Here is a 72,089-nt window from a genome sequence, read left to right as displayed (position 1 = left end):
TGCCAGCAGCTCAGGGCCAGGAGGACATTGCACATTGGCCATGAAGACACAAAATTAGCAAGCAGCATCTGTTAAACAAAGATTGATGTCTTGGACAGATAAAGCACAGCAGGGTGGAAAAGGTCAATGCTGGGTGTCAAGCAGACACCAGTGGTTGTACCAATTGCTTGGATTCAAAGCACTTCAAGCTGTAACAAACCTTGGATGTTCTGTGTTGGTTAAAGCAGGGTTCAGGTGCTGGATGTCAGTATCCATTCAGATGTAAGGACTGAGGACTGAGGTTTGTCTCTCTCTTATTTCACTTAGACAAGGTTGCTTCCCCTTCCTCCTTACAAGCACATGTGCTCAGGCCTTTACACCCGTGTCAGGTCAGTTAGACGTTCTGTGAGCATCTATGGCTAAAATAAGTGTTGAAGTGATGTTTTTAAGCACTGCATTTTGTAGTTTCTTTGAATTCAGGTGTAAACAGTGTAAACTGAATCACTAGCATACAAAGCACCTTTCTCATCCTTCTCTAAAACTGGAACTCAAGCCTACCTGAAAGCAAAGTTCTAAAATGAAGGACTCCAGTCCATTGTGTGTGTATTTTTCATTTTCCTGTATGTGCAACTCCTAGCAAACCAGAATTCAGAGTCCCTGAACGTAGGGTTTGTGCTGTGCATTTGACTTGATTAAAACCTTGGAACCTAAGATGATATTTTGAAAAACAGTCAGTATGTGCCTCCTCATCTTGCCAGAAAAATAAAGGTTATGCTGTTGCCATTAGCTTTGTATCTCTATTATTGTGTCATCTGGGTCAAAACAGAAGCTTTCCCTAAAGTGCTATACAGGATTTTCAGATGTCCATACCCAAGATATGTAAATGCTGAGCATCTCTCTTACTAACAGCACCTCATAATCCAATTAAATAATCCCAAAGGGCTGCATTATTACTGGAAAACAAAGCAAACAACTCAGACTTCCAGCAGTACTTTAAATCCTTTACATACTGGAAATGACCTCTTCAATTTCCACTGTGCAGCTGATCCTGCTTTGGGTGAGAGGTGAAGCTGGAAGATCTGTAGAGACCTCTTCCAAGCTAAATTATTTTAAGAGTCCAGAAAAAGCATATCAAGTAATAAAAAGGGTGCTCTCAGAAGGATGCTGACACCCTTTTGAACATATCACACACATCTGAGCTGTCTTTAGCTGGCCTATTTTCCTTCCTCCCCATGCAGCTGGAGTCAAGTTCAGAGAGACACAACTCCTGCTCTGGCAAGGGTTGGCATCTGTAACAACCATTCCAGAGCAATCATTAGGCCACACCCAGTACCACACAGTACAAAGGCAGTTTTAAGATTCCTCTGTGCACATTTCAAGTTCATACCCTTCTTCTAATGTTCTTCACAGATAGCAAAAAATTCTCTAGCTGGTTCTGTTATAGAGTCTGGACAGTCTAAATTCTTCTGATTAGTAGTAAGGATCACTTCAGCTCTCAAGCATTTCTGCCTTACTGACTCCCCTCCCTTCCCAAAGAATCAAAATCCCTTTAACCCTCTGTAAATTGCATTGGCAGCGTGGGTGCGAGAGGTTTTGTTGCCATGTGAAGATAAAAATAATTCCCACCCACTCTTATCTTTCTTAAGGTAAATTATGCATGTGTAATAGCAAGATATGTGATTGCTGTCCCCTGATTTTTACTAGGAATGAGCAACCAAATTATTAGAGGTCTTACATATGAGTACAAGAAACAACTTCTTTCATTTTGGATTGGCTCCAAATTTATTAGGTAAATTCCATTCTTGCAAGTGAAAAAACACAGAGTCAGGAATGGGATTGATAAGTATTCATCCCATTTTGCATTTTTTTTAGTTTCATAAAATAAAATTTAAATGACAAACCAGCTTCCCTTCAAATCTTTTGCTTTCAGCACAGTTAACAAGGCCTCATTTTCTCACCAAAATATAGCAAGATAAACCAAATCAAAATTATGTCTTCTTGGCTTTCCATTTCTTATGGTCTTTTTTTTTTTTTTTTTTTCTCTGAGAGATATAATTTAAAAAATCTCATCTTTCTGCATTATTCTGATTTTTGTTTCTTCTCTTTTTGAAGCATGCAATTAAGTTTGTCAAGCTGCAATGAATGCAGTTTAATTGAAGGAATCAGAAACAAGATGGAAAATTGAAACATTTTATTTTAAGAATCTCAGGGTCTGTGGGAACCTCCCTCATAGTTTTGAACTCATGGAATTTTGCAGGGATTGAGAAATAAACAGGATTTGAAGATGAGTAGCTAGATTTAAAATAAATCACCTTGCAGTTAAAGCCCAAGAATTCCCTTCCAAAAGCAAGAACAAATACACTGATTTCTAAGGGCATTAGAGATGATCCTTTCACAAGACTCAGTCTGGATCAGAGTTTATTCAAGCTGGGGGAGTTTAGATTTATAACTGTGAAAGACCAGGTGCGATTCTATCCTGGTTTCAGCTCAGGCAGTGTTCATTTCTTCCCAGCAGCTGTTCCAGTGATGTGTTTTGGATTTGGAATGAGAGTGGTGTTGATAATACACTGATGTTTTGGTTTTTTGCTAAAGTGTGTTTATCCTAAGTCAAGGACTTTTTATCCCTTGTTCCTGCTCTGCTAGTGAGGAGGTTCATGGAAGAAACTGGGAGGGAGCAGAGCTGGGACAGGTGACCCAAACTGACCAAAGGGATATACCACACCCCAGAATTCCATGCCCACTACACAAACTGGGGGAGCTACCCAGAGGGGGCCAATCTGGGTTTGGGGAGAGGGGTCTGGCAGCAGGCAATGGATGGTGAGAAATTGCATTCTGCATTTTTTCCTTTTCATTATAACTGTTATTTACCATTGCTATTATTGTATTGCACTGTGTTTTCAATTATTAATCAGTTTTTTTCTCAACATATAAGTTTTATTTCAATTCTCCTCCCCATTCCACCAGTAGGGGGAAAGAGGGGGAGGTTGAGTGAGAGGCTGTGTGGTGTTTGATCTCAACCTGGGCTTAAAACCACAACAGATTCAAGGTAAATTGGACCCTTAGATTTTCCCTTCAACTCTTTCCCAACCACTAATTAACTTCCCTTTTTAGGTGAAGCAGTGTTTGTGGAGGTTAGTTGCTCTTAATTAAAGCTGTATACCAAGTACTAAAAGTTCTTAAGTTTAGAAAAAGACTAGAGTCTTACTTCCAAACTAATGTTTTCTTTTTAGATTTGGGGTCTTAACACCACAAATGTAAAAACAAGTGATTGAACCAGGTCCAAACTTGTTCCATGTGTGGATAAAATTATAAAGATAGATTTGCTATCAAAAATTCAGCTTGTAGCTCTTGATTTGAAAAGTTAGTGGAGAATTAACTTTTCCTTATCATCCTTTAAGGGATGTTTTGTGCCATGGGGCTGAGGAAGTGATATGATGATGCCTCTCCCCTCAGCCTCTAGCAGTATTTTGTTTCCAGTAGGCACAGTGCCTTTGGAGCCAGAATAGCACAGCTGTCATTGAGAGTGAGGCTGCAGAACACACTTTATTGTGTACTATAAGTACCGGGTTGTTTATATTCAGGGAGAACAAAAGGGCTGTGAGTGTGTCTGACACCTGTCTAGGTCTAAGTGACTAAGTAAAACTTCTTTTATTCTCTTTTTTCCAAATGTTTACTCATGCAATCACTATATTATTATTATTATTATTACTACTATTATTACTATTATTGCTATTATTACTATTACTGTTGTTATTGTTCATTTTCCTCTGTGGAACTTATCAAACTGAAGAAAGCCCTCTTTGCAATCTTAAATGTACCTATATAAAGTAAACCTATATTTAGGTTTATTTATTTGCTTACCTAAAAAGTAAACCTATATTTTTTTGCTTCACATTTAGTTTTGCCCCTGCTCCCACCTTTCTTAGCACATCCATATTTTTGGGGATGTTTGGAACTTTGACATCATTCCTGCACCAAGCCATCCCTTTTCTGCCCACTCCCCATGCAGCTCTCCCAGTTCACTTGTGGCATTCCACAAGTGGAAGGCTCTCCATAACAAATGGTAGCCAGCATCAACTGCATCAGAGGCTGCTCCAGTGATGAGCTTGTGTCCAGTGGTGAGCTGAGCCTTTCCCCCCAGCCCACAGTCCTTCAGCTCTTGTGGAATTTGGTCAGAAACACTGGGGCAGGCTCTGTATCTCAGCTGTTTCCTTCCTGAGCTGTCACACTGAGAGCAGCCCTCAAGCAGGCAGTGTCCTGTTAAATACAGAGGAGATTTTGTACTGGAAAAAGGCTGGGAGCCTGCAGAGACTCAATGTCCATCTTAAGGACATATTTTATCAATTAATGTCTAAAAGCTTTAAGCATTTCTCACTTCTGGCAAGGAAATGGCTGAATTTACAGAGCTGAAGTAGCCAATATTTTCATCCATTTCATCAGAGTTTTTACTAATAGATGATGCCCAAATAGAGCCCAAACAAACTTGCATGAGATTTTCTTGGGAGTTTTTAGAATATGTTTAATGCAGATGAAAATTAATGGTACTTTAATGAGTAGTCAGAATTAACAGTTGGCTATAAGTAACAATGAACAAACAAAAGAGACTTTAAGAATGTGCAATGTCAATCATTTTGACATTAAAGCAAATTTTATATCAGTTGGTGACACCAGATGATAGCATGATTACAAGGGGAGAGAATTGCCCTGCCTATTTCTGTCTGGATAAAAATAGGCATCTTAAATCTCTTAAGATTTGCCAATGCAGAGACTGTCTGGTGTAAATGTACACATTGTGTCAACTACAATTGAGTTAAAGCAGCTGTAAATGCTGTGAGCAAGCTCTATGCTAATCCTCAAAAAAATTAAAAACTCTCCAGAAACCTTTCTCAACTTGATATAGTTGTTTTTTTGCCCAAGCACTGTACAATTTTTAAATTTCAACACATGAGAAAATTTGCAATCAAACACAGGCAGTAAAAATATGCAGTCATCCTCTGAAGTACAATGTTTCTATTACACTTCTATCCCTGGCATATCATCCATAAATTCAATGAATTACAGAAAAATGCTAATCTCTCCAGCTATTAAGAACAATCTTTTCATTACAAATTCTTTCCAGTTACCTTGTCCAACTTTTCAGAAGTCATGTCAGTGTCACAGAACTCTTCATAATTCTTGAATTTTTCTGATGCACATAAAAAAATTAAAACACACATCAGAGAGCTACAGATAGAAAAATAACAAAGGAGAATAAGTTACTCCTTTCCTGCATCTCAGGGAATCCCTTTCATTACAGCATAGCACAGTTTCTCCTCTTGAAACAAAGTTGGGGCTGTGTTCTCACAATCCACAGATCTCTACTGATCTACATATGGCAAAGGAGTCACAAAACAGGGCATATGAAATTGGTCAGGAATTCACAAGAATTCAAACACCTAAAAATAATTCACTCAGAAACAGAAACAAGAAACAAAATCAAAATGTTTGGAAGGGTATTTCTTTAACTTTCTGCTAAATTGTCTCATTTTATAGTAAGTTTGTAAGCATTCAGCTTCTTGTAGCTTAATCATTTGAGGCAAAAGTGATCCTCAAGATCCTAACATAAATTATATGTACACCATTATTCAGTGCTCAGCCACCATGGATGTTTTATGGCAGAAGGAGTCAGCTAGGTACATTCCAGATATAGAGTAAAAGCCCATAATTTATAATTTAAGGCAGTTTATTTACAAGACAACTAAATGAATACGCACTCTATCTTGTGAAATTTTCTTTTACAAGGGGACCCTTTTCAGCAGAAAGCTTCTGACTGATAACAATTCAGAAAACTTCCCAGAGAATATAATATTATGAAGTCTTGTCATACTTGGAGTACACTATTCAAACATTCAGCTAGAATTAGAATTTCTGCCCATCCCAGTAATGCAACAGAAAGATCAGTATCTCCATCATTAGTTTATGCAGCAGAACTTGATACTTGGCCGTCCTCACCCAGCAACGTGGAGAAGATCCTGGTTTAACCCAGGACAAATACTGACAGGGCACCATATAGGAGATCCTGGCTTGAGCCCCAGTCTGTTCCCAGTACCAAAAAACTTGCATGAATAAACAAATATAAATACCTCTGGAACCTTTGTGATTCACATGTTTTCAGATGTGAACACACCTAACAATCTCCTACACTTGGGAGAGCAGGAAACCCTGTTTCAACACAATAAGCAAGGTATACAACCAATTAGTGAGCCAATTAGCAAATGTTATATTGCTGCAATATAGAAAAAATCTTTGGCTGTAGGATCAGCTCAGTAGAGCTGAGATGCTGAATGATCATGAATTGCATCAGTACTGAGAGTAGTTTTCTATCCAAGTTGTTTTTGTCCACTAGGGTTTTATTCAGAGAAGATATAAAACTGAGATAAGCAGTATTTCATCACTTTGTTTGTCAGCCTTGAGTCCATTACCACAGCAAATTGGAAGATGGAATGTCAAACAACACTAACAATAACTAGTGAAAAATGAGAGTGGAATAGCAGACAAATAATCTATGATTGCTGAAGATTTTTTTATGTATAACAATCAGTCACTTAGATATGCCTCATTCCCTCTGTGGCTGTTATGGGTGCCATAACTGTCAGCTCTACCCTGGTTTTGCTGCACTCACTCCCAAACTCTATTCCTGGATTAAATAGGAATTAGGAATGTGTCTGAGGGTAGTGGAAAGACAATACAGAGCCTTTGGATAGAGAAGAAGAGCCCATACTGACAGTACCGAGGTCTTTACCAGCCAAAGCTGCAGTGGGGATCTTAAATGATGCTGCAGAATGAGAGGGACTCCACAGTTCAACATTGACTGACCTTGCCTATGCAAAATAGTGAATTTCCCATGAGAAATCACAGATGAAGATTCAGCTGTAAGTACAGATATCCCTCCAGGTTAGGAGGATGTACTGACCTATAAAACTACAGTATTTTGCCAAGGACCTTCAGAGTTAAAAAAGTGTGGTCCAGTAAAACAAATGCAGCAGTAAAATCTCTTAAGTTACAATATAAGAAAGGAACATGAAAAAAAAAAACAAAACAGCACACTTCAAGGCACCAAGGTCACCAGAAACAGACTGCAGTCAGACAAGAAATTAGAGGAACTAATATAAGGTGTAGGACAAAGGGTAAAGGTGACTTTTGTCAAAGTAACCTCTGCAGTATTTTATATTACACACTCAGAGCAAAGGAGGGAGAGGACAGAAGAGGGACTTCACTGGAGAGCTAATATAAAGAAAAAAGAAGGAAGATTTTCTTTCTATGATGTAAAATGTCGTTTTGAGGTACAAAAACCCTATCCAGATGGGACAGAATTCATCCAAACAGTGATTTTGTTGAAATAATAAACTCCTGAGAAAGAGCTCATGGGAGAACAGAACGACACAGAGGGGAAGACAAGTGAAAAGCCTGAGGATGTGGCTGAAGAGAAAAACAAAAGGGATTACAGTGCTTGCAAATGAAATGAACTAACTCAGAGATTAAATTTGGGATTTGAGAGTACCAATAAAGGAACAAGAATCAAAACCTCATGAAGAAGGTCATTAAAGGTTTAATTCCCAAATGCAAAAGTTAAGCAAAATAGAAAAGAAGGCCAGGAGCACCTATGTAGAGAAATGGCAACAAAATGTCTGAAACCACAGCTATGAATTTACAAAGGCATGGATAAAAAGTAGTCATGGTTTGTGAATGATTTATAACATAGTCCCCTGTGGTGGAGGCCATTCCACTGAGTTGGAGGTGGGCATAATATTGCCATATAATCTGCTGTTCTCTTATTTTTTTTTGAGGAGAAGATGGTGTTGTCGTATCAACACTTGTAATTAAGACATTTCCTTATTTTCACAAACCTGAGAAGTTTAGCCCAAAGGCTACAAAGGACACCCATAGAGGATTTCTTTTTCTTCTGACTGAAAGTTTCAAAATTAAAGGAGAAGGAGGCCAAAGAGGGTTGCACAATCAGCATAATGACATATAATGGGCTTTTCAGTCTAAAATGTTTAGGTATCTTTATTGAGACATGGAGAATTCACTGGTAGCTACTTTGCTGGGCAGCTGACATGAGTTGAACCAATAGCCCTGAAGGATTGATTTTAACTACCAGATGAAGAGGTAAAGTGAGGGATGTTGTAGAGACACAACATCCCTAGATGCACATATACCCTGTGAATGCAGCATGCAAGGTGTGCTGTCATTGCAGAATAGAATTATGAAAGTCCTGTAATGTCTTTCCTGTTCTTGCAGTGTACAGCTGGCTTGAAGCTGGAAAAAATTCCTTGTAACCTTGGTTGCCCAGGCTGGTCCAGGCTGAAAACACAGTTTCCTTTGGAGCCCAGTAAGTTTCCTCTCTCTTTGTAGCCATCTCTTTAAGCAACACAGATACATCCAAAACTGCAGGATGCTCGTTTCTCTGTCTGACAGCCTGGAGTAGAGGAAACATCCCTCAGTCTGCTTTCCAGTAAAGTCTTAGCAAGTTATTAGATGCTGACTTTTGCACTAAACTTCTCTGTCAATAACCTCTGCTAAGAACTCTGCCAAGAAAGTATGCTGTGAGGAAAAAAAGAAAGAAGAACATAGGATTCAGGGTGCATAGGAAGTAGCTAAAATATGTGTATATTTACAAGAAGAGATAGTTTTTATGTTCACGCTGTCTCATGAATGCCTCCAAGAACTCAATTTTCCTATGATATCACAAACTCTGGATATATTTTAGGTTTCCAGAAACAAATTTTTTCTTCAAAGACCTTAGAATACAAGTATTTTACACAGTGGATTATGAATCAAGCTCAGAGCTGATTGAATGACAAAGTCCACAAATGCAGTATATGTGCACACATCCCAGAAAACAGAACCAAACACTCTGCAAAAAACATCTACTTCATCTACTTAATATTTGTGGGTCACGATATGAAACTATGACCTCACTACCAGACCATGATCCTGCACTGGAGCCTCCAATATCTTTAATTTCTTGAAAAAAGAAAGCAAGAGCAAGAACGGTTCTGTGTATAAGTACAAGATGAACTACATGAAAGAAATATAACATTTTGTTGGATTAACCCTATCTGAACTAAACTGGTATTAGAAAGCAATTTAAACCTTCACCTTAGAGATAACCAAGAACCTTTATCATGGCTCTTGCTAAATTGTATCTTGTTGCTGGTTACTCATAGCTTCACCATTGTGGTAAAACTTGCAGAAATATTACAAGATAGTCACACATAGAATCACTGAAATACATGCATTTGCTTCCATAATATGTGTCAAATTCTTTCCCTACCAGTGTCCCACTATAAGTGCTTTTATAGAGAACTTTTTCCTCACCCCTGACTCAAGCTTCCATCCCTTTTGGTTTGTTTTCATAAGTGGCAAAATCTTTTTTCCCATTGTCAGAATGTGGCATTCAAGCATGAAGAAACATTTTGCAGCCTCTCTTGATCATAATTTATCAGTTTGTTGATAGTATTTTTCACAGCTGATTTACCACATAATTGTTTTCATTTCTGTGGAACAGAAAGTTTTAAAACATCAACTATCTATTTTAGTCCATTGATCTTAGTGCTGTTATTTTGCTTGCAAATGTAATCAAGCAAAAATCATTTGTACCTAAGCAACCCTATCTTTCAGGTTTGTGATCTATTTCTCAATCTTTCAAAATGATGTTTCAGTTAGAGCTCCCCAAGCTTAGATGCCAAAAATAAAGAACTTTTATCTTCTTTCAGCATGAGAGCTCAAACATATCTCACACAGTTTCCTACCCCACATGTCAGTACTGCTTTTCCTTGCTGTAAAATGAGAGGTCAGTTATGCTGCTGTCTGTCTTGCCTTGGTGATCTGCTGCAGATGCTGTTGAGTTGTGATTGGTATGTCAATTTGTAAGTGAACTTCAGAATTTCTGTCTTTTTTGCATAGTCCACCCACAAAAATCACCATGGGGTTATTTTTTAAAATTTTCAGTCACACAGGCCTTCCTGTCAGGCTTTATAAATGTCAAGCTTATTCATAAATTCTTACACAGAAATAATTTCAAACCTTTACTACTTTTCACTCCATCTCCTAGTTATCAGCATAAAGCTAATCAAAGATCTGCTTTCCACAACTCTTGATATTTTGCTTCATTTTATTTTCAAGATCTTTTCACAGTATCCTCAGTTCTCATTTTAATTCATTCTGTTATTAATTTAACCTCTTCTGGTAGCATCCTCTTTCTCCAGAAATCTGGCTGCTTTTCTGGTATTGAGGATTGAAACTTTATGATTCCCCTGTCTCCTTAATAAGAGACTTAAATTTTACTTCAGCTTACTTAAACTCCTCATGTTTTCCACAGCAAGAAAGCTACCCCTCTTACCAAGTGAGCTGCTCATTTGCTGAATGTTGTCTCTTTACTTTCACTTCCCTTCTTTAGAAATTTCTTGATCTCTCTTGGTTTTAACCCATTCCCCAATTTCCATGACCATCATCACCAACAGATCCCAGAGCCAGAAGCCTTTCCAATTCTTGATTTCCACTTCCTATCATCATTCTGGAAAGTGTACAGCCCTTTACTTGTTCATTGAAAATATTTTCCCATGCTTTTTGGCACAGAGTTGCTAATAGGACCATCTTTCACTTTACCCTGCTGGAGATCTCCATTTAGACACACTCAATTGTGTTGCAGACTGGGCAGCCACAGATATGTCACCTCATGTCACCTGTCTAGTTCAGAGAGCCAGCTGTGTCTTCAGCAACAGCCTCTGCTGTTTTCATCTTGGAGGCATGAAAATAGCAGGGCTACCTCAAATTACATTCTATTACTTTTCTTCTTTTCCAGGTTGAACTGAAGGAGCTATAAAGGAGAGTTTTGCATGACATAACTTTATTGGCTGAGTTTCGATGCAAATTTCCTTAGATTTTTCTGGATCCACAGGAAAATAATAAATCCCTTCAGGAAATTATTTAGGTAGGTAAGTAACAGTCCTTAGGAGAGCAGTTCTTAGAGGCATCCCCTTTCCAATGACATTGGTTAGACAGACCAAAGGAAAGTGCCTCCATAACACAGTTTCACGAAGTGCCAGGCATCGGGAGATCTGGATATCTCTATTTCACAGCCCCTGTCACCTGAGCCATGCTGCATGCTAGGTTGACATACTGACTCTTCAGCCTGTGTTGACCAGTGTAAATGTCCTTATTGGAGTTTTGTAATTTCAAAACTGATGCATCCTCTATTCCGTTATTCAGCAGCTCTTTAGTCATTTAGTCATAGCATATGATATCTGCATTTGTTCTTCCAACTTTTTCTTCCACTACAGCCACTGACCTGTATTGTGGACAGAGAAAATCTTTGCTGGCTTCGGGCAGGAAAAAGAAACCAATGAAACAAACCTAATTATAGACACAGTCCCTGCTCCATCTCAAGCCATTGTATACAGAATAGTATGTGGGTCATTTAAAGCAAAGTATAAATGCTGTCATGTAGTATTTTCTAAATAACACTAACATCCCAATCAGTCATTTGCTATTGCTACTGCCCTGCTCCAGCAGCCTGTTGGCAGGAGGGGACTGTCCCCTCCAAAACAGATGATGACCTCTGTCTCCAAGGCCTCAGCCACACAGACTCACAGATGTGCCAAAGTGTCATCTTCCAGGATTCTAATCATGGGAAGAACAGGATGAAATCAGTTAAAAAACCTGCACATGCCTACAAAGAGGAACCACTTTCATTAGTTACCCCTCTCCTAGAAGAAATGCCTGAGACTCAGATTATAATTTTTATAAAGAACCAAACATGTAAACAGTACCACCTAAAGCAAAGTATGTAACCTTATGGAACATATCTCACTTATCCTTGAGGACTCATAACTGAACATGGAATGAGTAAGAGGAAGAAGAAGAAGAATAAGAAATAGAAATAAGAAGAAGAATAAGAAAGAATAAGAATAAGAATAAGAATAAGAATAAGAATAAGAATAAGAATAAGAATAAGAATAAGAATAAGAATAAGAATAAGAATAAGAATAAGAATAAGAATAAGAATAAGAATAAGAATAAGAATAAGAATAAGAATAAGAATAAGAATAAGAATAAGAATAAGAATAAGAATAAGAATAAGAATAAGAATAAGAAGTGATTGGATCTGTAGGAGTATCAAGAATCCACAGTTTTCAATAACTGACACCATTCTTCAAACAAAAAAGACCAGGCAACTTACCCCTGGTTCCACTGGCTTTATCTGAAATTGCAAATATTGAAGCTTACTGAAGAAATCAAGTGTAGCGGGTTCAACGCCTACTTTCAGTCACCACATTTGACAGCCCCACAAATCTGTGTAATAACATTTTGGCTATAAAATACACTGCACTGTTTTAACACTCAACATGTTTATGCTTGAAGCTGCCTCTTGAATTCCCAGGGAGGCATTAGAAGAAAATTAAAAAGCACAGCCAAAAAATATAACCACAGTCAACCCCCACTCATAAAGTTTAATTGGAAAGCAGATATTAAGTATGTATCTTTATTACATTTTGAAACAATGAATAATATATATGTTGTTGGCTAAAGACTGAGCTCTGAAGAGTGAGTATATTGTTTTATTATTCAAACACAAGTGAAAGTGCACCGTATTTTCAATTCATATGGGCACCAATTTCTGTGAAAAAAATAAATACATCCACCAGCCTCAGATGGTGATTTACATACCCAAGTACCTCTAATCACAGTCCTAAAAGCAAGGGTGGAAAGTACAGTAGCCAAAGCTGTTGCCAGGACAACTTATCCCTGGATTTAGCATTATCATGAAGGGAAAATCTACAAGGAATTTAATTAACCAATACCTCAAACCTGCAGCCTGCCAAGCACTGCCTACGCCCTTTTAAATCCCAATCCCTCAGGAGTGGCTGCACTACTGGTGGCTGTACCCACTCAACAGAGCAGCAGCATGGGATATGTCCAAAGGATTCCTTATGAGCCAGCGTCAGCCTGCCCCGTGCCCTGGCCCACAGCAGGAGACATGAGCCACCAGACATACCAGACTGGCTGGCAACCTGGAGCCAAGCCCCAGCTAATGCATCCTAGAATTTAAGAATTATAGGATTGTCTATGCTGGAAAAGATCCTTAAGATTATCAAGTCCAATGGTTCACTGAACACTTTCAATTCAACCACTAAACCACGTCCCTGAGTGCTACATCTATACATCTTTAAAATAATTCCAGAGACAGTGACTCCACTACTTCCCTGGGCAGTCTGTTCCAAAGTTACAATGCTTTTGGTGATGGAATTTTTTCTAATATCCAATCTAAATCCTATCTCCTTTTCTGTTAAAGAATATATTAACCCGAGTTTTATATTTCAGTGATGTGATCATGCTGGCCTTGGTGAGCTGAGCGAGCTTGCATCTGTCACTCTCTGTAGTGTAGATTTAATCTCAGACATAGAATAATTTAGGTTGTGATGAACCTTAAAGTTCATCTAGTTCTTCTTTTCCCTGTAATAATATTTTTTCACTAAACCAGGTTAATCAAAGTTTCTTCCAGCCTAGCCTTGAACACCACCTGGGATGGGGCAGTCACAAATTCTCTGGCCTGTTCTAGTGCCTCACCCCTCACAGTCAGTGAGTTTAAGGAGTAACCAGACCATCAGATACATTTGGTTTGTGCAGTTGGTTGGATGGCAAACCAAGATGTGGCAATATAGACAGGACATCCATGCTGCAGCTACACCCTACTCCTTCAGACTTCTCTTACATCCCGCATTTTGATGGGAGATGACAGAGATTCTCTCATAATTTGTGAACACCCTTGCAGTCCTCCTCAAGACCTGGACTGCCTGATATCTGCTGTAGCTTTGAGCAATCTGCTCCAGTTGACCCTACCTGAGTTAGCAGCTGGCTGACCACTGGGATCATGGTTGTGTCACCACCAGGGCTGATGCTTCAAAGCAGTCCTTCTTTTATTTTTCCTCCCTGCTTAAAATAATTAATATTGTTTGTTAATTGGAAAATCAAGACAAATATTAAAGTTTTAAACTGTAGTGGACAAGAAGCAAAGTTGTTTATATTAATGTTTAAAATAAGGATTTAAGAAGGAAAGCATCCAAGGAAGTTTTTAATTTCAATACCATCAAGCAATAAATCAGTAAGTGGAAGAGAAACAACAGAGTTTTCCATGGCTCATGCAGGAAAAGAATAAAAGAAACCTCAGCAGGCTTTCCACACTTAACTTTTATTCCTTTCTGAGGTTTGTCATACAGTCATGTTTACATTATATGTTTTTTGTAGTCTCTCATTCTTCACTTTCCTTTCAAGAGAAGTTCAAAAGATGAAAGTATGAAACAGATACTCTGTATTACTTTATCATGCCAAAATAACAGTACTGGCACATCATCACTTCAAGTACTGTCTCATGATCAAAACAGAGTTTTTACAGGCCTGTGTGTGATTAATGGTTTAATCTTTGTGTTTGTCATGCTGTAACTGGCAAAGACAAGGACTCAAATATTTTAACATTTTGTCTCAGGAAAGCTTTGGTCAAAGTTTTTTAATCATCATTCTTTTTACTACCATAGAAGCCAAGGATATCCAAGTGAGATACTGATATCAAAGCCTATGTAATACAGGTGTTATAAATACATCTTCCACAAAACTGCCATTCAACATTAAAAAGCTTAGTCCTCCATTTCACTCAGCTCTCTGAAAAAATCTGCCTGCTACATAAATAATGAACTCTTCAGAATAAGGAGTTTTTTTTAATTTATGTTTGGATAATGCCTAACAGCACAACAAAGCCCTGGTCAGCTCAGAAGCCTCCATGTGTCTCTGTAATATAAATATATTATCATAAAGAATGAGTTGTCGGAGAAAGAGGTCATGGATCAGCAGAGTAAATCAAACTTTAACAGCCCATCAGGGCCAGAATGCCTAGAAACAAAATAATTTATCATTAAGAAGCTTTTGTGCTTTATTATAAATTTATATTTAAAAGAAATGTTGAAAACTCTAGGTCAAATTTTGCTCTGTTACTTTGGTGCAAACCAAGAGCAATTTACTGAAGTCTATAGAGCTGCTATAAATTGAAGGGAAAATAATTACCTCTATATACACTGTGAAAAAAGATTATGTTTTAAGCCTAGGGAACACATACTACACTTTTAAATGTTTAGTGATATAGAAATATGGCTATTTTCCTAAACAAATTATTTATTTGGATTTTTTTTTTTTTTGCTATGCACACCTCTTGTGTCACAGTCATTTCAAACATATATAAAGCAAAATGCTTGGATCGCAAGTGATCTGAATGAATGACTATATCAGAAAGTTAAAAACAAATCAACAAAATCTTAGTGTCAAAATTAACATTAAACTACCCATATTCTGTAAAGAAATAAATAGATATTCCAATTAAAAACTTTTTGGACTTTACGAAATGTTAATTAACTGACAAGAATCCCTTCTCCTTCATATTTTTTTTCTTCTTCTTCTCATACACAGTTAGGGATCCATCTCATTTGTACTGCATATGACACCAATTGAACTGTTGGCCTCAAGTCTAGCTTGGTCCATGCAGACATCTCTCATCTTCTGTACAAACTTTGAAAAATATCAGAGCAGATAAGTTAAATTCTTTTATTAAGTCTTAGTAATTTTCAAGCAGGTTGAATGCTCAGTTTCAGAAATCTGGTCACCCCGTAAGACTGTCCTTTGTCAGGAGAGATGCCATTGAATTTAGTCTTTAAAACCATCAGAAGATCATGCCAGCTTTCAGTCTCCTTTCCTTTTTCCAGTATCACAGGATGATTTATGAACCATCCACCTCTATCTTAATAGAACTTCATATATGGTTCTTGTAGACCTCAGAACCAGAGATGTTTAATAACTTTCACACCTCAACCCTGTTTCTTATAGCTTTAGCTGTTGCTGCATCTTAGCTGACAATCTCAGGTGTGATACTCATCTATTTCTGTAGATTTTTCAGGAGGATTAAACATCAATTTTTTACTGTACCTTCTGAATAATTTTCTGTAGGTTATGGCTTGGTCATCTGAAAGTGTTCAACTGCCCTCTTTCCCTCACTTTCCTCCTCTGCAAAAATAACAATAAAATAAAACAAACTTGTCAAATGCTAATGATTTTCACAGTACTAGCTCAGCCAAGAGGCATGAGATGGCAAATTTCATCTTATCTTTGATGATGTCATATAGGCCAGTTTGATCAGAATATAAGTTGTGTTTGTCTTTCCAATTCTGATCCCAAAGACCTGGTAAATTCTTGAGTAATGTCAGAAAACAGACATCTGATTAGACTGATAGAATTTATAATGTGAAGCTGTTCTAGAATCTGATAGGCTGGGTGACATTAGTGCTTCAAATGCCAGATTTTTAATTGTAAACAGAAGGTTATCTGCATAGATTAATAATTTGTGAGTGTCTGGCTTGTCCTTTTATTTGCTTTTTGTATCCAGTAGTGTTTGTTAGTGTTTCTAGTTATAAGAGAAGTAATTGTATTTCTCTGTATACTGTTAGCAGCAGGGGTTTTACTATCACAACAGATGGAGATGTGTACAGATCTTGGATTAACATCCCAGATTTATTTTACAAACCCTATGTTTATTGAGCCTGTAGCATAGATAGTTGAGAAAGACTGACTTTATTTTTTCTTTTCCTAATATTGGGTCATTGAGAATCATCAGAAATCAATATTACAGAAGACCTTTACTGGTTCATATACTAAGATATTTTAAAGCATCTGAATTTATTAGAAACTTTAAGCTATTGAGTTTTAATGAAACATTCCAAAATTAGATATTCAACCTGCTTGAAAAATCTGTAAGAATTGATAAAAGAATTTAAATCAAAAGTTGTCAAGGATTTCTGTGAGTTTTGAAAAATATCTAAATAAAACTGAAAATAACTCAAATTAGGCAGCCAGAAATATAAAGTAAACAGAGCAGAAAACCATGGGCACATGGAGGCCAACTTAGATGGTGATTAGGTATCTATCTCTGGAAAACTTGATCAAAATCTAAAGTACCAAGATTTTTTTTCCTGGGACTTATATTTCACCAAGACAGAAAATCAGTACCTTCTTCTATCTTGCACAGCATCCCAATGGCACAGAAAGTGTTAGTACTGTTAACACACCTCATCAATCTGTAGGAGCTCTTGCAAAATCCACAGGGGTTTCCTACCCTCCTTCTTGATCTCAGTATGAAGTCCTGTAACTTCAGCCACTTTCACTGAAAAATGTAACCAGAATGGAGAAAGGATTACAGGAAGAAATTTTTTAGAATGGGATCCCAAAGTGTTTATTTGGATTATTCCCCCTTTGAATCACATCTTCATCCTGAAGTCATTCAAATCCATATCTCCTATCCCTTGTGACTATATCCCACCAGAAGGTTTTCTAATAGCTGTGAAGGGAAGAGGGAAGAGACAACCTAACCCATATTCATGGGAATGTGAGCAAGAAAGGGATAGGGAATGGGGATGAGAGTGCAGATCATGGATCTGCTAAGCACACACAATCTTTGCTCTCTCTACTACTCTGATACTTTTCCTTGAAATGTCATAAAATAAATGCAGCATACTTTTTATTTTCTTTATTTATTCTCTTCCAGACCACCCAGATCAACACTGAAATTAATAGGGAGAGAAAGCTGTCACAGGATTCTGAGTTCTGAATTCCTTTTTACAGGTGGCTACATCCATGCCAATATAAGCCAAAACCCATAGGAAAGGAAGAAGATAAGCAAAATAACTTGGAGATGTTTCAAAGCAGAGGGTAAGATTGTTGAATCTACACCAATGGGCTTATTTTGGATAAGTAAATAGAATTAGTGCCAATGATCTTTTTCCCTTAAGGGGTAATATCTGCAGCTGATTTATCTCTAAATATTTATGGCAACCAGAACCATCCCAATTACTAAAGCAGATCACATGTGAAAGCTTTGAATCAGAATATTTGCAAGTTTGTTTTACTTGAAAAATAGGAAGAAAATATATATTCCCATTTTACAGCACATTAAAGGGGATTCTCTTTGAACTTCACGATTTAGGAAAAAATCAAATTCCTTTACATATTTATACCTACATAAATATAATCAAACAAAAGAGAGTTATCTCTTCTATCAGCTTAGATGCTGAACCTCTGTCAAAAGCTATTATGGCCACCATCAAAAAAGAGTCAGATATAATCACGACTCTGCCAGTTTGACCTTATATAATGCTTATCTCTCCTCAGCAGGTATAACACATAGACAATTGTTACACACACAGATAATCAGAAAGAAAGATATCTGGGCAGAAAGAAGTCTGGGCAGAAATATGGCCTTAATCTTCTGGAGAAATATTGTTAGGGCCTCACAAATGGCACCAGAAATCAATATGTGGCCAAGTGATTCAAGCCCCAAAGCTTTCTCTTCATGAGAACCCACAGATATCTTTCTGAAGCAGATGCCTGCTGAGAAGTGAGCTCCACTGGTGTCACCAGTCACTGGGAGGAATGCTTGATTCAGTTGACGAAATACAGTCACCCAATACCATCAGGATATGCCACCTGGCTTCCAGCTGTTCTCCCAAAGTGTACAGCTCTTCCTTAAATCGTTTGCCATAGCTTCCAGTCCTCTACAGTTCTGACAGCCCTGTGTCAGTGAATGGGACACTCTGTAACAACTCTTGCAAATGACAGAGGTGAGTTTAAAAAGCTGAATCCCGCTCTAGTGCTCCACTGCTTGTAATGGAAGCTCAGGCACTGGCAGCAGGTGTAGAATCCTGCACATCAACCTGAAAACCAAACCTGATTTCCTTTTATGACAAGGCAACCCACCCAGCTGATCAAGGGAACACTCACAGACACATTGTGCGAGTCTTGGGGATGGTACTGTGCAGGGTCAGGAGCTGTGGTCTTTGTGGGTTCCTTCCAACTCAGCATGTTCTGTGATTCTGTTATTCTGTGATCAACATTTAGGTGCTCTTAGCTCTGTGTCTACAGTTCTGCTTTATACCCTAAGAGCAGGGAAAACCTTAGACTCCATGTTGCAGAAGTACCGTGTAGAAGTGGTCTCACTAAGTAACCAAATTAACATGACTTCAGTGATGGAGTTTGCCCTAACCAGAATAGCCCAGCTTAGAAATGGTTGTTGTTATCCTGACTGGAATTTATGATTATCAATGGCTTTACTGGGTTTTTTTTTGTGGCTGTACAGCCATTTATCCTGCCTTAACAGGCCATGTCCCCTGGTCCCAGGCCTGTGCTTTGGCTCCGTGAAGCATTGCCCTGTAAGGTTGTATTAAACTTGATCAATAACAAAGTGGTAGCTAAGAGGAGAATTTCAAGAAAGATGCCCAAACCTACCCAGTGATTCAGTGTTGGAGTTCATGGCTGTCCTGCACCACTCAGTGGCCCTTTTTTTTTTTTTTTCTTTACAGAATACTTTAACCTGGGTGTGTACCCCTCTTAGAGCTCCCTGATTCCAGCTTCCTTGAGATCATTCCTACTTTCATCTCCTCTGCTATTGTGCTTTCACTACTTGCATTTCTTTTCCATGGCACTTCTTTCCTTCAGCAAATCTGAAGGGAAGCAGAAGCTCTGAAGCACATTAGCTTTGGCTCATTTAAGTTTTTTCACCTCTGCTCCTTCCCCTCCTACGGCTGCAGCTCTGTGCCAAGGGAAGGAGAAGGAGAAGAGTGGGAGGAAGAGCTATTAGCATACACTGGAGCACAGCTGTATTGACATGCTCCAAAGCACTGTGTTATTTTGGCTGAGCAGGCTGGAGCCAAGATGAATGTATTGTTGCATGGCATGGACAGTTAAGAATCTCATCTAACTTCTGAAAAAGCCTGATTCTATTTGATTTCCACAGCAGCTGTTGTTGTGTGAGCTGCAGAATGATTCAAGATCAGACAAGATACTGAATCAGAGTAACATTGCTAGCTATCCTATTTCCTTACAAAGTAAGGCTGACTCAGAGTGAGTTGAAATCCAGGTCCTGCAAGAAAAAAAGTATTTTGAAAATTATTCTCCTTCTAGTCCTTCTAGAAAACTTTGATGCTGAAAGATCACGAAAAGCTATAAGTTTATAAGAATTTTGCACAATGCTGTGGGAAATAAAAGGCTGGTCAAAAACTTGTCAGCAGGAAAACTCCAAAACCTCTTTTTGGTCTTCATTGCAAAATGTTTGTTAGCAAAGAAATAGAATAAGAGGGAATGTAAGTCATTAAGTGCATGACTCAGATAATTATACAGAGGTGTCCAGAGCCTCTGTGTAAATTTAGATACCACTGGCCTTTGGGTGCTGCTGCAGAAAGCTGCCTCTGGTATAAGTCATGGCTTATCTGTGTGTCCTGTTCAGATTTCTAGGATTTGTTTAGGGAACACTACTACAGATTTTGGCGTGATGGAACTCAGGAGGTAATCTATATCAATTAAATATTCTCAGATACTGCTTACTTCAGAAGTTTACAGAAAGCACAAAAGAAGATAAGGGACTCTGAAAGCTAGAAAGAACTCTCACTTTTCTGCATTTGGGCATAAAGCATTATTATCTTTTGAAAAATATCTGAAGATGATCTAAACTTAGTTTGAGATCTCAGTCCAAAGGAGTGCGGTGTTGTTTTCTTTAGAGACCAGGCCAGCTAGCAAAAGTCCAAGTTTTTAGACTGCTTTCACCAATTCACTTTATCCTAACCCAGGGAGGAAAGCTTAACTACTGTTGTCTTCAATCTTTACAGAAAACACCACCAAAATCATATCATGGTGCCAGCAGTAAAGTATTATGCCAAATTAAAATGGACAGAGACCTTTAGCTGAGTACTGAAGAGATCTTGGGTGGTCATAATTTCAGGTTTCTCTCCATCAAGATTGCAATTCAATGTGTTTTAATGGCTTGTAATTGGTGTGGCAGTTACAGACTACATTGAGCTAAAACTTTATAGAAATATTGTCACATACCTGAAAGCTCACAGATCCTCTGCTTGCATAACACAAGCCCATATTGATTAGGTTTTTTACAGCCCCCAAGTCTTCTTTTGCCCTAAGTGTATCCATGTCAAATGCAGATCCAGAAGAGCTCATTAATGTTAGATCACAATACTGATGATGACCATTTATCAGATACTAGAGCCAGAGCTATAGTAGTCCTGTTTGAACAGAACCATATTTTACTCCAAAACTAGTCTTCTTTGGTTTATTAAAGCAAGGGTGGCATTATGTGTATTTATTTGCTTTTATGTGACTGCTGAAAAATTTCTATTGGTGATTAATCATTTGATAATAAAAAATAATTTTGACCTACAATTGGTATAAAAAATGTTGATATTTTAACTGTATGAAAGATTAAAATGCAAATATTAGTTTAGAACATCAAATTAACATTTTGATAAAGTGGGATAAGGCACAAGCAACTGCTTTTCAAATGTTTCATTTCAATGATTTCCAGATTGATAAGTATTTAAAATAGATACACAATAAATCAGAGGAAATTTAAGTATTTTTCTCTTCTCTGAAGCTATTTCTGTTTCTCCTTCATGGCCATATTGAAAAGAAGATAATCAAAGAGGTTTACCTATTGCTTTCATTCCTGTTCTGCCAGAGGAACATAGAAATAGACATTACAGAAGACAATCACCACAAAGTCTTGTAATTCTCCACAGATGTAAACATTCTAGCATGGTGGCAGCTAAAAGAAAAATTATCTCTAAAAATAGCCTTAATGTGGCTTTGGGTGGGTGTGTTTTGCTGCATTAATCTATTGGAGAGTTTATGTTAACATTAATCTGTTATTTCCATATCAAGAGGCTCAAGCAAATAAAACTGAAAAACATTAGAACACCAAATAAATTGTTTGATTCCATCTTTATGAAGCCATAATACCCTCTTGCCCAGGAAAAAAATACAGCTAAGAATCCTCTCACACAATTTTTATGGTAGTTCAGGCCATGGGGATACTAAAAATTTACAATCAGATTTATGATATTAAAAATTATCGTTAAGATCAAACTGTTAATTGCAACTTTAAATATCCCAGCTACTCCCAAGTTGCCTACTCCTGAAAGAGCATTCTTTAAGGGTCAGCTCTTTTTCTAATTAATTCAAAAAAAGTCTCCAACGCTGCAAAGAGACAGGCTTTGTCTGCAAACATGGCCCCTCTACTTGTTCAGCTATTATTTGAGCTACCTCTTTGGCTTCTTTCCCCCACCCAAGAGAAAAGACTGCACTTTTTTGTCCTGAGAAAACACCTCATAGTCCCTGCTGGGTCCTCTGACATGTTCCTGAACCCACTTACCACATTTTAAATCCCCCTTTCTTTTTAGAAGTCAGTCCTTCTTGGAGTGCAGGGTTGTAGTAGATAACCTCCTGAGGTCTCTTGCAATCAAAATTTCTCCATTATTTCATGATTTTTTAGGGATGCTTGCATCTATCTCACAAAACTTATCTTTTTGCCAGCTGATTGCAAACTTTGAAAATGTTACTGAAAACAAGACAAAAGCGTGAAAGTGTAGATGCCTTACTTGTGTATTTTCATAGCATATACATTTGAATTTCTTTAGAATGTTAACAATTCTGGATTTCCTATAGTGCAATACTTTTGGGAGGTATAATTATTACAACCATGTAATGTGTTTTTATACCTTTAAATTACCCAAATATACTCTCTCTGAATGAGCACCATAATTCTAGAACTTCTCTGTTTTAGAACAGAGAAACCTTTGTGTCAAGACAGAAAAATCCTAAGAGATTTATCTCAAAGATGAGCATCAAAAACTGTCAGATGTTTATGTCACACTTCAGTTGTCTCCTACACAAGTATCTGCAGGTCTTTCTCATGTGATAAAGATGAAAGTGGGTCTGTAGAGTACAGTAACTGGAGGTCAGGTAACTAACCCCCCTGAACAGCGCTCCAGAACTTCTGTCCATGCAAACAACTCCCCTTTGTGTGAGTCTAAGTACCAAATTAGGACACTTAAATGTAGGTGCCTGAATATGACTGTCCAGTCTCCATGTCTAATCGATTCAGAGTTAAACTGAGCTCTAACTCCTTAAATAGAGGCATCTGATGCCATTTTTAATGCTCAGGAGTAGCCAAGTGCTACAGCTGAGATGGGCAGATTTAGCACCAAGTCTGTGGGACTTGTGGCTTCTGGCAAACAAAATGCCTTCCTTTATCTCACAGAATCACAGAATCACACTGAATCACAGAATGAACTAGGCTGGAAAAGACCTTTGAGATCCTCAAGTCCAGCCTATGACCTTACACCTCCTCATCAACTATACCATGCAGTCTTTTTATAAAAACACATCTCCAATGATGTGCAATTTCTATTGTTAGGAAAATGATCTGAGACATTAGTTATTCCAGTAAGTGGTGCCTCTGAAGTGATTTTGTTCATTCTAATGAAGCACATATTGGTGCAAACACCTGTAGGACTTCACCAACCAGACTCCTCACACCTCCACTGACCATAGCAAGAGCTCAGACAGCATACACAGAAAACTAAATTAAACCCTTCAGATACCCAAACACAGGTGTCTTAATGTACATTGAATCCCACACTTAATGTCATTTCCCCCAGTAAAAGAGTGTCTGTCATCTTCCCAAAGCTTATGTCACAGTTGTCCTTAAAAAGTATCTCAAGGAGCATCCTAGCGTTCCTTGTAGGAATCATAATCATGTTCATAAGAGAAGTTCAAGAATTAGTAGTAATTTCAGCTTGCTCCAGGACTGTTTCAAGACCATGAGAGTTCCATGAACTTCAGTTCAAAAATCAAGAGCTACAAGGACATTTCTTTTTAGAGACCTGTGGATGGGTATTAGATGATATAATTAGTTGCAATTGAAGAATAATGAGTATGGGAGGGAGAAAGAATCTTGCCTGAAAACTTGTGTGAGCTCTTAGTCCTTTATAAGGACATGTGTAAAAGCATCACAACTCTTCTGATCTGAGGGGATATAAAAATGAAGGAAGCTGTTTCTCATTATTTCTTTCTCTCATGTACTTAACAATAATTACATCCTTTAGTCTAACCTTGCTCTACTCATGGTTGTCAAACTCTTCTAGAAATAACAAAGATAACCCCTGTTCAGCATTAATTTTATTCTGGCAATATCTTAAAAATAATATAAAACATAAACCTCTTCCTGCCCTCTTTTTTTTTTAATGCCTATGGTTAAAATGAATTTCAGTAGTATCATAACTGATGGTCATGCATAAAATAAAATAGAAATTATTGGTACAATAATCTTAAAATTCCGTTTTCATTTCTTTATCATAAATAAGACAATTATTTTCTTCCCTCTCCCATATTCTGCTCTGTAACCCTGTTTCATCAGCTGCAGAGACTAAAAGAAGTAACTATGGTCCCTTTTAAAAATCTTGTCATTTTCATTTGTTCATCTAAGAAATCCCTAAAGATAGACCACCCCTAAATCTTACTGAAAATAACTGTAGCCCAAGCTCTGCTCATGGTAACCAGACCTGAAACAAAAGGAAACCAGACCTGAGACAAAAAGAAAAAAAAATTCACCTGTACAATTCAAACCTTTGTTTTACATTAGTGGTTTACACCAAATGTAAGGATTCTTACATCTCCATTATTATCTCAAACTTAAAACAACCCATAGCACAGTCAAAGATGACTGTTAAAGGTGACATTAAAAGCTGACAGGCAAGCCCTGAAGATAAAGGATTATAACAATATTAACTCTCATGTAAAAGCAGAACTGTTTTTATTTTCTTCTATGTACAGTCCACTATACATTTTAAAAATATTTTCATGCTCATTTGTTTTATTCTATCTATAGCCCTAATTTTAACTATTCACTGCTTACTTTTCAGCCTTACTGTCAAGTTGGAGAGAAAACTGGAGCCACTTGGTTAGTATACTTGCTTTATTTCTCTAGTCTGGAAACAGTACAACAAAATTTGTATCTCTTCCTCACTTTCTGATGACTAATACTAACCTTAACCTTAGCTCCAGATTTGATAAGAATTAAAATGATAGCCATGATTTATTGGTGAGGTAGCTTGCCCCTGACTGGATGCCAGGCACTCAGCAAAGCCTCTCTGACACTCCCCTCTACAGCAGCACAGAGGAGAGAAAATATAAGAGTTCATGGGTTGAGATAAGAACCAGGAGAGATCACTTAACAAATACTCATGGGCAAATAGTCAATAGTCATGGACAAAACAGATTTGAATTAAAGATATTAATGAATTTATTGCTAACAAAATCAGAGCAAGATAATGAGAAGTAGAATAAAACACCTCCCCCCCAGCCCTTTCCTCCTTCCCAGCTGTACTTCCTAGCACAAGGAGGCAGGGAATGGGGGTTATGGTCCATTCATCCATCATCCATAATTTCTCCCACTGCTCAGGGAGAGGAGTCCTTCCCCATGCTCTGCCACGGGGTCCATCCCGTGGGAAATAGCTCTCCATGAACTTTTCCAGTGTGAGTCCATCTCACCAGCAGCAGTTCTCTGTGAACTGCTGCAATGTGAGTCCATGTCATGGGCAGCAGTCCTCCCCAAACTGCTGCATGTGGGTCACTCTTCCATGGGGTACCAACCCTCAAGGACAGGCTGCTCCAGGGTGGGTTCTGCTCTGCTGTGGGTCTCCTCCATGGGCTGCAGCTGGATCTCTCCATACCATGGACCTCCAGGAGCTGCAGGGGCACAGCTGCCTCACCTTGGTCTTCAACATGGCCTTCACCACAGCCTGCAGAGGAAACCCAGCTCTGGTGCTTGTGGCATCTCCTCCCCCTCCTTCTGCACTGACCTGGGTGTCACGCTTTGCTCCTCCCTGGGCACAGCCGCAGCTGTACAAGAACTTTTCTTTTATAAGTTTCTTTTAAATTATATTATCACAGATGTATTTCCATCATTTCTGACTTGCCCAGCCTTTACCAGCCACATGTCCACCTTGGAGCCACCAGGGATTGGTTCTGTCAGACATGGGGGAAGTTTCTGGCAGGTTCTCACAGAAACCACCCCTATAGCCTGCCACTACCAAAACCTGGCCATAAAACCCCAATACAGCTGGCTAAACTAATTTTAAATTATTTTGCTTTGAAGGCTGGAAATCAGTACAACAATGAATTACTCCGATTTAAAAAAAAAATAACACTAACCTGGCTACAGCTACTTTGCAATCATGAGACATAACCTGAAAGAAAATGATAAAAAATGGGTCTTTTGAAAGCACTCTCTACACTACACCTCCTATCACCTTCAGACAGTTAGCAGCCAAGGCTCAGGTACATTTTAGGAAAAATGGTGTAAGGGCAACAAATTAACAAATTAACTCATGTCCATACACTCAGAAACCCCATATTTAAGACATCAAATGGGGACATGTGACTAGATACACATAAAACTGGAAAAGAGCTAGAGAGATAAATAGTATCAAATATGAAGCATTGCATAGAAACTGTCATAGATATCAAATATGTTTAAAAGTATTGAAGGAATAATGACGTTTAAACCCAAGTTATCTTCTCATTCACACTTTTATTTTGTTACTCCTTTTCCTTTCACTGGAATGCACTAAGGATGGGAGTTTTTGTGTTTAACACCCACTGTGAAAGGGGTTGGAATTTTTTGAGTATCAAGAGACAAATATTAATGTCATGATTCAGTCAGGAGTACGGGTAAGACTGATAGATATTCAGGATTTATTCTACATTTGGTAGGTAGAGGCTGATTAGAAGTATATCTATAAAGGATTTTTACAAAGACTGCCAGTTTTGGAAAAGCTCCCAAACTAATCCAGCATAGGTAGATATGCTCAAAAATTCTGGGCTGGACAAGCTCTTGAATGCTGCTGCACTTGAAAGCTTGAAGAGATTTACTTTGGAACCATTGCAAACTGCTTAGAAATTCTGACATCAGGTTTAGAAGAGGGGAAATCAAGGAAGAAGTTTTAATAGACTCATAAACTGTATCTTTGTCATCCTTCTTTGTGTGGCAAGCCACTAGTCATGAACATACAATAAAGGTTTCCATGGTCTCAGCATTGAGGTGTGTCATTAGACAGTGAAAAACTTTCAAGATTGTCAATGTATTCTTGTAGGAAGAAACTATCTATTTCCCCAGAGTTGCTAGCAGGATTAGAATTACTTTAGCACCATATATGTATTTTAAAAATCCACTGCAAAGTATTCAGGAAGAATGTTCCACAGAGAACACTGCATAGGAGATTTTTCTTAAACATATGGCAGAAAGCATATTAGCATGAATAACTTCTATGACATTCCCCCCTCCTCCCAGCCTTGAAATTGCTGTGAGGCAAATACAAAGTGTAAATGAAAGTCTAGAAGAGAGGAAAGAAGTAGGATTTGCAAATCAGGGCTGGAATTTGAAATCCAAGTGTTCCTGAGGACCAGGTTTTTTTCTTAAAAAGATGGTTACTTTTCAGTTGCTTTTACAATAAATATTCTTGAAATTCAGAAAGTTCTAAGTCAAGTTATGAATCAATGAAGGGATTTTGGAGTGTATTTGCACATCTCTGTTATTATCCTACTAAAAAAATTCTTGTGACTGGGGTTTTCAACTTTCTTTGTCACAGAACTACTTTGGAAGGTTATGTAATTACAAACTGCCTTAGACACCCATATGCAAAGTTAGAATAATAATGCATCCTTTCTGTTATCTGTGGAAGTTGTGAGCAATTTGTGGAGGAAACTGGGTCTATTAATGCTGGAGGCTACCTCAGATATCTGTGTCCACTGCTAACAATAAAAACTCCAGACCCTTTTAATCTTGAAACATCTGAGCACAGAGCATAAGAAATGTAAGAAGCCATTTTTATTCTCTCCTCTAGTCTTTGTAATCCCCCTGGGAAGCCCAATAAGGATATAAACATAATTATCAAAAGTGATTTCATTAAATAGGAGATAGCAGATTTCCTGTCCCTCCTCAGTCTCTGCTATCAGCAATGTGATGATCCTAATCTCCACATACATTGTTACATCCCTGCACTGATCTGCACGTCATTTCATGCAGTCATGAACATCTATTAGAGAAAGCATGTTAGGGAAATGTAGCAAGTTTTCCTGCAAAATGTTGAAAACTGAGTTCCAGAAAAAGAGCAATCAGAATCCCAAGAGATTTCATCAACTTTGCCTGATTGAGACCTCAGCTGCACCATTCAGTACTTTTGCTGTCCTGCCTCACTGTCTTCGCCCTTCTTCACCTGAGATGAGAACTCTGTGTGATGCCCAAATCCATTCTGACTGCATGTGCTCCTGCAGTTTGGAGATTAGAGCAGTCTAAATGGGAGTGATCAGCTCAAATTTTGTGTCAGATTGATGATAAGTTATGATTTCATAGCAAAAGTGGTGGGATGATTTTTTTAGACAAAAGGCGAGCAGCCAATCACATGCCAGGTAGGTTGCACAAGGTTTCAAGCCTTCCCTAATAAATGTGCTATGAATGAAAGCCTTTTACTTTGTGAAACTTTCAGGAAAACAAACAATAAGAATAAATTATTAAAGTGTACCTTTTCAATATTATCACATTCATAGAGGCAAATGAAATATCTGAAGCAGGTTTTTAACCACTCTGTTCTGTTTTTCAGTCATACAATTGGCATGTTGCTCTATTAGAGTTTATCAGAGAGCCACCAAGATTCATAATTTGGGCTTTTATAACCGGAACAAAGAGGATCTCGTTGAAAATGAAAGAAACATATAGTGGAGAGAAGAAGCAGATCCTAGTAATAATTTCAGATGCCAAAACAGTCTAGCAGCATTCAACTTTGAAGTGTTCCTGGTCCTCTAGGCTGAGGTCTTAATAAAACAATAAGATAGCTAAATTATCACCTCGCTAAGGCCCAGAGAAAGTAGCACTTTTGGGTATCATCATGTAGACTGAATGATCTAATCCAGGTAAGTAAGAGAAAATGCTGCCAACACAGCAGAACCTTCTTGATCCCTTTTGAAAGGTCCTAGGTGCTGTGGTGAGAAGCTGGAACAGATTTCAGAATGTGTTATCTCTGCTCAGAGACAATCCAGGGACAGTCACTGCCATGCAGGTGATGAGTGGAGAAACACAGCCAAAAAAATTGCTGAAGGATAGATTTTCCAGTTTAAAATTATTTTGAAACACTTCAGTGTTCCAGGCTCCTCCCCTGAATTGGCGATTGGATCCAGCCTTGCTGTTGACCTCATCTTTAAGAAATCTGTGTGATTTTAAATTTCTTACCATACTCACATTTAATGAGCTATTTATCTTTAGTTTTTATTCCATTTCTATTTTCTGACAGTACCAACAATATATCTTTCATAAATATTGTTATTACCTATTTAGGTTTAAAGAAAATTTATGTAGCTCTTGTCCATCATGGTATTAAATTGAAGTTCCTTAACAGTCTGTAGTACAAAAGTCAAAATAAAAGTTGGTTTAAAATGCTAGTTCCTTTGAAATGTTTCTGCAGTCCAGCCCTTATAAGAGTGTATATTCAGTAGTGATTCCAGATAGATTTTAATTTTAAAGAGAATTTCCTTACAAGTTTTCAAAACAATTGTTTTTCACTATTAAAGGGAGCATGAAATTTTCAAAGCAGAACAAGAAGATGGTTTAGAATGAAGATCAAGAGACAGAGTTTAAATTTGAGAGTGTTTTTTTTAATAAAGATAAAAAGGGCTATGGAGTTCTCCTGCTTTTACTCATTCTCAAACTTTTTTATAAAGCATGAAGCTAACGCAGAGTGACAAAATGCATTTTACCCACAAGACACCAGTTTATTTAGTATACATAATACCTTACATAAGAAAATCCAGATCACCACATTTTTTTGAGCTTTTCACATGAGTAGCTGAATGGTGGTTTTGTTGCAACCTTCCCTCAAAGAGATCAGATTTCACAGGTCTTAGACTAATTTTCACAGAGGGTAAATTAGAAGGACATCAACAACCAACATAAACACATTAATAAGCCTAAAATAGTGTTTTGGCTGGCAACAAGGCATGCTGTAACCTTGAGCAGCCACAGAGAAAGTGGTTTGGTTTTCTGAGCAGCAATGATAGCAAGGTGGCAGACATTGTTTATGTCCAGTCTTGGAGGATTCCCCTGGAATGCAAGCTTAGATTGGCCTGTGACAGACTGATCTGGCACTACAGAGCTCTGCATTTCTTTTTCTCTATTTTAGGTAAATTTAACCAAAACTAAATGGATTTCCCCCAATATTCACAAACAGCTCTAGCCCTAAAGTTGTTATATCTCCATCCATAGTTTTATAGTCTGTGCCAGTCTGTGTGAAGAGATTGACAAGAAAAGCACCCATCAAAAGTATAATTTTAGTGAATTAAGAGCAGCAAGTACTCTTTTGATCTCATAATGTATTTTTCACCTTGACTTTCTTGTTCTTTTGCAGAGCTCAAAGAAGGCCTGGATACACCTACTTATTTTGTATAATGTGTGTGACAGGAGGCACACCGTCCTGCACGTTATTTTCCGACAGAATTTGGAACATGGAATCTGACCCATGTCCTCACTAACTCCTGTGCTTGAAGACATCCAGGGCTTCTAATGAGTCCTTCAAAGAGCTCTTGACTCGCCTGTTCTGGACTGTAGCTCTAATGATACCATGGTGCACATCTACCAGGGAAGGCCCCTCCTGGATGGCATTTAGCATTTTTCTTTTTCTCTCATCTACAAGGAGCAAATTCTGCAGATAAACCAACACCTTTTACCAGTCACACATCCTCATTTATTCTTTCCATCAGTCTGTGCAGACAAACTCCTCTGGAGCGTATTTGATAATAGTGTGTAACAGGCAATTCTGGTCTGTAAATCCTGCATATTCAGGACTTACTACAACCCACCCACACACCATTACACATTTTCCAAATTTCAGGCCTCATTTTAATGTTTTTTTTTTTTTTTCACTGTAACCATCAGATATATATGTAAATCAGCTGCTAAATCTCCTGCCATAATAATGACACCAATGGGCCACCAAAATTCACCATGGAAATGGTAACACCTCAGTTGAGTAATGCTCTTGGAATATACCTCACAAGATGAAACAAATGTATCTTCTTTGTTCTGAAAATGCAGATTCAGGACCTTTCAGTTGATCAGAGTTCAGCTACTGAAAATTGCATTTTGGAACCTAAATTCTCCTGAACTAAGACTGTACTCACATTGAGACTGAGATAATTTGTCATTACTACCCTTCATTTCATGGGAAGACTTCTTAAATATTTTAAAGAGCTCCACAACAGATGGATAATACTTCTGCATGATCAAAAATGTAGTGTTAAAAAGTGATATTTTTACATTTAATTTTTATATGATTGGTGCATTTTATATTGTCAAATTAAATGTCATATCTGGTGGATAAAAATGTTTCTCCTCCTTAAAAGCAACTCTTAAAAAGAAAAACAGTTAGGATTCTTCTGACCTGTATATGAATATTCCCTGTTTTATTAGAACTGTGAGCTTTCTGAGCAAGGTCAAAACAAATAAAATTGTTTAATGCTTACATGGTAATACTAATATAATCAAAATCACATCTAGTAAAAACCAAGTCAGCACAGAATGTTTTGAATTCAGCAAAACAACGTTTTCTGATTTTTCTGCAAAGAAATTTCTGTAAAAAATATCTGACAAGTTATACAAACTGCAGCCTATTAAAAGGAATTTAGCATAAAGGAATCTAGCAAAAAATTACCTGTTTTCTAAATTTTTCTAGAGGTGTTTACATGTTATGCATATATTCTTTCCTCCAAAGATTTGTTTCTAAACTGATTTTGTTTCCTTCTATCTCATTAGCCCTGATACCCTTATAGATGGAGAACAGTTCATGTGAACTTTCCCAAACCTCACAATTCATCTCCAAACTAGAATAACAATAGTGGTTGAAAAAGAAATGAAAAGCTAACCACAGCCTCTATGTAAACATTGTGATATAGTAACAATTCTCTTCCATCCCTTCTTAATTTTTTTTTTTGATGTCACCAGACCACCAGATATAAAACTCATTCTGTCCTGGTATTTATATTACTGCTAAAACTGAGCATCTCCAACTTCTTGGAAGAGAACCAATTTTCTACCTTATCTTATTTTGAAAATTACAGGAGAAAGATCTAGAAGAAAATGCATTTTTCTAGTGCTTTTAAAACAAGCAGAAGTTTAAAGCTCATTGACAATAGGACATATCAAAAGATAGCTTTTGTCAGTAGTTCTAAAAATCATCCAGACTGCAGTTTTCAACCAAAAAAAAAATCAACCTTTGCAACTCATTTATGACCATCTTAAAATGTCTTGGACTTCTTATTCCTTTTCTGCACTGCTCCTGGATTGGGATGACAAAACCAAGAACCTCATTGCCTTCTGCAGATGCTGGCACAAAATTTCAGCAGTGTAACCATGTAAGCTGTGTAATCCCTTGGGCTTCCAGCCATGACACAGCTGCTGCAAGGGGCAATAGGCAGGCACTATTGGGTGGATTTATTATAACTATTTTAAAAATAGCATGTGTGACACTGAAAATGGGCTTTAGATAGAGGGGAACTTTTAGGAAAACAAAAAAAAAATAAGAAGTTTGTAATTTGTCCCGTTAACTGCTTTACTCAGCTGATAGGCAAGATCTTTCTCTGTTTTTACAGAAAATGAGGAGAATATCAGTATTCTCCAGATGGAATGACAGTGCAAACAGCTATGAGCAAGGTTTCCTCTGTAGGACATGTGCACAGGCATGGACACCCACTGTTTCATGTGTATCAAGGATGACAAAACACAGAAGAGATGACAACATGTTTACTTCTTCACAGGTAAAAATGTCTGTGGTTCTTCAAATTTTCCTCTTTGAAAGAAACTAGGGCATCAGTGTGTATCCCAAAGCCAAATGCAGCAGAAGTCTAATATTTGGAATTGTCAGCCTATTCAGCATGACACTGAGCAAAACTGAGGGAGAACACAGAAGACAAATTAATTTCTCTGAGAATATTAGTTCCACATGCCACACAAAATAAGGATGAGAAAGAAACTAGTTAGATACATCTAATGTAAAATACTGTGTGAGTGGAAAACTGAAGGGGGTGCTAATTTAATTTCTTCTGAAATAAATCTTTGTGTGCTGTGGGGAGATGCAATGCCAGGTCAGAAACCACCACCACAACCTCTACAACACTCAGAACACCCCAGGGGCTCTCATCATGGGTAAAGAAATAATTAAAAATAAAAGAGTCTTTTATATTTATATAGTTGCTTTCATCCCAAAAGATCCAGATATTCTTGATGAATTTAAACATCCATACCAATATATATGCAGAAAACCTCTTCCACTGCTGAAGCAGATAATTTTTATAAACAGCAGTATATAAGCCAGAAAGCAAAGAAAGTTACTTAATCTAAATTAATCCAAAGAGGAAATCCTATTTCTTTATGTCTTTTGTCATAGTGTAGAAGGTCTAGCAGAATCGGAAAGAGATATATTCTGGTCTAATTGAACAAGTGCTAGCTTTAATTCTTTATTTATTGTGGTTTCTGAAGAAACCTGATATTCAAAACCCATCTGGAAATGGTCCTAGGTAACCTGCTCTGGCTCATGCTGCCTGAGCTGGTGGGTTGGGTCAGTAAATTAACTCTGGATGTTCCTTTCAACGTGAATAATGATGTGATTTTCCTTTACAACTGAAGCAAACATTTATTTTTTGTCACATGGAAGCAATCACACAATTTCATCATAAAATACCTACCTGACTGTTTACTCTTGATCTGAGAGAAGTCCCAAATAAAAGGTTTAAAACTGCTAAGGTATCAGGTTAAGGACTGAGGAGATATTTTTCCTACATGTGAAATCAAGTACTCAGCCTTACAGAAAAGAATTTTCTTTGGCGCGCAATATTGGGGTTTTCCTCCATGAAAAACTGTGGGAAAGGACAGCTTCTGGTCTGACAGTCTGGCCAGCTTGTAAATGCAGAGGCTCTAAAACCCTTGATCTGGTGACTGGGATTGCAGAGTGTGCCCATCTGTTAATTGTCCTGAACCCATATCTCAGACCTGGGAATCCTACTGTGCAAGAGACCTCAGCAGCCCTTCCAAGAGCCTTCCAAAGGCCACCATGGAATGTCTCTGTTGCACAGAAGAACAAAGATTTCACAAACAGAAGTTTGTGAAAGCTCTAAGGTAAATGGTCACTCATCCTAACCTAAACTTAAAAAGCTAATATTTTTTAAGTTCTTTTTGAAGAGATATATATTTCTGAAGGTGGCAAAAAGCTCAGATCAAGTACTCAAGCATTCAGAAGTATTTTATCAACACACAATGTTCAGTGGTGAATACAATGCAGATGTTTCAGAGACAGAAATTCCCAAAAAAATTTATTTGGCTGATTTTACACATGGGGTAGGCAAAGAGCAAACCCCAGAAAAATTCTTCAGAGAACCTGAAACAATTAAGTGCCCAGCTAATTATCCTGGAATAACTCCTGAAAACTACCAGTGTGTTGGGTATATTATAAATCAACTCATCTGAAATCCATAGTGGGAAGAAAACGACAGAGAATTAAAATTTAAATCTTGATAAATATACACACACACACACACATGCATACACACTGCCCTGACATTTAAAGGGCAATGCTTAGACAGCTGTGTTTCTATTTTCCTTCATGATTCACAAAAATATGATCCAGGCTAATAATAACACATAGATAAATGTCTTCTTCCCATTGATGTACTTTAAGAAAATGTTTTTTTGAGATAACCATGCCAAATCTCCAGATGTTGGCCAGGTTGGATTGATGTTGAAACAGAGGAAAACGGTCTTCTCCATCATTGCTGAGAAACAAATATCATCCCAGCCTGGCTGGGTATTGTGGCTGACAGAATAGCTGTATTTTTCTATAAACAATTGGTTGAACTACAAAGCAGAGCTATGTAATTTTACTGAGCTGAGCAATAATTTGGGCCTTTGTAAGGTTCTGTTGCCCCAGACAAGAAAAAGCCACATTTCAAAGCATTATTGAGGTCTTATACAATGGACTAGCACCTGAAATGTTGGTGAATAGGAGGAAATCTTTGTAATGACACTATATGTGAAGCTGCCCAGGGAAACTTCCAGCGAAGGCATCAGTCTATAGCAGGAGTTAAAATGTGTATTTACAAAGTATATTTGCAAAGTCTCAGTATAAAGATCTGCTTAGAGGGAAAAGCAAATAGCTGTCCTAAGTTTTAAATCAAACTTTCTCAAAAGTTTGGCTGATAACTATTATACTGTCATTTTTCTATAGATTATTTCACACATGTGACCTTGATATTTCCCTGGATCAGCTCCTGACCACTGTGCCACTCAGGATTCGATTGTGCTCCAAAGCTTGGTGCAACCCTTGAGGACTACACTTTTTGCAACAGCATGGGAGCATTCAAGGAAGATGCACCACTGGCTGAGGGAAGAGGCATTTAAGTTCAGTTTTTTCTTTTATTATCAAAAATTACACAGGGAAGAGCTCAAAGAGAAGGTCTTGTAGGTTCACAGCTGGACTCCCAGAAACCTTTGGATAAGATAACAGTGTGAAATGAAGAGCTGAAGCAGTAGAGACCTCATCACAAAGGTAAAGTCTGCATCCTGACTCGTTGAAACGTATAATCTTCTTCTGTTTGTTAAAACAAAACAGTGCAAAAATTCATTTTGGAGATCAGATTTTCTGCAGCTCCCTGATGAAAGAAACATGGCAATAAACCTGCTGTGAGATGGTGAGTTGCTCAGCCATGTGAAAATGAGCACAAACCCAGACTGTAATATTTGATGATCAATTTGTTGCTTGTTTATTTTTTTTCGTTGCTTTACTATTTGCTTTACTTTGCTATACTTCCATGTTATTCCTCAGACAGATCCATATTCTTTACACAGAACTATAATGCCTGAGGCTTGTAACTGTATGACCGCTCTCATTACAGTCATAAATCTTGCATTTAGTTGTCCTTTCTCAGCTTTGAGTTGTCTTCTGTGCCACGTAAACTTCACTTTCTCAAACACCTCCTGCAGATTTGGAAGGGGTTGAGATTTTTCTTGGGTTTATTCTCTTCTGGGCACTGTGGTGAACTGTGAGTTTCTTGATTCTCCTGCTGCTACAAAGAAACCAGACATATAATTTCGAAGAGCCAGCATCTGTTGCTGGCAGGGGTGAGGTGTTCATATTCTGATGACTCCCTGTCCCTGCAAAGGGACTTCCCTTTTGTTTGCAGTAAACTCTGGTATCATGCCAGCACCAGGTACTAGAGGGCACCTCAAAAACCACTGCACCAGGACTCAGAGGATGAGCTTTCTTTGAGGAACCTAAGGTATTAATAACTTTTGATGCTGCTCCCTGAAATGCCATGGAGCACTCACTGCCTGGCTGGCCTCCCTGTCTTGACCATGCCACAAAGCAGCCTGTGCAGAGACACTTTAATATTTGTACTACCAGGTTTGGTGTGGGTTGTTTTGGATTTCTTATTCTGAATGACACATCAGCATCTACCACCCCTTCAATTAAGCTTCTTTGTTTGTTTGTTTTATTTTTTCATTTAAATCTGACTGTTGGATAATAAACATCATTTGCAGTAACCACACAAACTGGGTGCACGCAGGTTTTAGAACGTGAAAATTACTGTGAGTGAGGAGCAACAGATTATTATATGTGTTCTATTATAATTAATTACTTTGCACAGCTGGGAACCTTGTTACAAGTCTTAGGTGTTTGCAAGAATGAATGGCCTTGTAAAATGTAGCTGGCAGCTAAATCCACTCTTGTCATCCATGCTCGTTTTTGGTGCTCTCAGTGCTGGATAGATGTGCCTGCCAAAGGCTCTCATCGGCCCATTAGTGTCTGGAGTGGCTATGCTCTTAAAAAGACATTTTTATTGCTCTCTGCCCTTTGGTTCATAGTCATCACAGACACCTGGGAAATGCTTGATACACACAAACAGCTAGGACGAGCCAGAAAAACAGTCCTTGCAAAAACCACACATTACATATATTGATAATTACACACCAGAAGCCATCTGTTGAAAATATTTTTCAGATCCCTTTCTTAGATCACTGGTATAATTCAGGACCCCACGTGGCTGTTCATGTCATTGTTCATTGTTCATGAATCATTAAATCTCCATTTCGGTTTGGGAAGGAATGATGAAAAGAAAGGTGATTATAAAATAAATTTTCTCCCATTATTTTTCCTCCAGTTGTGGTCATTCAGTCCCAATAAGACAGAGCTAGAAATGACCTCTGAGGCTTTGATTAGCTCACAAAGAAGTGCCAGTATCAGGGGGGATGATTGTGAAGAACTTGAAAAGGCCACAGTGCCTTTTTATGGGACTATGAAAGGTTGGCATGGCCAATGGGCAGCCAGTGTGGGGGACAGGGACAAAGAAACTCTGGGAAGCAGGTGGGGTCTGAACATCCTGATATCCACCACAGCTCCCACAGGTCACTCGAGATGTGGAAGATGTCCACCACTGCTGATTCTTTTGGGGACACTTTGATGTTTTCTGCCACAGTGCAAGATACCTGGGTTTGATTCTTAGGCCAAGGACAATATATATGGTACAAGGACAAAATAAATATGGTACAGTTACCAAGCTCCAGGTAAGGAATTGTAGAAAATGCTGTCACAGAATTTATGTTTACTTGAAAACATTGCACTGTGTAGTCATTTTGTAGGATATATTCTCTTCCATGATGACTGCTTTCTCTTTCAAAGGATCCCATCTAAGCAAAATTTTAAGGGAAGTGATTAAGAGAGAGAGAAGGCAAATATACAAAGGAACTGGAAGTCATTAATCTCTTTCAAAAATATACCTGATTTTAGACGATGATGATTAATAACTGATGTAGGTTTGTTGTTCAAAATAAAATGCCATTAATTTATCTGGGAGTGAACTGTAATTTAGTCTATTATTTCCTCCCCAGAGACAGTCTGCTGTCTCATGACCCACTGAAAGGTCTACAGGTTACAGAAGCAAGGTTTAACTAACCAAGAAAACAACATTAAACCTATGTTTATATTTCAGTTGTCAGAAAACTTCACACAGACCTTTAAAATTAAAGGCCATCCAAAGGTATAGTGCATGTTCAAATAGAGACACGAATGATCTCTTTTGACAGGCCATATATGCAGTGTGGGAAGATATTTTATGTGCCATCTGAAGTATGAGTCATTGGGAAAATAAACACACAGGAAAAAGAAGCATTAGCAAAGCAATTCCACTGTGGAAAATGAAGGTAGTAGGAGCAGTCAGTGTCATGAAGGCTTGAGTGCCTTTGTACATGGGAGGAGAAAGATCAACCAGGGATTACAATATGTTTGAATACATTAAAGAAATATTATGAACATGCATGATACAAAATGAAGGTGGAAATATGTCTCTGATGGCTAAAGACTGACTCAAACTTGCTGTCAGTCAAGTGGAAGAAAATAACTAGCTTCTTCTAGATTTTGATCCAAATTAAATATAAAAAGTCCCTTGGTATGACCATTCTTAAGAATGTCTGGCTGAAGAATAAAGATTAATTTATTTAAAATTAATATTAGTATTTAAAATTAATATTTAAAGATGACAAACCAAAGGTCAGAAGTGATAGGATTTGCTGATCCAATTCACTGAACTTTTGGGTCATAAAGGCAAGCATATTGCACTATTGAGTGATACTGTTTTTTAGGAAGTTCACCACTGAGATATTATTTTGACTGATTTCATGGTATAAGATTTAAATGCATATATGGACACATTGACCTCAGGAAGTCTTGACAACACTGGTGTCAACTGCTCCAAGAAATAGAAATTATTAATTTGCCAAAAGTAATTCTATCAAGAAAGAAGAACTTTCTTCTTGGCCTCACCCTTCAGCATCCTGAAAGCTTTGCTGCTCTGTGATTCCTCTGTGATTCAGGGTGCTCTGAAATATCTCTCACTTGCTCATGGGTGTGTATTGATGGGATAAGAAGGTGTAAGGGTTCAACCTACTTTTCAGCCTCATTTGTTGTTATGTTGAACCCAGAGATCCCCAGAGTGGGGAAAAGACTTTGATACCTGGAATCAGAACTGGAAGTAAGAGCTAGAAAAAAGCTGCCAAATGTGTTGGTCTTGATACCTTCACAAAAATAATTCTTCCTGGAAGAACACTACTGTTCCATGGAAGAAAACATTACATGAGAGTAAGGATTACATTCAGTTCACCCAAGCTTAGGTATCTCTGCAGACGTTAGCTGAGTTTTCCAGGTTCCTGTAATAATGATTTGGGGTGCAACTCACCCATGAAAAAAGGAATGTGGGGGGGTTTTAGGATAAGGTAAATTCCTTCCTGAATTATGAGCATATAAATTTGGAAACACTAGTTTCTACCACCTGATCCCAAGATATGTTTTTTCCCCTAGAATGAAATTGAGAAATAGAATTATTCCAGCTAATACAGTGATATTTCCATCAATATAGACAATAACTCTTTAAGACTTGAGCAACATTATTTCCTTGCATAAAAACCTAAATTATGGGGCTGCCCAGCCTTACTCCAGAGCCTTAGTCAGTGCAGTCAGCTAAGGATCTGAGCAGAAGGTGTTCTGTAAGGATTACATGCAGTGAACACACTTGTCATGTGCATGCAATAGATTTTTTTTTTAGTAATTATCAGGCATACACCTGCCCTGAAAATTGCAGAGGTTCAGAGAAGCTCCCCTAGTGCTCTACAGAATTAATAGTTGTTAACAGTAAAACTAATCAGATTAGCATAATTTAATTCAGATAAACTCTTATTTAAGGGGTCTGTGGGAAGACAGTGCCTTTAAGTTTCTGTTGTGGTTTTAAACTAGTAACAAAAAAACTACTTATTTCTTGCTAGAGATATGGATTAAAATAAGAGCAAAACAGGCTTAAAACTTAAAAGGAATAAAGACAGTTTATTAACAAACTACTAGAATAAGAATACCAAAATAAACTTTCAGAGAACCTTTTTACTTTTCACTACTTGATCATTTCTTTGTACACATAACAACATAGAGACAAAAAATTTAGAATCTTGGTGGTCAAAAACAGTCTCAATTTCTAGAGTCTTTTCATCAGTCTCCGCAGAGAAACAGAAGTCTCTTTCTGCTAATTCATGGAGTTTCTAGAGTCTACTCCTCCCACTGTACACTCTTCCGAGGTGTGCAATGGGTCATTTTAAGTCCCGGGATGCCATTTTTAAGGATAAGTAATTCAAAGGTAGAAATCTTCTTCATTTCTCTCTGTGAGCCCTCCTGGAAAAACAGCCATCTCTCTGGCTCTTTCAAAGCTTCAAAATCTTCACTTCACTCTTAAGTTCCAGCAACTCACAGTTATCACAACTACTTTTTCTAAAGTCCACACTTTGAATACTCTATTCCTCCCATACTCTAGTCATGAATTAAAGGAGTCTTTAAACTACTGTCCATCTCTATAGCTGTAACAGAAAGACTTTTCAGCAACAAGCATCTCCTTTTCTCTCTTTCTTATTTAAACTCAACTCTTGTCTTCACTGTTTTTGGTAGTTTTATGATGTCTTACATGTTAATTGTCTCTCTCTGTCTTTTCTAAGAAAAAGGAGTAATCTGTTTGTTTATTCAGGTAGTAAAAGAATTAAAAGTTTTAAGAAAGCTGCAAAAGTTCATAGTGTCAGGTTTCAGTCTAACAGCAGACCTTGAAAACTAAACACAAGTGTTAAGCTCGGCTTTTTCTCTCCTCCCCCCCCCCCATCCCTGCGGCCTTGTCCCGGGCCTGGGAGGGGGGGGAAACCAACACAGAGCTTGTTACCTCTCAAACACCGGAAACCAGAAAGAGAATGAGAAAGCTCCGAGTATACTTCTTAAGGGGGTGTTTACAAGTTGAATTCACTTTTTAATGGTCAGATTTGCTGTCAATTCTTGGAAATGGCTGATAATTGGTCAGGAAGAAAAACTCCCATCAGTCACCAGTAGCTTCAACTTCCTCTTTTTTTCACTCGGTCTTAAAGGTGAAGCTAACCCATGACAGTTTCAGCCACAAACAAACCTAAAGCACGGTGCTAATAACACCAAGGTGGCATGTTTGATCCCTATATGGGCTGTTCACTTAAGAGTTGGGCTTGATGTTCCTTCTGGGTCCCTTCCAACTCAGAAGGGATTCTCTGAGCTCAGGGAGACAGGTGTACCACACCCAGACAAACCCAGAGTCTGTGGAAGGTGAATATATCGGCTGAAGAGGGGTTTGAAAACAGGGATGGGCAGTTAGTCTCCAACATTTGAAAAGAGCCACCATAGCCGCTGGGATGGACCTCTCTGGTACATTGCCCAAAACAGATTAGACCAAAACTTCTGCACGAGCCCTACCCCTCTGGCAGGTGGGATTTCATAGATGCTCATTGCACTGAGTGCCTACTTGAAGCCTTCTGCAAGTAAAAATCAACCCATTAATATTTTCTATTACAAGTAAAAAGAAATCTGAACGACATAACAAAATCTAGCAATCAGAGGATTGGAGGGACAAAACGAAAAAAATAATCCTGATAAGCTGGTGCTACTGTTAAATATAGTCTATAGAACTATGAAACAGCTCAGTATATGCAAGAAGGAGCAAATAGTCCTAAATGACAGTTTGTAGGACTTTTCACAGAAGAAATCCACTCATGTGGGTCTACAGGTTGTGTTACCAGCAGCCAACCTGCTCTGCCCCAGCACAGTCAAGCCTTTCAGGACAATTTCTTCACGTGTTCAGACACAGTAGCGAGGAGCCCACGTATAAGAGCTGCCCTTCTCTTGGGAGGAGAAGATACCAGAGAAGAAAAGGAATGTTGGCAGCTGCTCTGCTGACAGCTTTAGAAAGTCTGACTTGGAGACCATTTGAAATGTGAGGGATAATCACACCTGAGCAGTGCCCAAATGTCTTTGGGTACTGCAGCAACCAGTTTGATACCCAATATGTGGTATCTCTGGGGCTCCCAAAACAGGGAAAACTAGAAGAGAGTATGTGGAGACAGAGAACACCCTGAAGAACATTTAGAGCATTGTGCAGTCAAGAGAAGGTTATGGCAAAGGGAGTTACAGAAACACAAACACAAATTTTAGCTTCTTCCTACCAGCTGCTAATCGCTGCACTGGATCAGCTCACTTGGACTGACCAGGCTCTATGGTCCTGCCCCACTCTGCTTCTGCAAGAAAAACCATGCTACAGTTAAAACAAAACAGGAAAGAGAAGAGCAGAAAAGGAAAACAAAGCCTGTTCTTGATGTTCAACGTAGGAAAAGGAAAAAAAATGGAAAGAAAAAGGAAATATCAAATGAAGAACCAAAGGAATCAGCTGTGGGAAAGAATCTTCAAATGACCACTGGAAATATGAATTCTGCCAGAAAAGACCTCAGCAGCAGTTGCTTTATTGCTTATTTTGTTTCTGAAAGGGCTTTAAGAGCCTGCCAAGGATGCAGATGAAGATTCACTTTAACAACTTGAAGCTGAGGGAAGTCTGGCATTTTCCTATGAGTGACAGGTTAAAGTTACGACAGAAGAGAGCTTTTATTTTCCTTGTATGCTCCCCATTTCAGTCTTACTTGATTGCCCCAGGCTAGTACTTTACACACAGACACTGATAAATCTGAGCTCCAAAGGCAATATTATATACTACTCAGACATGCAGCACAGACGCAACTGCTTAGCTGACTGTTACCTGTAAAACCTAATTAAAATCAATAAAGACTTGTAGCTGGAGGTCCATGTTTTATCAGAGCATGAAAATGAGACAAAACTCCCAATAACAGTGGGAGTTTATCTTTGCAAATATCTTACAGTAGCCTGTGAACAACCCTCACCTCAGGGTATTTACGCTATACCTGACCAAAGTTTATCTGTCAACCCTGTAGGAATACTGGCATAGTTAACATTTCCTTCAACTCTAAATCTGCCATGGGATTAATCCTTTGCTCTTTAGTGACAAGAAGGAAGGTAGTTTTAGGCTAACATCACTGTAAAACTCTGCCATAAGCTTTCTAATGGAATGGCTCTGAGACCCACCAGCTTGACTTTCATCCAGAAGTTTTTAGCTTAGAAAAACAATTGTCTTTTCCCAGAAAAAGCCCTAAACAATGCCTTTAAAGAGGTGTAAAGGAGGAAAGTCCAGAATCTGAAATAGGATCTGTTGGCCTGCTTCTTCACAACCAACATTTCTGTCAGGGATTTCTCAAGTGTGAAAAATTCAGGGTCCAAATCTATGGTTTGAGATCGTGCATCTGGCTGGTACTTCTTTATTTCTCTTTCTTTAAAATATCAAACTTTGGTTAAATACAGAATTCTTAAGTGATATCACTGATAGCTATCATACTAGTGTTCACTAGAGTTGAATTCCTGTTTTACCACAGAAGTGGTACAAAATAAAAAGAAAATGGAAAGTCAGTTTGAGTCTTTTTACCCAGTTCTCCATATACAAGGTTTCTAAGCATCATGGAAAACTTTTAAAACAGAGATATCAGCAGTGTTGTCCTACAATGTCTCTGAAGATCTTTGAGATGAAGAAGAATATAAGAGAATTTAATTTTCCATGTAGTTTTGTACATTATAAGTTCCAAAACAGCAACAGATTTGCTCTTTTTTTACTTTCTCAACTGTAGGCAGTTCTCCATCACCGAGAAACAGCCAGCTTGTAGAGGCTCCAAGTCCATGTCCCTACAAAATGAGCTAGAGATTTCCTTGCCAATAAAGAAGATTTAACATAAACAGGTTCATGTAGCTCCAGTCCTGCTTCCAGTACCAGTGGGTGTCATTAGCACATACATCGTGTGGATAAACCTGTAAATCTCCCTCTTCCCATTTAGATATGGTAGAAAATCCACTCTTCTATTTTGTGAGAACATCAGACTGTTTGGTTTATGAATGTTGAAGCAAATTAAAGGCAAAAAAACCCAGTATTGCCTGTGTGCTGTTAAGAGAACAGTTCAGTTCTCTTAATTTTTCCTTCAGCAACTCACTGCCTACTAATAGTGTACTTCTCAAGAGGCAATATAAAATTGAAATTAAAGTATCTTCCCACTAATGATGTCATCAATATTTTGATTTTAATTTCTTAATATTAAGCACAAAAGTTGTGACCAAGTATTTGCTGATTCTTCTTCTTGATTCATTTTTTATGATATCTTTTTTGTTTCTGCATTACAGATGAAAAGTTGTTAAGATCTGTATTTTATACAATTTTGAGGTTGGGCTATTGGTTACACCAGAAGCCCAGGACTCTGTGTGACTTTTAAGACCAGAATGATTTGATGTGGAAGCAAAGAGTCGGATGAATTTCCAATCCCCAGCCCTGTGCCCAGAGTATTCAGTCACTGCCATGCACCTTGCATTTAGATAGTAAGACCACCAGGTCTACAATAGTTAATACACCTGGCATTTAGCACTGCTTTAAATTTTGAAAGGGGAAGGGCAAAAAAAAAACCCAAACCTGAAGCTTTTACGCTGAGCACAATTTTGAATATATTTCTAAAACTATGGCAATGGCATCACTTTTCTGTTAAGGGTGTGCAATCATACTGACAGATAAAGATCACTTTTGGCCTTGTTTCATTATTCTGACAAAGATTTAGCCTTGTCAAAAAATTAAGTTATGTGAATTGAAAACACTTATTAATTTTTTTACCCATTACTGTGGTACCAAATCCTTGAGAAATAGTGATTTCTGGGCAATGTCTGTTTGTGTTTTCTTCCTTTTGGCAGCTGTTTATTTTATCTTCCTCTGGTAGTCTTTGAGATGTAATACCATCCCTCTATTTATCAGAATTCTATGCCTGTTTTTGATATGTAGAGATAGCCACAGGCTCCCCTAACCTTGTCTCATGTTGCTGTGTTGTATGAATTATTCAGAAAGTTTAGCTTTTGAAGTGGTCAGTAATTACATAACTTAGCATTGAGATAAAAGACAGAGAAAGAACATTAAGAGACATCACTGAACAGATTTTCTATCCTTCAAACACAGCCTTAGTGTATAAATTTTAGAGACAATGTGTTATTAACAAGTATCTTTAATGTACTCTGTAGCATTTTACATTTTCAGAGTTCAAGGTTTCCCCCCTGCTGCCTAAGGAGCACTTAGCTTCTCATTCCCCTTATCCCCATGCCTACCTTTTGAACTGTTCTTGCGGTTAGTAAATCCTTAAAACACTGGATTACAAGAACTAAGAACACAAGAAATGTCAATCATTTGTGCTTAGGTCAATACTAGATCTGTCCATGACTCTGCAGAAAGAGGCAATGTTTCAGGAGAGGAAAAAATCCTGGCCTCTCTCCATATATTCGTTCATCACTTCAAATGGTTCTGCTGGCATGTTAGGGTAGGGTTTTATCTTTATCCTCTTCATTTAGTATTTGTTTTGTATGTGTAGTCTGTGAATTTGCGTTCTTTTAAATATTCTGGTATGGTTTGCCTACAATACCTCCTGTGGCAGCAAATCACAGAAGTACTTTTTTAAAACCCTTTTTAAGTAAATCTCCTGGCAGTTTCAGCAAGTGATCTCTGGTTCTAATGTTGCAGGATTTGGAGAGAAGCAGTTCTACATTTCCCTCTGCCTGTGTGATTTTGTTTCAGAGTTCAGCCTTATGCAAGCTTTGTTTAGATTCTTTTTCTTAGGATACATTGACTTTGTCTACACCAACACTCATCTGTCACCTCTTTGACCACTTTTTGGATACCTGATGTAATCCCTTGTCATTGATGCGGCTCATGGTTACCCAAAAGGTGTTAATGCCATCCTCACATTTCAAGATATCACTTTTCCTTTTACAATCATTGACAAAATAATGAATAAAACTGATGTCAACCCTTATCCAGAGTAGGAGCTACTCCTGAGTTTTATCCAGCCTGAAAACCACTAAGCCCCTTACTCTGCTCTTCTTGACCTTTTACCAACTTTAAATTCATAGAAGGACCTTCCTGCCAAACTCGTAACTTCATAACCTTAATAAAATTTTGCTGCAGAACCTTGTCAAAGGTCTTTTTAAAACCCACATTTCTCAGGTTCACTGGGTTTCCAGTTATATACCTGCTGAAACCAAGATAGAGCAGCAGCAGAATGGTGGGACAAGACTCCCCATTCCAAGGACATTACTCACCCAATCCAGCAGTCTGTGCACTCCATGATCTTCTTTCCTTTCAGCTCTCAAAGCTTACTGATAAGAGAAGTTCCCCCTGTAAATAAGACACATGTCAGAAATCCTGACACAGCTTTTTGGTCTAATACTTCATGTATATATACCTAAAATAGGTGTAGCTCCTGACTGGTCTACTATGAATACATTAAGCACAGGAACTTCCACAGCATCTTTCATGATGAAGACTTTATTGAGCTTCTCTGCCTTATCTCTTCTCAGTGCTCCTCTGACATCATAGTGAGCAAGACTACCAATTTTCTAGCTTGTTTCCTTTCTTTAAATAAAAAATTGATCTCTGATGAAACATAATTTTCCAGGTGCTCTTCAGAGTTTTTTAGCTCTCTTGGTTTCCTACGACTTTTAGACTTGTCCTGACTTTTCATTCAGTTACATTTACCATTTTTAAATGCCAGCCTTTTCCATGGGACAGTATCCTTGTATTTCGTTGAATCATAGAACCATAGAATGGTTTGTGTTGGAAGGGACATATAAAGACCAAATAGTCTGACCCTTTGCAATGAACAGTAACATCTTCAGCGAGATAAGATTGCTCAAAACCCCACTCAGACAGACACTGAATGTTCCCAGGGATGAGACCTCATCAGAAAACTTGAGGGTTCATTTTGATCTCACTGTCCATGCCAGTGTTGAAGACACCACTCATTACTCTTCTCCATCTAGTTACTGAGACATTGCTTTCTTCTCACTGGATGAGGCCATCCAGACAAATCCTTATCCAAATTCAAGGTCCTGACTTTACTCTTTACCTGACCCATATCCCAGAGGAATGCAAACTCCACCAGTGTGTGATCACTGCAGTCCAGACAGCCTCTGGTCTTGTCACTGAGTAGTTCATTTATGCTGATTTGTTTCCTATGAAGCTGTTCAGAACTTTTATGAGATTTCTTTGTTTTCAAATTTGTAGCAGAGAATTTACCTGTAGTTCAAAATTATTTTTGAGGAGTCACAAAATTGTTTGGAGGCTTATTCATTGGTAGATTTGTTTTTATCATTGTTTTTATGCTGTCACATTTTATATCATTCCATAGGTGGTATATTTGACCTTTCTCTCTTCTGTGGTGTGTCTAAAACTATTTTGCTCACTCTAACAGACTGATTTTTCCTTCCTATGCATTAGATTTGGTCCTTCAAAACCAAATTCAGAATGGCAGCCTATCTTAAGTGCACAGAGACCAGTTGTTCTAGCAAGCAATTATTTATTTCTTCCAAAATCTTTTATCATATTCATAAGATATTGTTCCAGTCTAAATGCAGATCCTAGAGAACTCCTATCACAGATTACTCTTAATCTGCCAAAGTCAGTTCTGCCTGTAAAGGGTAAGGACTCCTCTCTTGCATTGAGAGCAGGTAAATAACTCCACATATTCCTCGCACTTTTACCAGTGTCCCCCAGTGAGTTCTTTCTGATGTCAAGTTTAACAGTCTACAAGGAGTTGCAAAAGCTCATCAAAAAAACAAAACCAAAAAAACCAAACAAAAAAACCCCCAAAAAACCAAAAACCAAACAAAAAAAAAATAGCTAGCTGATTTTCAACAATGGGAAAAGAGTTAAAAAATAACAAGTCTGGGACTCTCTGTTTTAAAAATTGTGTATGGTACACCCTCAGTAAATGGTTTTCAGGGTCTTCCTTATTTCCAGCAGCATATAGCTCCATGGTAGACATTATAGCTACTCTGCTTCACAGAAGCACTTATTTGGACAAATCTTTAGAATCACCACTTTTGGAACTACTTCCCTTTTTACTGAAAAAAAACATCTCACTTGCAGCTGTGCACTCATTAGCTAGATCTGTGAAGTTACTTTAATCAGCATTCTCATTTTCAATTAAATAGTTTTTATGATCTATTAACAACAACACTTAGTCACAGATCACATTGAAATATAAGTTCTGGGACAATATTAAACATAAATATTTAACATAAAAAAATATTTGCCTCATCAGCTATATTTTAAACTACTGCAATAGGAGAAAATAACTCTTCATCTCTGACTGTCCCTGGAACAGTTCAAAGGAGTCCTCATGTAACATTCATGCCCTTAGGGAAAATGTCAGAATGTAAGAATATTGTAAAGGATCAATGACTTTCAGAAGGTCAGACAAACCTTTTTCTGTTCCTCTTTCAAAAATTAAAAATAAAAAGCGTAATAATATTTCCATGTAATAAATCTTGGTGTGGTATGGAAAAAGATTATGTTTTATCCGCTGACGTTAGTTTAGTCATACCCAGAACCTCATTCCTGAAGCCACCAAAATTCCCTTTTTTTCATCTGCAGCTATAGTACAAGAGAAACTCTCAATATTTATTATAGAATAGACTCACAGAATAAGCTGAGTTGGAAAGGATCCACCGGGACCATTGAGTTCTCACCCTATGTGGGACACCCCAAGAGTCACACCATGTGCCCGAGAGCTTTGTCCAAAAGCTTTTTGACCTCTGTCAGACTTGGTGCTGTGACCATATCCCTGGGAAGTCTGTTCCAGTGCCCAGCCAGCCTCTGGATGAAAAACATTTTCTTGATACCCAACTTAAAACTTCCCTGACTCAGCTTCATGCTCGGGTTCAGTCACTGGCTGTTTGAGCGAAGACATCAGTACCTGCCCCTCTCCTTCCCCTCATACAGGAATTATACCCTGAAATGAGATCTTCCTTCAGTCTCCTCTTCTCCAGGACCAAACAGACCAATTGATTCCAGCTGCTCCTCGTACAGCTTCCCCTCCAAACCCTTCACCATCCTTTAGTCCTCCTTTGCAAGCTCTCTAAAAGGTTAATGTCTTTTTCATATTGTGGGGCCCAAAACTGCACACAGGATGTGAGATGAGGCTGCCCCAGAGCAGAGCAGAGAGGGACAATCCCCTCCCTTGACAGGCTGAAGATGCTGTGCCTAATGCATTTCTAAATTCTCCTCTGCTATTTGCATCAGTTTATAGGACACTTCATTGAAAATATTAGGGTTGCTTGTCTGTCAAGATGGGAGATCTCTTCATCATGTTGCAGGATGGTTTCTCAGGACCCTATTAATTCTGGGCTGTTGTTTTCTGGAATTTATGCTTCAGGATCAGCAACTTAATCTCCTCTGTGTTTACCAGGACGATGTCTGTGTTAAGCTGGTAATCAGAGACTTTGTTTCTTTAAAAGAGAATATTTTTAAAAAAACTACACAGTAAAAATGGATTCATTTGGAATTTGGATTGTGCCCACTTTTCCTTCTAGCAGGTGGAATACCTTTCCTCTTCAAACCACAGAGAACACATGAAGTAGCTATGTGTGGGAAGATATAGTGGGAGGCAGGTGGTAAATGATGTTCATATTATTCATCCCAATTCTTGACTAGATTAATTTCACTATGCTTCTGCTAGTGAAACAGAGATGCTAGGATGCAGTTCCTCACATCTGTGTCTCAGGTACAGATGTCAACAACTGGGCTATCCAGCTCCTGTTAGACTCAATGGGAGTATCATCAGTGAAGTGGGTGAGACTCTTCTGACCAAAGACAGACAGTCTGCCATAACCAAGACTGCACTGGCAATCCCTGACGGCTGTTCTGTGGAGTCCTGGCCTGCTGGGCTGTGCACCTGCATTGCTCACAGCCATAAGGTCTCAGATGATTTTTCCCCACACACACACACTGCATGTGCCATCCCCCCTGGTCACAAAACAGGGTTGAAAGCTGTATCCAGAAAATTATTCATATGCAGGCAATTAATATTCACAGTTTCATCCTGACACATTCAGAGCAATGCTTAAACTCTGTCACAAACCTCAGCTGAATCCAATGGACACAAACATACCCTGTGTGACCTAAAAGATTTGGGGTTATGATGCACAAACAAGTTACTTGAGGCTCAAAGGTAGCTGTAAATTAGTTGCTGGCAATATTTGTCCTACTATGTGTTCATCCCCAGTGGCACCCTACAGGAAACACAGGATAATCTAAGAAATTTTAGCCCCTACAGTAAAAAGGGCTCAGCTGCCTTGTGCTTATTAAAGAGGACCATGTGAAAAAGGGAAGTGGAGGACAGCAGTTAATGGCTGATATAATGGATGAGATTCAGCTGATCAAATGTAAGCATCTTTTACCTGTGTTTAGGTATATGGTGGTCAACCAGGGCTTGCTTGCCCAGCTCTTCTTATGCTAAGTAGACCTCCAGACTATGTAAAATGAATACTTCCCTATATTTACATATTCCTTATCTTGACTGTAAAAGGACTAGGTCACTTAGAGATGGAAATGCAGATAGATAGATAGATAGATAGATAGATAGATAGATAGACAGATAGACAGACAAGTAGATAGGATATGTCCCTTTTTGTTCCACAGCAATTTACACACATGATGTTATCCCAAAGTGATATGTGCACATTCCCATTACTTTTCACGAGCTGGGCCAGAGATTAAATTTTTTCTCCTGGTGACAATTATCTTTCCCAGAGAAAGGTGATAGGGCACAGCTGCAATAATGTTTTTTCCATGAGCCTTTCTGTAGTGTACATCTTTTATTCCAAATCTTTTAGAAGAATAACATTTTTACATTAATTAGCACTTGTATTTGTGTATTTATGGAAGCACTTCACAAATTTCACTTTATTTATGAAAACATTTCATGCTGCTATCAACACTATCCCTAGAAACTTGGATTGTTTGCATTAAAAATAATAATAAACAAGCAGGAGTTCATTTGAAAATAACAAGGTCTCTGAGCAATTTCATTGTTTGGAAAGAGGGTCATTGCTGAAAGCATTTTCATTGAGGCTGATTAGATAGAGCATGAGGGGGTTTGCTGCAAATATTTTTATTCCAGCAGCAATGATATTAACCATTTAAAGTCTGTTGTGCAATATGGAGGCAGAAGAATAATGTGATTATTCACTGGGTGCCTCTTTAACCTACCTGGCACATTTCCATGAACTCTCATGTTTGGACAATGCTCTCAGGCACATGGTGTGATTCTTGGGATGTCCTGCACAGGGCCAGGAGTTGGACTCCATGATCCTGATGGGTTCCTTCCAATTCAGCTATTCTAGTAGTCTATGATTCTATGATCCTTTCCACTCTGCCCATGATCACACAAAACACCAGAAACAGGTTTTAGGTGGGAAACCTATGCAGGTGCTGTAGGACAACTTCCTTAAGTATGAGACTATCTCCCAAATTCTCCATGCTATATGGATCTAGTTCCAGGGCTGAAAGAATAGCCATGACAAATTAAGAATTCTAACATTCAGGCTGTATGTGTAACTAATCCTTTCTATCCTGCCTATTAACCTCTGTTTGAGGCAGATCAAGTGAAGCCTGGCTCAACAGCAGCTGCCACCACCCACACACTCAGCAGCAAGTCTCCTGTAGGGTGAAATTTATGGCTGCGTTGAAACACACCAATTTCAGTCAAGTACTCAGTCTGCAGCCCATCACAGTGGTTCTCCCTGAAGAATGTAAAGTGAACCAGCTCTTGCAGACAGCCCTGACAGCCCCCATTGCTTTACTTTAGTAGTACAGATGGCTCTGGCTAACTTGAAAATCAGAGAGAAGAGATCAGGGTGTGCAGGCATACCCAGGCTGGCTTTAAAGTGGCTCAGCTCAGCTCGGCCCAAGCCTGTCTGTGTGCTCCCAAGGTGGTGACTCGTCCAGACTGTGCTGCCACAGGACCCCTCCTGCTGATAACAGTTAGTGCAAGTGTGTCTACATGTATTCCAAATATACTTTGGGTTACTTGATGTGCAGGATTGTCTGGAGTTTAGAAGAGGCCACCCTGAGCAAGGCTGGGAAGAAGTCAGCACATATTCACGAGTGCAGACAAAAGCTGTGGCAGTGCACCAGGGAGGCACTTTGGAAAGACAGAGAAGAGTGGGCAAGTTTTGCACTTGGCAAACAGGGAATAGCTTGTTCTGCAGACCTTCCTGAGTCACTGTGCACAGTGCCTGGGGTCCCCACCTGCGCCGGGCTGTGTGGTGAGGGTGGGCTGACACATCTCACACATGTCAAGGCCCTGCAGTGACAAGTACAGGATGGGTGGCAGGCAGGTGGTAGAATTGAGTAACTGGGATGGAGCTCTCCAAATGGTTGCAAGAGCCTTCTCAAAACTTCTACATTTCCTGGTTTCCATCTTGTGTAGCAGAAACCTCTGGAATATATGCTTTAAGGAAGCCACAGTCTGATTGACAGGCCAAATCGCCATGGAGCACTGGTGTGAAATCATATGGAACAAGGAAATGTCTGAACTCTCGGTTACAGTTATTCCTTGGCACATAGTTAGAAAGGATTAACATGAGCAGAGAGGTAAAGGTGGGAAGTCCTACAGAGATGTGACTGTTTTGGTAAAGAACCACTGGTGGCAACATAAATATCCAATTATCTGGAGCTGAACAAATTGGCAGAGAGCACAGGAGCACTTCCATTCTATCCACCATGCCCAGCATTCCTTGGAACTGGTAGGTTATACCTATGGTCAGGTATCTAGTGGGTGCAACAGGAGTGTATTCTTAAATAACTATTTATTGCAGTATGCTCACTATGGCCATACTGAACAGCTCAGAAAATCTGGGAGCAAGATAGAGGGATAGCATATCCACTGGCATCTGTGAGTGAACAAGCTCCTCTGCTGCTTTAAACAGTTATTTAATTTAAACTTGTCTAATTTAATTCTTCTGCTCTCAAGCTGTCAGCTCCTGTCTCTGCAATGCCAAAAAGGCCAGCCTTCACTGCCCATTAATCCAATCTATGCTACAACATCACTGCCTTCCTCCCAGGCTGTCCATCATCCAGAGAGGAGCTCCCTGTAAAATCTGCAAAGCTTCAGTGTGTTCATCTTGTGAATGGCTCTGCAGGCAGGCTGCTCCTAGAGCAGCCCAGCCAGAGATGAGGACACCAGTCTGCTCTCTCTGCTGCCTCCCACACTGAACATGATGGTTTGTCTTTTCCACTGCACCTGTATTGCAAAACCAATACATCCACTCTTGATCTTTTTTTCTCTGCTATAGTCAAACTATTCACAATGTAGAGTATGTACATCCTAGTGACAGCAAATTCCTGCACTGAGGGGACTATTTTCTGCTCTTTCACCAGGATCATAAGGTCTTGATCCCTCATAAGAACCTCTGAGCCTTCATAGACATTACTATCTATAATAATGTCACAAATTATTTGACCTGTGGCTGTCACTTTCAACATAAGTGAGGATATTGCTCTGAGTGCTTGTGGTTTGCTGCAGTTCTTCACCTGTCTTACAAGACCATGTCCTAGTACATTTAGAAAAATGGAAGACATTAAAGCAAACCATGGATTTTTCTCCACTCATTCCCTGGTCTTTAACCATTGAAGTACCAGCTGGATTAGCACATCTACTCTTAAATTATCCTTAAATAGTCTTAAATCAAGAGGAGAATTGGATGTTAAATGTCAGTTCACCACAGGACTGGAGCTCAGGTTGGCTATAAACATAATGGATTTCAGTAGAGTTACCTCATATATACAAAAGCATAGCCAAGAGCTTAATTTGATCTTAAAGTAACATTTCAAAAGACTCATCAGAGCAGTGGCTGGGTTTTCAATAGCAGCACTTAACCACATTTCAGCTGTGCAGTGTCATCAGTGTTCAGTGGGAATGCTCAGGTGCAATTTGTCTCAGTGCTTTCAAGAAAGCAAAGTGAAGCCCTTAATTCTGTTAATGAAAGCTGGGGCTGTGTTTTCCACACAGGCAGAAACATAGTCTGTGTCTATATATTAGAAGAGAAATTAATCAATGGAAAAACATGGAATAGAAAGTGCTATTCTAAAAATAACAACAAGAAAGTGAACCAATAATTATTTTTTACACGAAGGCAGCTGTTTTTTTAACTCCTGTGTATACACAAGGCATGAATATGCCTGCAGTTCTCTTGACAGAAAGACAGCAATCAAATCACACAACATGTTCTTCTGCTGTCATGTTCAATACATTAAAATGTGCTGAGCAGGCATCAGCAGAAAGCCTACAGGACTCAGGAAAAACCATCACATCACCAAGAGAAAGCATTAAAAGTTAGTTTTAGCCATTTCTACAAGAGATAACATCTTTATTACCTGAGATGGGGGACAGCCAGAGAACTGAGAAGCCAGACTAGGACACAAGTATTCTTACAGTTTAAGGAACTTTCTTAATTGAATTTTGATTTCAAACTTGAGCATGCTTGGGACAATAAACTAAAAACTTTATTCACATCTTTTCATTACTTAGACAAACTGTTTACTGGCTGAAGCAGTACCAATTTCAATAGCTCACTATTCTGTGCAAAAATATTCACCTTATAATTTCTTTTATTGTTCAATTTAAAACATTATGTCTGAGAGAAGGAAAGGAAAATTCTGTGTGCATTTTTATAGCATACTATACGAAGATTCTGAGAAAACTAAAGAAATATTAGAGTTAATCATAATTTAATTATATCATTGAGTATAACCATCTGTTGTAAGAAAATGACCTGACAGCAAAGTAAGCAGAGCTGACAGGCTAGACTGCATGTAGACAATAAATCATTTGACAAATACAATCTGCTTTCATTCCTTTTTGCTAACTAATCTGTGTAACAGCTCTGCTGAGTTACTGGATCTTACAAAGGTATTACTGGTTCCCGTCAAGCACACATGGCTGCTAATGCAGTGAGAGAAAGGTTATGTTTTACCTAAGGGCAAACTAAATCTTGCTTTATTGACATGCCCTGGTAGATGCTTTGGAGATCAGTGGGAAATTAAAGATACAGAACTATTAAAGAAACATCAACAAACTTGAAAAATCTGAAATATATTCCTTTTACCTGTTGATTGCTGCTAGGATTTTACAGTCATAAAGGGTATGTATAGGAAACTTATAGCCAAAATACTTAAAATTTTTTATTTTAATAGACTAACAGACTTAGGGAGAATGAAGTTAAATGCTAGGGCTGTGGTAGAAGTTTAAAGGTACATGAAAAGTAAAGGTCACAAAAATGACAGTGGCCATGGCTGAGGATTTCCCTACAGGTGGCAGACTTGCAAGCTCACAGAGGGACAATGCAATGGAACCAGGGCTAGTTGCAGCTGCACCCACAGACTAGAGGTGATCAAATGAGCTTGTGCATGAATTTCACTCAATGAGCTAAACCACTGCTCTGCTTGGTGTCAGACCCCAGTAACTCATTTCACTTCTCCTTTCTACAAGCTTAATTTAAGAGCTAAGAGTGACTCTGATTGCCACCTTTTCCTGTGCCAGAGAGAAGCAGCACCAACTGTGCTGGGACCAGGGCTAACAAGTGATGGCTGTCCTGTTGTGAGCCAGGCACGTGTTCATACCCTGTGCTGCCTCTGATGCTCCAGGCTGTGCTTCTCCACCCATTGTGCTTCGATGGATCCCAACAAGCCCATTTTTCATTGCCTTGGACTCATTGTCAATGCATTGTTTACTTTTAGTGTCCACTGCCTACAGTCTGGGCTTTGAGTCCACACTGGAGCTATCAGCTATCAGCTTCACCAGCAGCTTTCACCTTCAGCCTCACTCAGCTGAGGCTACTTTGAGTGCTGCTATCCTCATCCAAGAGGACTGAGAGCTGTTGCTGAATGCAGCCCACTGTGGTATTCTCATTTTTTTGGGCCATCCCCCATGCACATTACCTCACTGAATTGCTGTTTTCCTGTGTATTTGTCTTTTTCTTTGCCTAAGATTAGCATGGTCCAATAATCCTATCCTGCTAAACAAAAGTGAGCCAGGGAGTGATCCTGATGTCAAGAGGTGTGAACCTGTTTATATCTACATTATTTAGACCTAGGTAGGACATGGGATTTCTTTGTTCAAAATATTTGAAATATTGTGAAGTCAGTGATGAGATGACCTACATAGAAGTCACAGGGCACAAAGGACAGCATGTGTTGCAGTTCTCATGGAATCATTCAGGTTGGAAAAGGCATCCTAGATCAAGTCCAGCTATTAACCCAGTCCCACCACGGTTCCTGTAAGAGAAAAGCAGGTTGACTAAGTGTGACAAGCCTGCTACACCACCACCACAATGCTGCAGCAATGGAAGAACCCAAACCTGATCCTGATTAAAAAAAAAAATTCTCTCAGTCACGTAGAACAGATCTCACCTATTTCAGCTCAAAGCTATAAGGGCACTGATTGTGGTGCTGATGAGTCTCTCAGCTGAAAAAAGGCAGAGGCACAGAAGACTGTAGCAAGAACAAATCATAGTTTGCCCACTGCTGAAAACCAAATGCTGTAACACAGGAGAATTGTAATGAAACTGAGAAGTGGTGAAGAGTAGGGAACTATCATATGTGATCATTTAGTCTCATGGATCAAGCAATTATGTATTTTCATTTATACTCCTCAAGACAAATCCAGTTTTAGTCCTTATGCAGCATTACAACAAAATGTTATCTTATAAAAATTACAGATCTGTGAGGCAGCCTGTCTCCTTACCTAATCATTTATGTTACCTCTGTCTCTCTTTTCTTTGCCTCCTTTGGGCTCTGTTCTCTGTGGATATATCTTTTCTCTAGTCTCTCAGCCTTCTCTGGGCTCAATTCTCTGTGAATACAGCTCTCTATAGTCTCCCAGCCTCCTCTGGACTGAATTTTCTGTAGATACAGCCTTTCTATAGTTTCCCGGCCTTCTCTGGGCTGAATTCTTCTGGGATCCTCCCTCGTGGGGAGTTCCACTTATCTCAGTTCTCATTATTCGAAGTAATCTCTCGAGCTCGTTAGAATCTTGTTTCTCGTGTTTATTGCAGGATCCTTACAAAACTTAACAGGTCTCTCCAGGCTGGTTACAAGGTTAATCTTTGCAATTTGGTACATTTCTTTTTTCTGATGGTACAAACAAGGCCTTGTGGCACACTTCATGTCTGATACACAAAATGGCCCCGAACTACGCAGTTCTTTTATCTTTATACCTATTTTTACCCAATTAACAATAGACACGTATATTATTTTTCTTAATGACCCAATGACCCATCACCTCTGTGATGCACTGCGGCATTTTCTATCCAATTACTAACTATTACCCAAAAACCTCCAGGAGAAGAACATGAAGAAGAAAGAAGAAGGACAAGAGACAACACCCTAAATCCTCCATCTTGTCTCCTGTTCTCTAAACTACTTTTTCACCCAGTGATTTAAGAAACTTTCTAATCTACACACATACCTTTCTTATCTAACTTTGGCATTTGTTTTCATGTATCACCATGAAAACATGCTCATGAATTTCATATTATATGAAATTCAGTGTTCTCTTGGATCTCAGAACTAAACATTAAAAGCAAGGGCACACAGTCTGTATTTCAGACTCCAACAATTTAATGGAAGAAGAAAAGTCCTTGTGTTCCTGGAAAATCCACCCTCCGAGTATATGCTACACTGATGATTGTTTGTTGAAGTGTGGAATGAAAGCACTTCTTTCACATTTTCTCTCACTCACTAAATTGCTAAACACATTTGCCATGGCTGGAGTTTTTTTGTATCACGTGTTAAATGAAACTAATCCTTCTCTAATTATTTTTTAAATTAGGCTTTAGAACAATCACTCTATAAGTTTTAAAGTATTGCAGAGCTAGGTACTGACAGTAGCATAAAGTAGAGCGCTAATTTACAAATGGTCATCATTTTGACTAGAATCATTCATGCAATAAAATTACCTTGAAAGCTGTACATTAATGACTAGAGGTGAAAAGTTCTGCCTCTACCCCTCTGCTCCTCCAAGTCAACCATGTAATTGTCATCCAGGCTGACCCAGAGCTGGTGCCTGTGACAGGGCACAACCTCTTTCACCAGGATTTAAGGCAGACATTAGAGAAAAAATATTCATTTGAGTTTCCATGTGCATCCATTACCTGATACCCTGCAGCCTGAAGATAAATCACTTCCTATCTTCTGTGGATGGTAGGGTCAGTCTCCAATGGGTATGCTGGCACCTTAGGCACCTACAGTGGGTATCTCAGTAGAGGTGTCTTATCTGCATCCAATTCCCACCCTGAGGGCTTTCCTGCTTCAAAGCAGACAGAGCAAAGATCAGGATATAAATAATTCTCAGATGTTTTACAGTGCAATCTAAGATAAGGAGGCTTCGTTTCTCCCATGGCCCAGAAAAGTCCAGGACACTCATGCCAGAAGAGAGATCACATCTAAAGGTCTACAACAGAGACAGAGTCTGCAAGGTCACAGACAGAGACTTCTCACTCTTCAGCTCAGCCACCTCCCTGGTTTCTATTTTCCCCTCTGGATTTTGTAGGTGGCTCCTCCCTCGCTAGGGAAAAAAGGCTGAGGGATCTCACTTCTCTCTTCAAGCCATCCGTGTGCTGTAATGAATTTTTCTGTGTCTAGGCCAGCTCACAAAAGGGAACACAAGTATTTTTTTGTGGAACATGTCAAAGTATCTAGGTATTTAGAAAACTATAATCTAAAATGTCACCTCCTGAAGCCTTTTGACTCAATTTCCCTATTTCCCATAGGACGATTCAATAGACACTAGTTCTTCAATATGTGATTAAGTTTGTCTTTTCCATATTCCACAGCTTCTCCCATGACAGAAATTCACAAATTTTGAGGAAGTTATTGGAAGTTCCTCTCCAGATACTTCTTTTTGCATATATATATAACTTCCATGTATGGGATGCTGAGTCCCAGACCAGGGAATATTGAAAGTAACTTTAAATGATTTTTATGTAAAGATACAATTTTTCTACAAGGACAGCAGCAATCAGTTACACATAAAACTCAAATTTAGGAAAATAACCAAATATTCATATAAGAGTGGTTCACAGTAAATATGGTCTTGTACATTTCATCTTGTACTCTGGCTCAACATAGATAAAGACAGTTTCTGCTCTCTCAGAACTCTGATTAAAACTCAATAAATGCAAAACAAGCATATAGATCAGAGAAATTTTTATTTATATGTCAGAGAAATACCTGATGACACTGTTAGAATATCCAGCAGCTCACAACGTCATAGTGTCTGATAGAGAGCTGATATCTGTCATTTAATTTTAAAGGGTCCACAAACACCACAAAATTTCATTGGTAGTGCAAACGTTTTTCAACCTTAAGAAAATTGTGGGGGAAAAAAGTATCTTCAATTAACAATTAACACTTTACTTTTTATATGTCCCTTGGGAAACTTTGGGTTAATATTGCAAGGAATTCATGCAACAAGCTGCAGAAGGCAGAAATTCTGTAAACAAGAGGCAGAGGGACTCCCTCCTCTCAACAAGTCTAGGTAGATATATTTTGTCTCAGTGCTATTTAAAAGAGCAATGCAGCCACCTCTGATTCTAGTGCAATAGCTTCATTTAGAGTATCCGAAACTCTTAGATATTTTACATAAATCTGAATTAAGGAAAGCTTTTCCTATTACCCTATTTTATGTTTTCAGGGTAGAACATTTATTTCTTTGCAGTTTTTTAGAAGAACTTCCCCAACAAAAGTTAGAGAATACCTCAGGCTGTGCTAACCTTGCCCCATACCACCAGGTCAATGAATAATTCAAAAAACCCAGTTTTTGAAGAAAGCTCTAATTAGACAGTTTAACTTCTATCTAAAAGGACTCCAGAAGACAAATGGGACTCTTTTCTTCTGCTTGAGTTAAAACATTGGGGAGATGATATTTTATGAGGTGAAGATAGAACCAAAGGTGGAGTGCAACCACCAGTAGCCTAATAAAATATGAGCCTCGGTTTGATTTGTGTTTTTCTCTCAATGTCCTTTTGTGTATTTCATGGATCACCTCAAGGCATAGCTTTGACATAGAACTGAAATCAAAACATGGCAGATTTCCTTCTGGTGTTTGTGGAAGAGTGCACAATATGAGAAAAGGCACAGGAGAAGCAGGTCCCTGTGTTCACTTGAACCCTGAGATTATCTTCCAGCCACTTGCCAGCCCAAGATTCCCACTCTTGTGCTTTCTGCTAATCCACTGCTAGAATGCTATTTTGCTCTCTGGAAAAAAACAAGTGTGATTATGAGGATGACGCTCTTAATGAAGCACTGCACTATGTGTCTCCAAATTCAAAGGGCTACCCAGAATCTTTTCAGGCAAAGAATCTTTTCAGGCTGAGTCCTTTTTTTCGTTTTATGTTGTGCCAGGCCAAAATCCCATATCCTAATAAAAATCCTTTTAAACCTTGGAGGTGGAATATTAATTTTGTGCCTTGGATGTATCACTAAATTTTATGTTGTAAAAAGCATGCAGTTTTATGCTAGCATTCAGCAACTGTTTGCTCTCTGGAAATATTAGTTATTTCAGGGTTCTGCTGCTGGACTGTACCTCTTATTTATAGATCATGCCAGCATGCAGATTTTTATTCATTAGGAACTCTGCACTGCACTAAAAACTAGGCCATCTATATGTAAGATGTAGGTTTAGGTTGATAAAATTATTATACAGCATTTCAGTATATTCAATTAGCCCTAATAGTGTCTCTTCTATCAAGATGTAGGTGACACTGCATCATGGAGTCTAAGCAGCTCATTCATCTTTGTAGCAAAGCAGATGGAAATTTTTAACTTGCTTCACTTCCATATTCCAGGTGCTTTTGCTTCCCTGCTGAAATCTGCCCAATTCCTGGATCCCAATTGCTGGGACACAGTTGAAATTTACTGATGTCCCTGTTTGGGAGAAAGGGTAGCTATGTTATTCCCAAGAGGCATTTCAAGCCAAACCGTGGAAGATGCACACCCATTACTGCAGTCCAGCAGTGAGGTCTGTAAAGGGCTCAGTGCCCCCCAACACCAGCACCTCTGACACAGGGCCTCTTCTGGACAGACCTGAATTCAGGACACAGTGACTTCCTACGGCATGGGAACGCAGGGACCTGACATGGAGACTGGCAGGAATACAGGTGAGACCTCAGCCAGATAGTGGAAATGGTAAGAGCACCCCTCTATTCCCCCTTCCCAATATGCTGCTTAGTGGATCTTCTCCAATGGATGCTGAAGACCATGTAATTCCTGTCTCCCAAATTATATACTGAGGAGGGTGTATTGGTATCCTCTCTTTGAGTCTTAGCATCCTGGCTTGCAATAAAATGTAACTCTGCAAATTCAAGATGTTTTGCTGTTGCTGGTGTTAGCTGTGCATTTTGAGCAGCAAAGATATTTTCTGTCCTTGATGGAAACAAATCACCACTTATTTCTTTAACATAAATATAATTTTTCATGGGCAATTTAAAGACTGAATTATTTTCAAATTACCACTACTACTATATCATTAGTTCTTCACTACTGTTTAATCATTAAAGTTTCTCAGTGATGCAAGAATTATAGATTTTTGTTTCAGCTATTAAAAAAAAAGGAGGTGATAACTTTAAGTAGCTTTATATGCACAGAGCAGGGTAAATATTCATAAAAGTAAAACAATCTGAGGAATGCTTAGCAAAAGAGACAAACAAAATCCTATTCAAATTCCACAGAAAATTTCATGTAAAACATTTTTTTTTTCAAAATGTACCATGACTATAATTTTCTGGAAATAGATTAAATTCAATGTCTTAAAATTAACTCCCGACAGGATGAAACTGTAATTAAACAAAAGAGTTTCCATTCGTTCTTTTTCAAAAATAATAAAGAAAAATCTTGAGATTTCTCATGCAAGAAACTCCATTTTTCTTAAAGGTATTTTTCTTTGCTCCTACAATAAAAGTATCAGGTGTAAATTTGCACCAGATTTTATGCAACCACAGCATGAGAACTGAGGCAGAACTGGAAGGTTGGAAACCCACTGTTTTGGACAGATGCACTTTAGGTGGGCATGCATATACCACTAAAAAACATCAAGAACATAATGAAGTATTGCATTGTGTTGCTTGCATAGATACAGTTTCTAGAAATAAAAAAGCCTTAAGAGGTCAGAACCCTTGTGGTCTTTCCTTTTTTTTGTGTGTGTGTGAAATGTCATGAAGGCTGAGCTGCTGCCCAGCTCATTTTTGTGTCCTGCAGCTGAGGCCAGGCCAATGTGACAGTGTTAGAGCATATGGAGGTGTGCTGAGGATGCAAAGCCTGGTAGGATAAAACTAGAAGACTGTACAGCAGAGAGGGAGCCAAACTTACTGCCCAGCTGTCTTTTGGGATTCCTACTGGCATGGGCTATTCCCCAAACTGTGCACAGATATTGTTTGGAGCCACCAACCATTACAAGTCAGAGTCGTGGTGGCAGGGTGTTTCTTATTCAGGGATTTGCAGAGCCTGTGCTCAAAGTGGCAGTCCAGCCCTGTTTTCTTTACTAATATTGACAGCTGCCAGGATTGGAGCTGGCAGTGCAGGTATGGGGATCAAGAAGGACACTGCTGTGCATTTCATCAAAATGGAATCCAAACATTATATAGACTCCTGGACAGGGAAAATGCCTGTATTCAGGAAGGAAGCTTAATCACATTGCTAGATACAGGCACGTGCTCCAAGCCCTGTTGGAACCCCTGGCACTGAAGCATGTGCTGTAAGCCCTTTCCCCAAGTCAAGGCTTCCAAGGCTGCCAGGTGATTCCCACAGGTGAGCAGCATTTGCACTGCCTGTTCACAGAGCCCAAAATGGGGCAGAGGAACTGCAAGCAGATCTGTGTCAAAACACTCACACACATCAACCACCATCTTCAAGGAAGATGTTGCAAGCTCCTTTCCACTATTTCTGGGTCTTAATGTGGGACTTTGTATGTGTGTAATGCAGCAGGAAAACAATAGGCCTTTTTAAAATTTTATTCCAGGGCACTATTTCCTCACAAAGACCATTAAGAAATCATCTGCTAGGCATCCAAAAGCGTCCTCCTATTCTTTTATTTCCTGTTTTTTGGGTAATATTACACGTCATGCTATCAGCATTAAAAAATATTGTAAAATTTTTCCTCTATCATGCAGGGAACAGCATGAAAAAATTCTCTCTGGAATCATACAGCAACACAGTGGTCTATTAGTCTCCATTTTGTTGTTCAAACAAGATCAAGTCCTCATTATCTGGCACTGTATAAACACATTAAGAAACAATCCTGTACCTAAAGGGCTTTTAGTTTAAATAGAGCAAGCAGTCAGGCAAAGGATGTTTTCCTTTTCATCTCCTATCTGTTCTACTGATGAGGAACTGAGGCACAGAGAAGCAATAAGACCAAGAAAAGTTACACAGGAATTTTATCAGACACCAAGGAATCAAGCTTAGGTTCCCAGAATATCAGCTCCATGTCTTAATGTGAAATCAGGCCTCTGTATGATGGTGCATTGAAAGAGTTTCAAGTCGAGAGACATGCCAAAAACAAACACATTCTGCCAACAGTGTAAACTAATTGAATTTTAATAATTGCTTCAGTTTTAGTCATTTGAACTGTTATTAACAGCTCAAACAGGGAATGTGTGGGCTGTGCTTTCAAATTAGGTTATTTAATCCCATATTATTTCTTTTCATGTTGGACAGAAGTGACTTTATTTTGCCATATTACTCCTGGCATGTGATTAACGCCCAGGTGCTGGCCTGTAAAGCACCACAGCAATTGAAATATAGCTGAATTTCCAGGGCACAGAGTGGTGACTGGCAGAGATACTTGATAAAACCATACTGAGCTAATAAATACAACAGAAACACTTGTTAACTGCATCCAGAGAGGAATTTCTCAGAAACAGGTTGTGCTCTTTCACTGAAATGAGTCTGCATTTGATGCTTCTCCATCTTTGGGAACCTGGCAATTTCCTCAGCCCAGGAGAGTCCTGGATTCATTTGGGAAATCTGTATTATTTGACCTGTTTTCAGGATTTTACCAGGCCAACGTTTTCTGCCTCTGCCTTATCACTTTTATCAGACACAGCATCTTAGGTTCAAAACTGGCTCATTAAGTCACTGCTGACTTTCCATGCTTGTGATGTGGTGAATTGTTCACATAAACCAAATGATAGGATGATTCACAATGAATGAATGGGTAAATTCTGAATAAATTCTTGTGCAACACTGTAAAAAGAAACAATCATAGTCAAATGCAGAAGAGATGAAGAGCAATACAAAGGCTTGGCAATCTGTAAAGAGAAGATCCAAAAGTCAAAGTCATGGATCACTGAAAGTTTTCAAGGCCAGGCTGGATGGGGCTTTGAGCACCCTGGTCTAGAGGAAGGTAGCCCATGGCAGACGGGTTGGATGCAGAGGAACTTTAAGGTTTCTCCCAACCCTAAATCACCTTATGATTCTATGAAAACGTGCCAGAAGCTGGGGAAATAGCAAAAAAGTCCCAGCTTGTTGGTTAGTGGATCCTTTAACTTGTGCTTGGCAGTCAGTCATAGAGAGGGAGGGAGACCAAGGGGTTGTGCTACAGCTGCATTTGTGCCAGGCAGACAGGACTCCTGGAAGGATGTTCACCATGTGCAGCCTAAATCATCCTTCAGATATTTTCCTTTTGAAGCAACAAAATTATTTTATTTCCTTCTATAAAATTAATTTTAAAAGAACAGAAAAACAAATAATATAAAACGTAAACAAAAAAGGAGCCCAGCCTGGCCTGACAGGTCAGCAGATGGTTACCTAGGACTAGTACAAACACCACAAGCCAAAGCACAATTTTGCCAACTCTCTCCTAATCTCCAGCTGATTTTGCTTTCATGTGCATGCAGCAGTTTTTTCTTCTGTATTTTAGCAGTGGTATTCTCAAATCTCTGACACTTCACTGTTACTTCTGCCCCTTCCCCAGAGGCATCACCCTGGTTTCTCTCTTCCTAGCACATGCAGGGTTCCAACGTGGGTACAGTTTTTATTTCAAGGTCCAATAGACTTGAGACTGTCAGAAGAGTCCTGCAGGCACCAGAGGTAGTGCCAGAGCCCTCTCATGCTGCCTCTGGATCCAGACCAGGAGAATTTCTGGTAATAAGTCCTTGCAATAACTCCTCACAAGTTTTCCCACATCTTATATGTTCAGTCTGGTAATTTCTCACCCTCAGCATCTTCCAGAGACCAGTTGTGAAAGCCTGTAATGTGTTTTGTTGCAAGGACAAGCCACCACCACACTCCTTCAGCCTTCAAAGGCTGAAGTGCAGGGACGAAGAAAGTTCATCACTGTTAGCTTGTTTCACACTGCATGTGGGAATTGATGGATTCTAAAAGACCCCCTTGAATGAGCTCTGTTGGACTCTGCTACATTTGTAGAGAACAGCAGTGTATCTGTCCTGACTGTTTTGGCTCCAAAGATGCAGGTGTTGTGAGGACAGCAGATTATGCAGGCAATGGGAAGAACTAGGATCCACCTTCACACAACCCAGCAGAGGTGCCCTGGTGATGCATGGCGGTTTCTTTCTTTCATGACAGTAGAGACCACAGCCTGGAAGCTCTAAGGGGCAAGAGTATGAATTTCATTGGTCTTTAGAGCTCAGAGGGGACTGTACATAAAATTCAACTCTCTACAACCATAGCTCCACCCTCCACACAGACTCACATTACCACAACAGATCAAAGATCTGTATGAGCACACTACAGTGTGACAGACTTACGGCCAAGCTCAGTCAAAAACGTGTTCAGAGGGCTGTGATCTGTTGCCAGCTTCTGTGTGCTCCCATTGAAGCATGTCCCTGTGGTGGTAGAAGGCTTTTGCCCCAGGACAATTAAATAGAGTGAAGTATGTCGTTTGTTAAGCTACATCTGAATTGTGAAATCTGTGATACTTTAAAAGCTTTCCAGTGCCCTTGCAAAATCCATTTGTAATCATAATATAATTCTAGAGGTCCTGCCAATAACCCAGACAGATTTTGGTGCACCAGTCAGGAGTTTCTATTCCTAGATCCCTTACACCATGAATTCCAGCTGTGCTGTGTGAATCTTATTAAAAGATTTTTTTTCCCTTGCAATGGAATTTCTGATTATTTTGCCATATTAATGGATATTTAATGGATATTAATGGAATATGCCATATTAATGGGATGATAAAGTCTTTGTTTATCTTAAGGGAAGCCATACTGAAATTATTCAAGCCAAATTGGCATTGAATCAGGTCAGATTGCCACTTGATTCCAAGTTGTTTGGTTATTCTATCAAAACACAGCTTGCGTGCCATTTTACCTCCAGATTTCTGGGACCACATGGATGGGGCTATGTCCTGTTGGCTTTTGAACCTTCTGAATTCCCCTTTTTAGACATCCACTTCATACAAGTCAAAAACATGTGGTACTTAAACTGACTGTAAGAATTTGGCCCAGAGGGAATATCTGTGGGGCTTTGTGCAGCGTAACACACAGCTCATACACCAGATGTGGTAGCAGTGCAGTGATGAAACCCAGCTCATCAGATTAACTCAGACCTAGCTCTGCACCAAGGTCACTTCCAGTTTGTCCTCTGCTAGTTCACAGCACAGACCAGCCCTGCCTTGCAGAAACACATCCTCACTTCCAAGAGGATGGAGGGTTGAGAAGACAGCACCAGCCTCATGGCTTATCTGAATCCCTGGAGCCAACAGAGTCCATGTCCAAGGGGGTTCCAGTCATCCCTATCCACACTTGAGTGCTTGTACTCTTTTTGGGGGATCCAGTTTGATGACCGAGTTCATGGTATTGAAACTGATCTTTCTTTTTGCACTTCAGGACTGGCATGTACTTTCCCCTTCTGAAAGGACTCTGAAAATCCAGGGCTGAGTTGTATTATGGTGCAGGGAACACATCCCAGGCTCATCACTGGTGGTAATAGCAGTCCCTCTGGTCTCATGTACTGCAATTCAATAACCCATTTTTAACAGTTGGTGGTGGTGATTCTTCACTTCTGAATGCAGCTAATTAGTTATGATAATTAGCAGAGTAACAGCTCTCTATTTCCCACTAGGGAGTTCAATAGCCACCATTTTATAACCACCAACTTTACTTTCCATCTTGGCTTCCTGAGAAACAGAGTCCAACACCTTGATTAGAATTTGAGTCTAATGGGTATAAAAAGCAGAATAAAACAATAATTCAGCAAGGCAGACTTTTAACACCATTTCAGTCCTTTCTCCTTCTTACAGACACAGTGCCCTGTACCTAGCACAGGGCCCACACAGACCCAAATCCTGCAGGCTCTGTGGCAGCATTTGCAGTGCCTGGCTCTAAGACAGTAACCATTTCCAATGAAAATCAAGTTCTGAATCCCTGCCAACACTAAGTGAGCCAAATTCAGCTCCTAACAGAGGCAAGAAAGGGACATCTTTAAACTTGCTTTTGATGTTTTTTGCTTAGCAGACACACACTGCCAAGGTGTTTCCTCTAAGATTAAGGCTTTAATTTCACTTCTCAGATTTATTAAATATGGGTTTTGACAGTACCAGTCATCTCACAGGCCTCTCCATATGGCAGCTTTCATATCATATACAGTGGTGGGCCCCTTTTCTAGGAAACCCCAATTCCAGTGCTCTTTTCTGCTTTGAATCCGCCTCCCTACCAAAGCAGTCACAATGCTTTACCACAAAAATCTTTTCATATTTATCACAAAAATCTTTACACAACGAGAATCTCTTCAGAAAACAAACCCCTTGTATCAGCTGGGGACTGTTTCTACCAGTGCCAAGGATATTCCTCAAATATGAAAACCCACTCTTCCAAATCTATTGTGTGTGTAGACCGTGAGGGAGCTTTCCAGCTCCTTAACTTTACATCCCACTGTTGTTTCTCATAAAACTTGAAAAATTATGTTCAACAACAATGTATTCTTTGTGTCCAAAATTTCCTGAATTCTTTCTTTCTCCAAGGACATGTGAATGACAAGCAATATTATTTTAGTCTCTCTAGTTTATTTTTCCCTGCCTCTTTGTCTCTTGCTTGATGGCAGACTGTCCATCTCTACTGGGACACATTTATTCCCTACTACAATCGATTCTAATATCATTGAATATTATTACAAATTGAGATGGAAACTGGGGAATATGAGAAAATAAGCATGCACAACATAGGAAAAGGCAGAGTTCTGTAACTCCTAAATCCCAGCAAACTCCTGTGAACTAACACATTAGAGGAAGGCCTAAGAAAGGACTCAAGCCCTGGTTATGCTTTCAAAGCCTTGTACAGAAAGTACATTTGCTTCCTCCAAAAGGACAGTCAGTCTCCTCTGCTCTATGACCTCTTTAGTGGAGGAGTTAAGGACCATCCCAAACTGCAGCTTCCAAGTGTGGAAGGTCCTGGGAGGCAGAGGAACACAACAAACCCACAGAGATTATCAGGAAAGTTAATACAGCTTTTGCTGGGAATTCCTGACTGCAATCTTCTCTGCAACAGGCTCCAAGTGTGTTTCTTCCTAGACAGACATCATATATAGATGCTCATGTGAGCCTGAGTGAAAGATCAAACTGAGGCGAGAGTACCCACTGCCAGCATCAGGGCAAGTGAAGACCTTCACACTGACATCTGGTGTCAGAGAGCCTGGAGAGGGGAGAATGAGACTGATTAAGGACAATGGGATTTGGTCATTGTCTCCAAGTGGCTCAGATTTCCTCAGACTGAGAAAGTAGAGTTGTAGTTTAAGTTCAACAACACAGTGCACGTTCTTAGAAGTGCCTGTCAAGCCACAGACGCTCAGCAGGGCTTGTAGGCTTCAAATAAAGATAACTATTCCCCAGTCACACACAAGATATCTACTCCCAGTTCTCTGAAATAGAACCACCATAAATGGTAGCAAATGACACTGAACATGAAGCTGCAAAACGTGGTATGTTATTTAACATCGACCACTCCATATAATTAAGGGAGCACAATTATTTAAACATGTTTGTGATGTAAACAACCATGCAAATTGCATTCCTAACTACTATGACTGTACCCACAGGTAATTAGAAGTAGCAATTTATTACTCAGTGTAATAATTAGAAGTAATTACCTACAAGAACCAATTAGACATAGTAATTCATTTCTTAATGCAATGAGCTTCTTCTGCAGCATGTGTGTGTGTGTGTGTGTGTGCATGCATGTTCACGTGGATAATTATCAATGAATTATAGAATATTTTGGGTTAGAAAGAACTTCTAAAGGTTATTTAGTCCAACTTTCTTGCAATGAGCAAGGACATCTTCAATTAGGTTAGTCTGCTGATCTAGGCCAACCTAGAATGTTTCCAGGGATGGGGCACCTACCCCATCCCTGGGCAAGCTGTTTCAGTGTTTCACACCTAGTGTGCAGTGCTTTCTTCTTAAGGTCAAACAGTGGATGGACAGCCTCAATGAAAAAATCTGTAACAATAACCAGATCCAAGACAATTTTCATCTCTTAATTTGCTCACAACTCCTCATGGAATAGCAGGTACAGGTGAAGCACTGCAATAGAACCTAGAGTTCATTAACAGTGACACATAATATTATTAGAAAAATGCATAAATTGTCTGTACTCTGGCATAACTGTTGTGTCAGATTTCCAGAAGGCAAACAGGGATTGCCTCAGGAAGTATAAACAACCCATAGTTTATAGGGATACCAGATGAAAGACAAACACCATGTCAAAAGCAGAAAACACTGGGCCAGTCCCAATCCAAGGAACAGTGAGACTAGGAATTAACAAATACAAATTAAAATTACCATAGCAGAATCTGATATCTGTTTCCTGATTGTCAAGTTGTTGCCTTCAGTCCAATGTTTAGGTACTTGTGCTAAAACAATCTTCTTGAGTGGGACTCCCTAGAAAAGAAGTAAAAGCAGTCAGAAGATACTTTTTCACCATATTCCTTTTCTTGTTTAACTGCAACCATGACCATTATTGCTGAGATGCAGTGAAACACAAGAAAAGTGAGACCCCAGTTTTGTTCACTGATTTTGTTATCATTATTTATTTCATTTCAGCTATTGTACTTTCACTGTAATTTTTGATACCTGGAGAAAAACCACAGCTCTGCTAAAGATGTCCTGGATCAGGGAATTATCCCAGATAGGGAAATAACAGGAATATTCACAGAAAGGTCATCTGATCTGAAGCTGTGGTATGGCTGCCACTGAAATGAAAAGCTGCAGTCTGTTGCCAGTGCACCTGCCCATGTCACAGACATTGGAACCAGATGATCTTTAAGGTCACTTGCAACTCAGACCAGTCTGTTTCTATCATAACAGGTTTATAACCACAGAAAAGAGTCATTGCTATGTCCTGGTGAGCACTGACAGTTTCCAACAAGGATCAAACACCCTTTTCCCAAATGCACTATTAATGGATAATTCCTAATTTCCTAGAACTAGATTACTTTTAGAGTCCCTCCCAGTCCAAATCTTCCTATGATTCAATGTTTCTGTGAACTTGCCAGAGTTGCCCTCTGGAGATTTTTTTCTTCTCCTAAAATTAATTTATTCCAATCCCAGGGTTGTAAGGGCAATTCTAAAAACAGTCTCAGATAGATTTCAACTTTTAGGCCTCTTATGTGCTCTAATAAAAGCAAGAGAGAAATTCCATCCCCAGCTGGACAGTTTCCAGTCCTCAGGCTACAAGTGATATAGTAACAGGAATGGAGGGTAGAACAGGAGGTAATCATTGCCCTCACCTGCACACATAAACAGGAATCCAAAATTTCAATGGGGGCTTTAGTTTATGTCAGTAAGGTTGTCAGTTCCACAGACAGCACTTTTTCTTTTGTTTCTGGAAAACTGAGGTTAAGAGAGGATGGCCTTTGGCCAAAGGGTTTAGTCAGCATGAGTTGTGAAATTGCCTTTTTATGCAGTAAGCATGATACACTACAATCATTCTGAGAAAGAGATGATTCACCCCACTTGTAATCTTAGTAGCAAAGTATAACAAAGTTCAAAGGACAACTAAAGTCTATACTTTCCTTTAGTCTTACTGGTACTGTTCAAGCAAAGAACAAGCAACATTTCTGTGAGAAAGTGTTTCCAAGAACTAAGGACACTGGATTCCCAGAGCAAGACTGAAAGAGCTGGGAAAATCTCACTTGTGCACTTGAATTATAGAATGGCTCAGATTGAAGGGACTTGAAAGACCATCATGTTCCTCCTCCATGCCATAGGCAAGAAAACCTTTTACTGCACCAGTTGCTCAAAGCCTGATCCAGCCTGGCCTTGAATACTTCCAGGCATGGGGTCTCCACAACTTAGGGGATCATCTGTCCTTGCCATGGTGAAGGTATCAACCCAGACAGAGCTTCAGACTGTGGACACAGCCCTGGAAGTCTCAGGCTGCAGGACATGGGGAAAGACTGTGTTTTCTGTGAAGGAGTGATGGATATAGTTGACAAATAAAGGACTTGGGATGATGTGAGCAAAAGAGAAAAAAAATAACAAACAGGACTTAAGTAGGAACACCTAAAACATTTACATGTAAGCAAGGAAGAGCCTGCAAGGCATGATTAAGGGGAAAAAAGTGGAGTCTTTTTCAGGAAGAGGGAGTTCCCCTCTGCACACCAGCAAACACTTTCATACTGTGAGAGTCACCAAGCACTCTAAAATGTTGCCCACAGAGGGAGTAGTGTGTCGCTGATTGGAGGTATTCAAAATCCACCTGGATATAGCCTTGGGCAACCAGCTTAGTGAGGTCCTGCTTGAGCAGGAAGGGTTAGGTGAGATGACCTCCAGAGATCCCTTCCAACTTTAACTGCTCTGTAGTTGTGCAAGTCATAATATAACCAGTTTTGAAAGCTGTGAATTACCTTCAGTGTTTGAATGCAAAATATTATTCAGTCTGAGTTATTTCTCCTTAATGAACAACAAAGAGTACTTAACCAGATGGTTTCACTGTCATGTAAAAGAGAAAGCCTTCAGACCTGTTTAGCTTTCATTCAGCAAACATCCATATTCTGTTCCTGGTGACACTAAGATCATTGGTAAGATTACCATGTTAGACACGACCCTCCATATAAGCCAATTAGAACAGCCTTGATGTCAAAGTCACACCAGAACAACCAGATGAATAAAGATGAGCACCATGGTTTAATCATAAATCATAGCCAGGAGGAAAAGTAGGCACAATGTGTTTAGCCAGCTTTCCTACAGCACAGAGAATTAAGAACCCTGCTGTTCAAATTCCACCATGCTTGGGTAAGTAATAGACTCCTCTCTGGTATTTACATTCCTACAAGGTTTACAAAGCAAG

General features: G+C 39.0%; 1 long non-coding RNA gene across 1 annotated transcript; it reads right to left on the bottom strand.

The window, feature by feature from the left end:
* Positions 1–13,867: 13,867 nt before the first annotated feature.
* Positions 13,868–69,915, bottom strand: LOC131576681 (uncharacterized). The gene is made up of 5 exons (XR_009277037.1): positions 69,872–69,915; positions 69,581–69,679; positions 46,047–46,122; positions 17,127–17,221; positions 13,868–13,953 (listed from the first exon to the last, which is right to left on the bottom strand). It is a non-coding gene; the product is annotated as an uncharacterized LOC131576681 (long non-coding RNA).
* Positions 69,916–72,089: the final 2,174 nt, after the last annotated feature.

This window comes from Poecile atricapillus, chromosome 2 (genome assembly GCF_030490865.1).
Source record: "Poecile atricapillus isolate bPoeAtr1 chromosome 2, bPoeAtr1.hap1, whole genome shotgun sequence".
Lineage (NCBI taxonomy): Eukaryota > Metazoa > Chordata > Aves > Passeriformes > Paridae > Poecile > Poecile atricapillus.
The sequence above is the reverse complement of the archived record's forward strand: the minus strand, read 5'-3'. Positions and strand labels throughout refer to the sequence as shown.